Source organism: Gossypium hirsutum, chromosome D11 (assembly GCF_007990345.1).
Source record: "Gossypium hirsutum isolate 1008001.06 chromosome D11, Gossypium_hirsutum_v2.1, whole genome shotgun sequence".
In the NCBI taxonomy this organism is placed as follows: Eukaryota; Viridiplantae; Streptophyta; class Magnoliopsida; order Malvales; family Malvaceae; genus Gossypium; species Gossypium hirsutum.
In genome coordinates this window covers 60,614,183-60,664,672 of record NC_053447.1, presented here as the reverse complement: position 1 = coordinate 60,664,672, position 50,490 = coordinate 60,614,183, and the positions used below count along the sequence as shown (strand labels likewise).

Below are 50,490 nucleotides of genomic sequence, written 5' to 3'. Positions count from 1 at the left end.
GACCAAATTGAAAAGCATGAATTGAATCCACAACTCTACACAAAGTATATGACTAATAACAAAATTTAACTAGATGGATTTTGATTGCTACTATTTGGGTTAGGATGAAAATATTAAAATTTCAAAAATATGGGGACTAAAAGTGACCAATTCGAAAAGTATAGGGATTAAGTATGATTAAATTAAAATATAAGGACTAAATTCATAACGCATGCATATTACAAGGATTACTAGCAGAATTTAACCATAAAATTATATATCCGATATTTTCCTTTGAAAATTCCCGGCCGACTTTTCTTCCCCTAATTTATCCCTCTCGTCTTCCTCCGGTCCCCGACCCAAGTCCTCCCTTGCCTTCCAAGTTTCCGATCGAGGAAGGAATTAAATAAGGTAAATTTTAAAACCCTAAACATAAGTTGAAGATTTGATTTCTATGAGTCATGAGTTTTATCTGGTTTCTGCCTCTGCATCTCTATGCTATATTTGATTTTCTGTTTTCGATCCTACTGCTACTATATCTCATCTCTCTGTTTACGTTATTAGGAAGGAGATTTATATATATTTAAATGTATCGGTTTAGCCGAAATAGCGGTTAACGTAGTTATTGATGTGAAGTTTGTTCACACCGCTTTGAGTTCTTCAGCGGTGGTGGACGGCGCCGTTAATGCGAAATACCGGCCGTGAAACATCTACGCCACTGATATTTGAAACCCTACTAATAATTGTATTTGGGCAGGGGAAGCCAATGGCGAGTTCTTTGAAAGAATACCTAAAAAGATACGAGACCAAAAACGAAGAAGAGGAGCAGAAGAAGAAAAGGAAGAAAAAGAAGAAAACTAAACCCGAATCATCAGGTGTTCTAGTGGTGGATGAAGACCCAGTGTGGCAGAAACCTGTTAATCTCGAAGAAGATGAGGGCAATGATTCTCCTGGTTAGTTTGAAAGTTAATTCTTAAATGTTCTTATATTTAATTATTATTTATTTTCAGTTTGATGAATTTATAGTTGTTAGTTACTGATTATGAACTTTATTGTTTACCTAGATGAGAAGCCACTAGTGGATGAAGATATAGAAGTAAAAAGAATGAAAAGGCTAGAGCAGATTAGGTTGAGGAGGGGCTACAATGCCATTGCCGAAGATGGTAGTGGTTGGGTCTCGCTTTCTCCTAAACACGCTAATACGGTGGATCCTAATTCTGATATTTCCCCTCCTCGTAGGCAGCGGACACGAAATGACACACCTTCTCCAGAACCTGGGTTGAGGCATTCAAACTCTGAAATAGAAGCTAAGGATTTGTCACCTCCGAGAAAACCACGTTCCCCTGGTTTGAAATCTGATTTGTCACCGCCAAGGAGAAGTAGGGCTCATAATGAGGCAACATTAACAAGAGAAGATTCTGATTTGTCACCTCCTTGCAGGAGGCCAGCTCGGGCTGATTCACCAGAACCTCGACTTAAGGCTTCTAGAGGTGGTTCTGATTTATCTCCTCCTCGGAAGCGGAGGGTTAGGAATGACACACCCTCACCAGAAGCTTTAGTAAACAGAGCAGATGGTACTGATTTATCTCCTCCTAGGAAACGTAGGGTTCGGAATGACACACCTTCACCAGAACCTTTAGTAAACCGAACAGATGGTACTGATTTATCTCCTCCAAGGAAACGGAGGGTTCGGAATGACACACCTTCACCAGAACCTTTAGCAAACAGGGCAGGTGCTGGTCTATCACCACCTCGGAAACGAAGGGCGAGAAATGATACACCTTCACCAAAACGGAGGGTGAAGCCTTTGAGAGAAGGTGCTGATAGTGATATGTCACCTCCACGGCAAAGGTCAAGACACCAACGTGCACAATCACCTGAGCCTGATATGCCCCCACCTAGACAATCTCATGCCCAAACATCTGAGCTTGTTCATGATTCGGATCTCTCCCCTCCAAGGAAAAGTAGGAGGGAATCAACTGGTCCTGCTTCTTTGAAACAGCAACCCAAAACTGGTTTAATTTCTGGCAGTGATATTCGAGAAGAAATTTCAAAAACGAAGAAGGATGATTGGTTAAGGTACGCATTCTGTTTAACTATTCAGATATAATTCATTTTTCAGAAATCCTCTTAGCATTCTGCATTTTTCATCCTTGAATTATTAATAGAAATAGGGTAAATTATAGGTACTCACCAATAGATGCCGATCCTCGAGTTCAGTTGTAGATGTTAGCCTACTTTGTTTTTAGACAAATTGCAGAGGCTGCTTTCTTTTTGGTTGCAGTATTACATGTGGCCGTCCTTTATGTAGTAACCTGGTGTAGGAACTTATGGCTTATTCCATGAGTAAATTGGTAAAAATAACTATGTTGATGAAATGAGAGAGAGGTGTAATATACAATTGCATGCAAGCTAAGGAGCAAAGTTCTCCAGTTTTATTCTTTTACCTTGGATGGCAACATGATATATATGATTATAAATGCTAAAACAGTCAAAATTGACATCATGTAACTTCCAATTTGATTCTATCTTGTGTTCTTGCATACTTAGAGCTTCTTTTGCTAGCTGAGGGAAGTCATTGATGTGTTGTTAGGAAACCAGAACTCTTTCCTAACTTTAACCCGTGAACCCTCCAAACACAAACACCAAACACAGAACATAATCCAATAATCTTTATTGCCGGCAACAAATCAGATAAGTTTTACAGCACAACAACAATGGAAATAGAACATAATACATTTAATTTCTTTTTCTCTGGTCTTTGGTTTATTAGATTTAAGGAGATGGATCCATCTGTAAGCGGACGAGGTGCTGAGCCTGTATTTCGTGATAAGACAAAAGGTGAATGACGAGCCACTTTTAGGATACATCTACTTGAAGTCTTATGTACATTTGCGTCTGGCTCACACATCCCTTTTGAATTCTTGCAGGGGAGCGCATATCAAAAGAAGAGTACCTTAAGTCAAAACGAAAAGGAGAAGAAAAGCCCAAGGTACAACATGGAAAATTTTGCTGTAGAGTTCATAATTGCCTTTATTTATTTATTTTCATTTTGATCATTGTAGCCAATTCTAGTGCTGCATGTCTGGTAAGCATTAGTTTACTTTGATCTTAGCGAGGAAATAATTAATAGTCTGGTATTATGTTGTTAATCAGGAGAAAGAGTTGGAATGGGGCAAAGGCTTAGCCCAAAAACGTGAAGCTGAGACTAGGTTGCAAGATTTAGAACTCGAGAAGAGTAAACCATTTGCTCGAACAAGGTAAGATAACAGATTCTAAACAATGTTCTGAGCTGTAATCATTTTACATATTACTTCACTGTATCTTCTGCTTGATTTAGATTACTTTGTCTTTATTTTGCTGCATGTAGCAATTTTATATTTACAACTGGTACTTGCAGGGATGACCCAGAGCTCGACAATATGTTGAAGGATCGACTAAGATGGGGTGATCCTATGGCTCATTTGGTCAAGGTAAATTAACCATTTGTTTGTTGCTGATGGAAATTCAGGTATTTTAACACTAAAGTTGACATTTTTTAAATAATATTTTGTAGAAAAAACAACCTGAGCTGGTTCTTAAAGACCTAGGGGATGCTGAGAAAATGAAAGAGTCAGGGTTCATAGTTCCTCAAGATATTCCCCCGCATAGTTGGATAGTAAGAAAACTAGATGCTGCACCAAATCGTTATGGTATAAGACCAGGAAGACATTGGGACGGAGTCGATCGTAGTAATGGTAAATTCATTTTTTATTTATCGAAAAAAATACTAAATCCTCAAGTTGGTTCTCATTATAATACATTGTCAAAAAAATGATGGAAAATTCTAATCAGCTGCTGCTCTGCATCTTGTGTAGGTTTTGAGAAGAAAATGTTCACCAAATTAAACGAGAAACGGGCAACGGAAAGGGAGGCGTATCTCTGGTCTGTATCCGACATGTGATTCAACTCATCCACTGCAGAAAATTGAGAAATTATTTGCTTCATGGTTTTGTGCCAAATTTAAATTATAACAAATCAATGGTTTTGATCCATGATAATTGACTCAGTGAGTCTTGACTGGTGTATTATCATTTCAAATCAATTTTCATCAACTTTTGGGTGTCAATTTTATAGGTTTCGTGCTTCCATAAGCTATGATTTTGGCTTCCATATTCTTTGCTTCTGCTTTAATGTGAATTCACAAAGAGTCGCTATCCGTTACTTTCTTCCATAAATTGACTGATTAATTGATTATTGAGGAAATTAAGTGCGTCTCGATGAACTGTGCCCAACTCAATTCAACTAAGTTCTCCCTAAAGGGGATAAATAGGGTGGAAATCATTGATGCACCAAACACATTTGTTGCCACTTTTATTGCCATACTTCAAACTGTACAACACATAATAAGCTTATTTTAATATATATATATGTACACATAAATTTGTACCCATGGTTACATGAGTACACATTCACTATAAATAGATATCAGTTTAAGCAAAAAAGGATTTGGGTACTTTTGGTATTCAACAATTTTCTTAGAAAAATAAAAGGTAAAAGTTCCAGAATTTTTTTAATTCTAGAAATGAAAGAAAATAAAGTGTCAAATTATTATCATTATCATTATTATTTTACTCAGTGCTGACGCCTGGAGATTACCCATCCGTCACCTCCTAATTTCGTCGAGACACATATTCCTTCTTCTGTCTCTGCTAAACACTAACCCAACGTACTATGAAACATCCATCTTCCTCAACTAAACACCTTAACACACAACATTTATCAAGCTCGTCTTTTTTATTCTTTATTTTCACCTTTAACCATTTTCTAACAGTAATCCCATCTCTTTGGTTATTTACCTTATGGACACACATGGCTGCCTCCACACATGCAAGCTATGATGGTCATTCATATGATGATGTTGACGGTGATGATAATCATTATGAAGATGGCTCATAACCATCTCATGACATCTTCTCGAACCTTTTCCATTCATCCTATACTTCCATACTTCTTCAACCTTCATCTCTTCTTCTTCTTCTTCTTCTTGCAAATCAAGTACTTCCTGTTCTTGTTCTTCTTGATTTATCGCTTCATTTTCTTCTTCTTCTTCTTCCTCTTCTTGGTTGATATTAGAGCAAACATCACTGCTAACAAGATGCAATCTCAAGCGACCATTTTGCCTGACAGAACGTAAAATCTCTGGCCTTTGTATTTTAACTTCAGTTAACTCCAACCTCCCATTTTCCCTTACAGGCTTTAGGTAAAAACAAGGCTGACCGTTTTGGTTCAATGAAGATAGTGGTGGTGGAAACTTCATATGCCTCCTCCCTTCCCTCCTTTTCCTAATCCTCCACCTATTATTATCCCTAATTTCATCTTCACAAAGCTTCACATGTTTATAACCATTAGTCCTATCATCAACATCACCATCATCTCTTTCATAACAACTCTCAAACCCTAAGCTCTCTGTACATGACATAAGTCCATCAATCCCAGCTCCACCACCCATATCATCTATAAATCTTATGCCACCAGGGTCTTTCTTTTTTGGTGGTGATGTTGATGGCATTGAAATAGTTTTAGTATTGTGCAAGTGTAATAAGGATGACTCAATAACATCGGGATTGGATTCATTGGCACTGATCAACCCTAACCCACATTTGGAAACAGGAGAAGGAGAAACCATATTTGTATTTGATAAACCTAGAAAAGAGAGGACAATTTTCTTACAAAAGTAGTACTTGTTCAACATGAATTGTGAATAATAATAATAACAATAAAAGTAACAATAAGGCATGATGAGTTTCAATGCTAAAAGAAAGAGGGAGAAATAGATGAGAGAGGGAAGAAGGAGATGGGAGGAACAAAGGGTCATATGAAAAATTACTGGAAAAATAGATTGGGGTGGTGGTGTTGTTTATTGATGAGAAATGATGTGATAATGAAAATGAAAAGTGAAGAAGAGAGAGGAGGAGATGAGGGTATTAATAAAAAGAAAATAACATCCTCACGCCAAAGATAGATAGGGAAAGAGAAAAACAAAAAAAGGAAAGGGGGAGGGAGGGTGTGGGTATGGGTATGGTGAATTGTGAGCGGTAGTGTGATGGAGTAAACGGTGCCGGGTCTCACGAATCTTGCCCTTCCCCTTCTTCACTAACCTCTAACCATATTTTCTTTTATTGATTTCATTTCCTCTTTATATATATAAAACTAAATTGCATCATCTTTTTCTTCGTTTTAGAGAGAAAAAATGGACTTATGTAGTTTTAAATTTTCACCCCATAGTTTTTTATATAATTTGTGGTATATATTTGTATTGGCAAAGTTGCCAAGTGTTAGACTTAACAATGCATGCATTTCATTTTGTCAGATATCCTACATTAACTATTCTTCGATTTTACCTTAAAACTATGTTAAAGGATAAACCAGCTTGTAAGAATGCAATGTATGGCCATGTTTTTCTTCCACATGGAAAACATGTCACTTCACATGTCCTTATAAAAAAAAATTGAGATTTTTTTATACATTTAAAAATTCTAATTAAAATAAAATTTCAAAATATAATAAGAAAACCCAAAACCTTATCCTTTTTGTTGTTCTTTTAAAATTTTATTTATTAATATATACTAAAAATCTTTTTATTTTCACTCTTATTCATCCCATCCTATTCTACTCCAACTTTTTGTAAAATTCAAACATTCAAAGAAAGATTACACTCTCGATTTTTCAAGTATGTTGTCATCCATCTCTTAGTCTCATTTTTGTCACTTGACTCTTATTGGGACTCAATCCCTCCCTTGTTGCACTAGTCTTGGTTATTTTTGGTATAGTTGTTTGGGTTCTTGTGTAAGTATTCTTTCACTTGATTAATTCCATCATATTATAAAAATAACTTACCTTTGTTCTTTTTGGATATTCTACAAACACACGTAATTTTGTTCGTGAGTCAAACTTTTTAATTTATCAGGCACATTATTCAGCATATAGCACATGGTTTGCAGCGCATATCCCAAACATATATTGAAAGTTGCAAATAATTTAACATTGAATGAACCATGTTTAGCAAGATTTTATTCCTTCTATCAGTAGCGCTATTTTGTTTATGGAGATTAGGCATAGTTAATTGAGAAAGAATTTCATTCTTAATAAAGTATCTTAAAAACTCGTTAGATAAATATTCTCATCTTATTCAGATTGGAGTGCTTTAATGAATAAATTTAATTGTTTTTCTACCTTTACACAAAACTCTTGAAATTTATCAAAAGCTTCGTTCTTGCGGTGTATTAGATAAACATATTCAGATATGGAATAACCATCTATGAAAGTTATGTAATATTCATAACTTCCTCACGTACTAATGTTCATGGGGCCACATATAGTAGTTAAAACTATCAAAATAAATATATACTTCTCTTAGTGCTTCAACTGTAATAATGTACCCATCCTTAGTCTAGCTAGAGGTTCTTATCATGTAGACTTCTCATTTCCCTGAACCCTTGCAAAGAAACAAAAACATGATTAGTGGTTGCAGAACCAATAACTTAATTGTCTTTTGACTCTTCCACTAAACAAGTTTCAATAATAAAGAATTATTACCTTTCTTCCCTTTCCAGACTAGGTAGTTTACGTACCTTTTACAATAAGCTCTAAAGTGCCCTTTCTTACTGCAAAATAAACATTTGGATTTGTGTTTCTTGCCGCTCAGAATGAGTTAGTTTCGTTTCCATTCCTTGTAACTATTTTCGTTCAATTTGTTTTTAGTAAGAATGTTAATGATAAGAGCGGGTGCCTTTTCAAACTGAAACATAAAATTGACACAAATTAATTATCTTTGCATGAAACAAATATTCCATCTAATTTAACAACTTAAAAGCATATTAAATGATGCATGCTTCTTACTTTAAAACCTTTAAAACATATGTAGTTCATTGCAATGATAATTTTCACACCTATTAAATTATGTTACCGTTGAGGAATCATTATCAACTAGTAAGAGCATGAAATTCTATTCAGTTAATATGTGAATCTAAAATTATAAGAATACATACATATTAACAATTGTTTCAATTTTATCACTAATTAAAACAGTCTTGAGTGTATAGCCATTAGATCAACATCCATCATCATATGTTCTATTTGAGTCATTGTGGGACAACCTCTCATAGAATCATACATGAATACTTGTCCTTTTAAAGGAAATCTCACCTAATGAGCCCATATGATAAGACTTATCGTAGGGTCCAATCAAGGTAAAACTGACTCGAAGTGTTTTCATGCTATCACCTAAAGACTATTAATAAAGGCCATGTGTAACACCTCAATACCCGACCCAATTGCCAGATCCGAGTTATGATGTGTCACATTTGTTACCGGAGCAATTATGAACAACTTTACTCAATTTATACTATTAAATGAGCAAATTCAGCTCATTCATGCGTACCATATAAAATACCACAATTTTTAGGTCTCATTTAAGCTTACAAAAGCTCTAAAACTAACCTAAGGTCACAATAGGACCAAATTGTAAGAATTTCAAAATATAGAGTTAATGTCGTGACATCAAGGGATTCCTCATCGTAGTGCAACATACTAAGTAGGTCTCGTCGCAGTGACCAAAGCTGGCGTCTCGCCATGACATGACAACTTGATCTTATTGCGATAACAGATATTCGACATCGCGACATAACATACCGACTTCAAATGATCAAGTTTTGGTACTTGTTTGCAAAAACCTAAAACTTTATAATTTCAATTATATGATCAACCAATTCTATATCTCAAACAAATTAATATTGCCTAAATGTACCATTTATCCAACTCAAACAATTAATCAAATTCAACATTTCTTCAAGTTCTTCATTGAACAAAGTTTCATTTATATACATTTGCAATTAACACTTAACCAAATAGACCATTCATGTATCACAAAATATGCCTAACCCAAAAATTATGACATTTATAACTTATATAAATAACATATGGCCAAACCGAACTATGAAATTCTGACTCAACCTAGGTACATGTTGTATAACCAACAAAAGAAACTATACAAACATGGTTGAGTCTAGGCTCCTCGTCTAGATGTTGAATTCAATGCTCGAAACCTCGATACAAACCTAACCTATGTACGAAAAATAAAATTGTATGTTGAGCGATAGAACTTAATGGTATCTCTATTATTCAAACAATTTAATACGAATTTCGAATCAAATGACAGCAATCAATTTTCAATTCAATACCAACTAATTCACATATAAATCATGTCAATCTTCAATACTTATAACACTATACATATGCTACAGGATACATTATTTATGCCAAAAGAACCAACTAAACATACTACCTCAATTAACAACTAATTAACATGTCATACCAATGTACTTAACATCCACATTACTTTTTACCCTATTACATTAAAAAAAGTCCATATATCATTCCCGAATTGAAATCAAATCTACCATTATCATTTCCTTTCGGTCTTCAGGCTTGTTTGACTGGTTCGCATGATCTTTCACATGCAATCGATAATTATATATCTTAAGTACGTACATGTAGTACAATTTCATAATGTCGAATTCGTTTTCAAATATCAATAAAAAAATCTTAAATTTATTTTCCCTATTAACATGAGTCGGACTCGAACGGATACACGGATCCTAACCAACACATCAATTTGGAACCATGTGCCTCATCGGAACGTCCGAAGTAAATAGATTGCGTCCAACACTCATCGATATAACCGAAATAAAATTTGTGCTTTGCACTCATTAAAACGTTCGAAGAAAAATCTGTCCAACGCTCATTGATATATAACCAAAGTCACCCGTACTCAATTTATCCTATGGCATGCCAACTATATCCGACTCTACCTGGATAGTTAATAGGGTAACATATTATTAAATTCATCATATAACACAATTTAATTTCATCATCTCAAATTCACAATCCAATTCATCAATTTATCACATAACATATCATATTCCATTTTAATTCAAAGTCAATTTCATATTTTCATTAATTTATATACTTTTTTTTATTCTATTTAGTCCTCTATTTAGATAACCAATCACAGTTATAACAATTCAATTCAAATAATAACTTTCATCTTACCTCAATACCATACTATGCAAAATAGTATAGATATGTAACAATTTTAGTGATTTGAATCATAGAAATACAAGCCGAAGATTTGAGTTACTTGTTGTCGGCTCTCGCATTTCCTTTCCCTCTTGACAACTTTGCGTTGTCTTTAGCTACAAATAATAATCCAACAATACACAATATCAAATTCCAGCTCAAATCGCATTCAATTAAAACTTGCACATATTTAGTCAATTTATTCAATTTAGTCCTTAAAATTGAGACAAACATAACTTTCGATTTAGACCTTCGGATTAAAATCTAATTTCACATATATTCAGTTGGGACCTTTTGCTTTCTATTATTACCAAAATTTCATAAAAAATTTTCATTTTATTCAATTTGGTCCCTAATGTAAAAATCTATCAATGAAACTTTACAATTTAGTCCTTTTCTTAAATTAAGCTTAATTTCTATCAATTAAACACCTAAATCTTTCAATTCTCAATAATGGAATCTCATAAAAACTTCACCAATTGATCTAATTGATATTTGGGTTAGCTTAATCAAGCTTCCAAGATAAAAAAACTATAAAAAAAATGGCTAGAGACTTACTTGAATTTAAGGGCCAAAAGCTCAAAACTTGAAAATGGCGTTAAGCTTCTTATTCTTTCTTAGCAATCTATTGGAGGAGATGAACTAATCTCTCCTTCGACCAAAAATGTTCTTTTATAGTTGGATTAACATTAAATTAATTTTAATTAATCATATTCTAATTCTAATTAATATTTTTTTACTTAATTAAACCAATGTCATCATACCATCCACTTATCTTATTTTAATATGCTCTAATTGCTATTTTGTACCTTTGGTTAATTGTTATTTTAGTCCCAATCCATTTAATAATTAAAAATCCATTGTGATTGAATTTTATAATTTAGTCCTTGGGCCTAAACCATAAAATTTGAATTCTAAGAACTTAGGGATTTTAACATCCCTTTATGCTCATAACCTGATTTCATTTTTGAAATCTAAATTTTCCATAATGTCTAGCACTTTAATCATATGAAAAACCTAAATTTTTGCATCAAATGGAATCTGAAGATTAGATCAAATATATTTTGACTAAAACACAAGGATTCTTTAGAGAAGGTTTCCGATTTGTGTTCTCCTTGGTCTAAGGTCTCCATTTTGATTTTTCGGATGCTTAGGGAGTGAGCTCTAACTTAAATAACTAAAGATAAGGCAAAAACCTAAGACTCGTAAGGAAAGTCAATGTTGCAAGCCTTTATGTGATCCCATAATTAAAATTCAACTTCTAGATTCAAATTATAATTGTTGGATGATTGCAATTATAATTACTCCTAATCTTGAATCCAAACTGGAGAAAAATATAATCTATTTCAGTACAAAAAGATTTACTCAAATAAGTTTTCACTAGATTTTCGTGAAATTTTTCCTAGTATTTATGTTGTATGTAAGTTTCGGCCAACAGGACAATTTATAATGAAAGAAAATGCAAGAGTTTAATTCTCATTTGAAGTTCTTGATTGGTTAAACTGAAGGAATTTTAGTCCAAGTATGACTTCCAAAAATCATGAAGTCGGTGACATACCCAAAGGAGATGCTCCCTAAACTGCGACACATAGGCCCATTAAGTCCAATCCAATTTTTTGAGCTAACCTCTCTTGATTTAAACTAAAAATTAAGCTCATATATTTAATTAACTAAATTATTAAATATTCCTTCAAAAATTAATTATTAAACATAATTAATGGATTTATTTTAGTTCTAATTAAATAATTTACACAACCTAATTCTAATTCTATTAAAATCATGACGATTTTGCTGTATTAGAATTATGTGCAAACTTAAAGAATTACCTAAGTAGAATTAAACTATGATGACTACAATAATTTAGTTTTTTACTTTGGACTCAGTATGTAAATTATTCATCCAATTAAAAATAATCCAAAGAAATTAAATTAACCCTAAGTCATCTTTTGCCTTCACGAGAAAATACATTTACTGCATGTGGTAATTCATGCAATTTATTTCTCATTAATCGTTTTTATCCATTCAATCAAAGTTCTTATTATGCAATCCATTTAGAGTTATAGTGGGCTAGTAGAGGGATCGATTGGACATAGGGATGAGCAAAACTCGATTCGATTCGAAAAAATCGAAAAAAATTCGAATTTCGAGTTAAACGAATCGAGTTATCCGAGTTAATCGAGTTATTCGAATCAACTCGATTTTCTTTTTCGAATTTCGAGTTCGAATCGAGTTGAGTTTTCGAATTCAAATAACTCGAATAATTCGAATAATTCGAATATCAAACTATAATATTTTACATTTTTATCCTAAACTCCCAAACCTTTTTACTTTTCCCTCAAAACTTTTACTCCTTCCCACTTTCCCCCCAAAACTTTTACTCCCCTCCCCTCCCAACCCCCCAATCTACCCAAAATCTATTTCCCACCAAAATTTTACTCTCCCATTTATTTTTTCTCAAAATTTTACTCCCCAAAACCCTCAAAATATTTTATTTTCCCCCACTATTTTTACTTCCTCCCACTTTTCCCCTAAAACTTTTATTCCCTTCCCATCCCACCTCCCATCTATCCCAAACCCTCCCCCTCCAATTTTTTTTAATATTTTTCCTTCAAAATTTTACTCCCCCCTATTTACTTTCCCTCAAACTTTTATTCCCCAAAACTTTTTACTTTCCCCCTAAACTTTTACTTCTCACCCTTTACTCTCAAATAAAAAATCAAAATTATCCAAAAAAATCACTAAATATAAATAGTAATAATTTTATTTATATCTACTATTTATATTATTAAATTAAATTTCACATTTTTTATTATTTATATTATTGAATTGTTTAGTCATATTGAATATTTATATTAAAATTGAATTATTAATTATTCCATAAAATATTCGTGTTAAAATTTTATATTGGTATCAATTTCACATTTTATTTTTAAAATAACTTTTATTAAAAAATCATATTTTTACATTTAATATATTATTTAATTCCAAAATACATAGTGACAAGAATCTAAAGATAATTGAAACAACTAAGCAACCAAAGAAGCTAACCAGTATATAAAAAAATTAATAAATAAATTATGAGGTGATGAAAGTTAATAAAAAATTTGATTAAGGTGGACAAATTTTATTACGATGGGTGACAATGGTTATAAGGACCAGAACTATTTTTTAAAATTTAACTCGAACAAATATATTCGATTCGATTCGATTCGAATTCCATCTCACTCGACTCGATTCGAGAAAACTTCAAATAAATTTAGGATGATAAAATGAAATTCGAAAACTCGATTAACTCGAAATTTTTTGATTCGATTCGATTCGATTCGATCGAATGCTCACCCCTAATTGAACATATATAATTAGGGTTAAATAATTTGCAATTAAGTTTTAATTCTTCATCTCTTGATTACAAAGTTATTTTTTCATGGAGTCAATCCATTAAAAATATCATGACTGGACTTCATATTATATATCTTGACAAAAGCTACTTAATTAAACTTTTATCCAATAAACTTGTCATATATGTATTATCTTCATAGGATATTCATGATCCGTTTAGGTTAAATCTACTTAATTAAACTTTTATCCAATGAACTTATTATATGTGTGTTACCCTCATAGGATATTCATGGTCCCTTTAGGTTAAATATAACCCGGTCCATTTTTATCTCACGGTCTCTATTGTATCTACTACGATGAAGTTGATCATTACTTATACTAGTAATGATAAATCATTTCTCTCAGACAAATGACATGTGACCATATTTTATTTTCATCATTTATACAATTCCAATGAGAGGATATCATTTACTCTTTTTAATTGATCTATGATTCCACTATTGTGGGTGAAGCCATGCCATGCATAAGTCACGTGACCAACATACCAACTTTCGGCCCACTACCTTGAGAGCATAGGTTTTCAGTACATCAAAAAACATTAGTTATACATGTATGATCATTTACTTACTCAAAATTTAGGTAAGTCACAACATGAACGTCATTGTGAATAAATCTATAGACAGATCTAGGATAAATTAATCTTAGGTCTTCTTCGATGTATTGTAGTCAATCCAGCTTCGGTAGTTAAGATAAGCACTCTCCTAAATTGGACTTATAGACGACATAATATTCTTAACGTGAACTATTTGCTCAATTGGATTTCATGGAATACGAAAAATTTAGATTACTTAGTAATAGAAGTTATTTTCTCGCATTATAATTTGACCAAATGCAACTCAATATTAGTTAAATAGTAGGTAACAACAAGCCAATATTTTCTTATCCATTTTGCTTTACATGCAAAAATCATTAATGACCATCATCTAATAAATATTAAATAAACATATGTCAGTTTTTATTTATTCAACAAATTTGAAAAAATTACAAGTAGACAATGACAAAATTAACTACTCTCAGGGCACAAATCCTAATAGATTTAAACTATTATTAATATATGAGATATTCTATGTAATTGTGGATTCACATATTAATTGGATGGACTTTCATGTTCTTAGTATTTGTTTTGTGATTGCCCACAATGACATAAAGCAATAGCTATGAGAATTATCATAGAAATGGTAACATATTTTTAAAGGTTTTAATGTAATAAGCATGCATCATATACATGTTTAAAATTTGCGAAAGAATTAAAGGATATTTTATTATTACATAGAAAATTTATTTGTGCTTATTTTATTTTTCAAATTGAAATTGAACCAACACCTATATAGTCAATATTCTCACTGAAAACAAATTAACTGAAAATAAATTGGAAACAAACTTGCACATTCTTCTGAGCGGTGAGAAAATTAAGTTTCTATTTGACGAATCATACGCATCGAAATCATTTTATGAGGCACAAGCTCATGGAAATAAGCTAATGGATAGCTCGTTGCTATATTCTTACAAGTATTAGTAGTACTTTGCAAAAGCAACACAAGAGCTACAAAACTAAAAAGAAATTATGGATGATTTGGAAGACATGTTAGAATGCCAAGTTATTTTGGCTCGATAATATATTATAACTAACTAGATGAACTCTAAGTAAAAGTCTAGAACTCTAGTGAAAGATTATATGCTTATGACTTATGAGATTCTTTGATGAAGTAAAAGGCAATAAGGTTGAACTAAACTAAAATACCCATATCAAAATGGTCTTCAAGACCTTGCCTAAGAACTTTACAGCCTTTAGAGCCATTTATAACTTAGGAAATAGGTAACTGAATCTTTACTCAACTCATGAAAAAACTCCAATCTTATGAATTTATCTTAAATGATGGGCACTTTGAACAAGAAAAGCAAAAAGCTAACTTAATGACAACATCATCTTCACTTTAGCGTAAAAAGAAGCGAGCTAATGCGAAGAGAATTGTCAAATCTTCAGTTCTTCTTAAAGTTAATAGGAAGAATAATGCTAGAAGCTCAAATACATATTAAAATCCAAATGCTTCTTTTGTAGCAAGAAGGTGGATTTCAAAGTAGATTGTAAAAAGTACAAGGGTTACCTGGTCTTCAAGGTGAGGAAATAGGAACACTTTATTGTTGAAACTTATTTAGTGGAGGACTCAAATCATTATTGCATCATTGATTCTAGAGCCACTATTAATATTTATGTTTCTTTACAAGGGTTCAAGAAAATAAAAAGTCTACATGATAAGAACCTCTTGTTATTATCTGAAGATGAGAGCATTGTGATAGTAGAAGTAGTGGGACAAGTACATCTCTATATTGATAATTTTAAGTGAATTATGTTACAATATGTTTTTTTATGTTCCTCATTTTATTAGAAATTTCATTTCTATAACATGTTTATTTAATTATTATTATTCCATGACATTTAATAAAAGAGTTACTATTTGGAAAAAAAGTCTTTTATTTGTAACGGATGATGGATAATAATCTCTATTTTTTTCAAAATAAAGATGTACTCACTTCTTGAAATAGAAATCATGAATAAGAAACTTAAAAAATTTCACTCAAATGAAGCTTATCTTTAGCATTTAATAATTGGTTCTATTAACTAAGAAAAAAATCATTAGACTTGTGAAAGATGATTATTTAAGTTCACTTAAGGAGGTGGTGAATATTCCACAATGTGGATTGTTGATCTTGATTAGAAGGTAAAATGACTAAGAGTCTTTTTAGGTGCAAAAAACATGAGGGCTAAACAACTCATAGAACTTGTGTACACAGATGTATGAAACCTGCTCAACATCAGAGCATGATGAGGGTATGATTATTATAATCTTTATAGAAAATTATGCGAGATATGGATATTTTTACTTGATGCATTGCAAGAATGAAACTTTTGATAAATTTCAAGAGTTTTGTGTAAAAGTGGAAAATTAATTATGATTATCCATTAAGATACTTCGATCTAGTCGAGGTGAGAAATATTTTTTTTAATGAGTTCTTAGTAAGCCTCATTAAGAATGAGATTCTATCCCAATCAACCATCCATGGAACTTCACAATAGAATGGTGTAGTTCATATAAGAAATATAAATTGTGTAGACATGGTTCATTCAATGTTAAGTTATTCACAATTGCCAAAATCCGTTTGTGGATATGTGTTACAAACAACTTTCTACATTTTGATTGATATATTGACTAAGATGGTGCTTAAGACTTCATATGGAATGTGAAATGCCTAGAAGCCAAACCTAAACCGTACGATATAAGGATGCCTTGTATATGTATTGGTTAAGTATATTAAGAAGTGGAATTCATGGACAAAATTGTGCATGTTTGTAATATATATGAAAAGATGAAAAGGACAAATAGTGGATTTGTAGCACCCCATACTCGACCCGATCGTCAGATCCGGACTATAGGGTGCTACGCTCTATATCCGAATTTAACTAACACATTCTTTAATATATTATGCAATTCATATTCTCCATTTTCATACAAATATTATTTAAACATGGTTAACTAATTGCCTTCGCCACATACATGAATTTATTTCAATTATATACTTTTAATTTAAGGTATAAAAGTTTACAAAGGTAGCTTTACTATAGAGGAATATTTACTTAGTCTTTAAAATAGTATTCTGACCATACTTAAATATAAATTCGACTATGACCCTGAGGCTCCGCCTCTAGGTCACCTCATTATATTCATATTACAACTAAGAAGCATGTTCGTCCGAGCACTGCAGATTCTAGCCTGATCCTTATTCAAATCCTCGAATTTCTTTTTTACCTGCAATACATAATAACACATACTCAAGTTCAAATTGAACTTATTTAGTTATCCATACCTTGTATCCTCACAAAACTTTTATTTGCATAGACTTCATGGTTCTAAGTTCATGTTGACTTCATCTGTACTAGGAAAGTTTACCAATATCACTGGCGCAGACTTGTCACCACACATATCAAAGTATTTCGTAAGTTGACATATTATCTTCTATGACACAAACTTCCTCTTCCTCGCTTCTCATTCTAGAACCCCTTGTAGATTATTTTCATTTGTCCATTTTCAGTGATTGGATAACTGATGTCATATTACCGGCTCGTCATTGGTACCACTGCGAAAAACCTTCGCTAACCACTACATGGTGGATCAGCGCATGATGGTTGAATCTTGCGGACTCTCTTTTGATGGATAGCTTTTACGGCTTCCACTTGAAAGATAGACCATCCTTCTCAGAAGGCAATATATATACGAATATTGACTTATGGATTCATATATGTAGATACAGATTTATAAGAAAAGATATTTATATAGAAATGGATTCCAAGGCGTAAGTGGTTTCTCGAACATTTATAAGATGAAATTCGATGTTTAGCTTCGACACTAAGCTTAAAGAAAAAATCTGGCGGACTGTCTTAATTTGCATCTGTCTCACACTAACAGATAACCAATACAAAGTGGCCTACTCTTAGAAACAGATTACATGTTGGTAGATTCATAAGAGCGCATTCTTTATTTGTGAAATCATATTTGTAGATTCATACTTGTAAGATAGTCCTGACGGACTCCCATTTACAAAATTGTCCATTTGTAAGATGGTCCTAACGGGCTGTCATATTTTTCATATGACTCGCATACACAAATATCTCGTACCTTTGGATTCACACATAGTAATAGATTACAAGTAAATGAACTCATTCTTGGCAGACTTATAAAAGCGAATCCAATATATATAGAAACATAGATGTGAACATATACACGAATTCACAGAAGTTGCAAATTTATATATGCCCATTATCTCGCGAACGTCCACTGGGTTATTTCATATAGGTGAGTCTGATAGACCCCCTAGATTATGCCATGGCCATGGACTTGCATTTCACATATACAACTTAAAGCCTTAGACTTCGCAGAGTCTCATACTACCTGTAAAGGGTTTTCATACTACCTATAAAGGGCTTTCATATACTAGTGTGCACCTTTCTTCGTACAATCTGCCTGAACCTTCGCAAATCAGCCTTGTTAATTTGAACACATACGTGTTCCCCCGCAAGGCCAGGGTCATTCGCCAATCTCGGTTTGCATTCACATGCCATACTGGAGGAAAAAATTGTAACATATCATATTCTCATTCTTCGCTACTCCTTCTATCATAACCACACTTCGACAGACCTCTACAACTCCGCATATCATTCATACACATGCATTTCATACACAAGCAGTCAACCAATACTACTGTTCAGGCACGACATACATTACGCCAAACATTTAATCTATTCAGCATGGTTAAACTTACGACCGGTTATTACGTTTTCGTATCTACACACAACATGCATCATGGTATATCATCATTCAATTGTAGAATAATTCATTATTTGTAGAAAATAAGTTAACATACCCAACACAATACTAGAAAAGTAAATATCCATTTAAGACCTGAGTTTTGGAACTCACTTGGAAGTTGATGCCAAATCCAATTTCTTTTTTTGAATTCAAGAGATATAAGTTTGATTAAAAACTTGATGATTAAATGAACAAAGTAGCCGCCTATTTATACTAGTGGCTTTGTCAAATTAAGAGCCACTAGCCATAGAAAATCAAGGAAATAAAATATTCCATGATATAAAAATCCCTACATAATCTCCCACTAAGTCAACATAAAATTTCAGCTAATTACATCTTGGAAAAATTCTTCTTTGGCCGGCCTTCTTTGCTCCTTTCTTCAATCTAGCCCAATTGCTTCTCTTTTTTCCAAGTTGACCCCAAATTGCACCCTGTATAAAATTCAGTATAAACATGTAGAAATCAGTGGTGCATTCTCATAAATTGATCAATTAAATTACATAAAATATGTAATTTTTGCATTTAATCACATCTACTTAGCATTTCCTTTGCTACTTGAGCCTCCTTACTCAACTAGACACAACAATCATTTCATAAATCCCACAAAGATAATTTATAATTATAAGAAGTAGACTTTTTTTGCATGCAAAGGCAATGTAATGATTATCCACAACTTTACCCAATACAGAATAGAATTAATGGATTAACTAAAATCTTTAACTTTTTTTTTAAATCCGCTAATACAGAAAGGTCAAGAAGCTTACCAGCTATGAAATTTTTCAACTACTTATGCATAAACTGTAACTTCTTTCCTCCATGCAGACCGCTCTTTAATCTTTCTCTCTTACAACTAGACCAGCGAAAAAGATGAAGAAAGAACAAAAAAAAAAGAAAAAGAAAGAAAAACACCATAGAACAATGTCACTCTCTTATATAATTCTCCAGCACTTCTTTCTCCAATATCAATTCAACAACCAAGTGTAGGTATCCCTAATCATCCTGTCTCCCACTAGTAGATTTTCTAGTTCAAACGTAACGGAACTAGAGGTTGAAATCCAATATTTTATTATTCAATCGTCCAATTGCTCTTATTTACGTTAGAGCTCGCCCAAATAGAAAACTTTTCAATTTAGTCCGCAAGGCCACTATTACAACTTAAGCTTTGACTTTTTTGGGTGTGACAGGATTATTCTATAACTTGAAGGACCAAATGGTTAACACTCATGCAACATTCCTTGAGGAAAGTTATACAAATGAACTTAAATCTCAAAGTAAATTGGTATTTAATGAGCTGTTGGGAAATAAAATAAGCTCTCAAGTTTCGATCTTAGATCCCAATACAAATGAAAGACCTACAAACAAACATAAGGAGCCTCAATGTAGTGGGAGAGTTTCTAGGAGACCAAAATTTTCATGTATGATGGCCAGGTTTACTAAATAGAAATCATTGAACATGAAGAGGACAATTCACTCACTTACAAAGATGTTATGCAAGATGTTGATTCCAAGCTTTGGAAGAAGGCTATGGATGTGCCAATGGATTCAATTAAATTGAATACAAAATATTTTAAGCTTATTGAAAGGTATAAAACTCATAAAGTGTAAATGAATGTATAAAAGACAAAAAAATACGGAGGGAATGGTTGAAACCTTTAAACACAGACTTGTAGTTAAGGGGTCCACGTAGAAAGAAAGTGTAGATTATGAGGAAACATTCTCATTTGTAGCAATACTCAAGTTTATTCACATGCTCTTATCCATTAAAATTGATTCTGATTACGAGATCTAACAAAAGAACGTTAAGGCAACATTCTTGAATGGCTATCTTATAGAATATAATTTCCTCAAAAGAAAGTTCTATGTCAAATGATTTATCTCTTTTGTTTATTATTTATCTTACAATAAATTTAAATTAATTAGGAATAAAATAATAACTTATTATCACATAATTAATTTTATTTAAAATAATATAATTTTATTATTTATCTTTTGATTGATCTAAAATATTACAATTCTTATAGCATAAAATGTATTTGTAAAAGAATTCTAAAAGAATTTAATTATTTTTTAATTAATTTAATTTAATTAGAAAAACTAATGTCGACATGGCATGCAAAATTATTATTTTCTTTGTGACATGAGAAATTTTACTTTGACACATAGTTACTTACAGAGTTATAATTAACTTAAAATTTCTTTGCTTGGGTGAATTTGTTCATCTTGTAGATTTTGTTTATTATTGCTTGCAAATAATTACAAATATTGTATAACAAAAAGTTAGATTAAACCCACAAATAATGAGACTTAAAATCTTAAAATTTTTAAATTTTTTTTTATAGTTAAATAAAAAAATTGATAATATTATTGAGCAATTCAACGTATGAAGAAAAAATTCTTTAAAGAGTCTGTTGTTTGGTAGTTGATTGGTCCCCCAATAATGATCGATATTGTCCCCGAGTCGTGTCGAGGTTGTCTCTTGCAAGAGCCAACATGTTATGAGCAGCTTGGTACACTGAGTGTGACCATATCTTGCCCTTGGTTTTTGGTTGTGTGCCCACGTATGGCCCATTTTCTTTAGGCGCTCCCCCTCAAGGAACCAAATCATTCATGGTATGTTGATTCTCAACAAAGTGAGACAAAACTCCAATACAACTCAAGAACAATAACGACCATGTGAAAGATCAATTGGACTACCTAACAAGTGATACTTCGAAGATTTCTTTCTTGAACTCGTTCCCTCAACAAATATATATATATATATATATATAAAGGATATTTCAATATTTCATCGTGATTATTTCTTTCCGTAACCAAAAGCAGCCAAATGGTACATTGAATAAATTGAACATAAAGACAATGCTTTCATCTAATATTACTTCAGAAAAAAAACCCCATTTTTGCCAGATTCTTATCCTAAAATTTTTGTGCTGTTGTGCACATAAATATCTTCTAAACCATTGTATGGTCTCCTATGTGCCACCAAAAATAGTAGTTTCATCTCTATATGAAATATATATTAAACAAAGCCCAGAAACTCTGTGACCACCTTTTTCTTATTATTATATGTATTCATATCCAAAAGTTCAGAAAAAAAAAATACCCCTTCAATTGACAAAGATATTTTCAAGTATAAGAACATTTACTATTGTCTAATATAACAAATTGGCGGAAATTGACCCAGTTGAGAAAAGTGAATGTTTGTTGGCTAAAGCTTTTGAAGTAGGGTCAAGCTAATTGGAATTTTGTTTGTTTTCTTTTTGGAAATTACTTGAATTTTATGCAAGATATGAAAGAAAATAATTATATATATGTGTGGTCTAATTGTTAAGTTTTATATGTGTTTCTAGTTTTGCCATATCACTTTATTTATGTGCATCTAATTTTGCCATGTCATGAAAAAGCTATATCTTTCATTCTTATTCTCACCCTCCCCCCCAAAATCTAATTAGTGTTATTTAACATTTACTCAATCGTTTTCTTAGAAGGCTGCCAGTTGACTTTAACAGACTAATAGACGTATATGTATTAGAAATTTTATTATATACGTTTACATGTAAAAATTATATATTTAAAATATAAATATATGTTTAAAAATAAAATACGACACTATCGATTGAGTCTTAATTCGATTGACATCGGCATTATTGCTAGTGCAAGAGAACGTGAGTTCGAGTGCGTTGAAGCGCGTTATCCTCCTATTTAAGGATTGGGGAGGAACTATGAGTAGTTTTAGATATTATATCAAAAAGAGCAGACGATAAAAACCTATAATGAGATTAATGTTCAAAAAAAATTACGATATGAAACTAACTAATAATAACATATAAAATACCTATGATATTAAAATGAAAAATAGATTAAGTTATATGTAAAATAAAATTTAAACACAAATACATCATATTAAGAATACTAAATGCACTACAAATATTTAGTTTTAGTTTTTTTTTAGTTTTTTTTTATTTTAAATTATATTTTAGAAAGTTTCATCTATAACTATATATTAAAGCTATCCCAATGCATTGGTAATTAAAAACTTCACTGACAGTATGATTTGGCTCAATACAGAAAGTGGTCACGACCATCTTGGCCGTCCGCATTATCAACCTCCCAAAGATTGCATTATATGCGACTGGTTGGTCCACATCTAAAAAGTCAACCATCTGTGTAATTGTATGCTCTTCGTCGCCTAATACCATTAGGAAGGTGATGGATCCCTTAACCGTGATTGGCTGATTGGCAAAGTCGTATACTGGACTGGCTTTTATTAATATTGTGTCCTTGAGACTTATCTTGTTAAATGTCTTAGCTGTCAGAATGTCCACTGAAGTTCCCGTGCTACCAGGATTCTATTAACCTGGAAGGATGAAATAGTGGCTAAGACGATAAAAGGATAATCTCCTTCTGCATCTAGAACTTCCCATTCATCTACCTCTGAAAATCTCAAACTCTAAGGAAAAGATCTAGGCTTTTGGATTGATGTAGAGACAGATATAATGTTCTATTGGTGAGCCTTCTATTTGGAGCTCGAGGTGGCCCATTCTTTCTTACAACCGATCAAGACATCTATAATTCCACTTCTTAATTGTTTGCCCTATTTTGCGGGTAGGCATCTCGAACCATATGTTGTTGCAATTGGCCCTTTCAGATAGCATCCTGAATGGCATCTTTAAGTTGGACACATCGATTCAAAACAGTAATGAAAGGGTGAGTCACCTCGGCACAGGTTGAAGGGTATAGTGGGAAGGTTTGGTAAGATTCCCCGATACTCATCTTGGTCAAATATGATGGCAAGGAAACAATTAAGTTGATAGTATGTATGATGACGATTATACAAAACTTGTTCTCGCTGATGCTGGTTAGGATGATTATCCTTCACGGGTCCTGAGTGACAAGGTGGCCTGATAGTATTAACCATCTGCCTATCCCTTGTTACAGAGGGTTAAATTGTCAGAATTGCCCGTCACCTACTGGGGGCGATGTTAAAGTATAACCTGAGTAGGTTTAATACTTGAAATGCAAATACTACTTTTTCATTAAAGAATAGTAATAGCTCGATACAACATTTATAGCAATAGCTGTGAAGCTGTTAGTTTCTTTAACAGAATAACTACTAACAAACTAACTACTATCTTAACTGTCAACTGACTATCTTTGATATATTCTAACATTCTCCTGGTTGTCAAAATCTTTGGAAATTGAGTCTTTTGTTGTGACTCGAAGAGCTTGTCGAAAATCAGAAAAGTGTTTGGGGGGAACAGGTTTTGTAAGAACATCAGCAATTTGGTTGACTGATGGCACATATTTGACTTGTAGCAGACCATCAAGGACCTTCTCTCGAAAAAAGTGGTGGTCGATCTCAACATGCTTGACTCTTGTGTGATGAGTTGAATTTGCTACCATAGAAACAGTCGAGGTGTTATCACACCAGACCACTGGTGTTTGTTCCACAGACACCCCTATTTCCTTTAACAGTTGCTGAACCCACACCAGCTTAGAGACACAATTGGCCAAGCTGCGATATTCAGCTTTAGAGGACGGCCTGGAGACCACGGCCTGCTTCTTTGAGCACCAGGCTATCGGGTTAGGCCCCAAATACACCATGTAGCCTGAAGTAGAGCGTCTGTCTTCAACTGAAGATGCCCAGTCAGCATCAGAGTAGCAAATCAACTGAAATTGTCCCTGTGTAAAAACCAACCCATGTTCCATAGTGCCCACCAGATAGCGTAGCACTCGTTTAACTGCCTTCCAGTGAGATTCACTGGGAGAGTTCATATATTGACTGAGTTTGTTAACACAGAAAGAGAGATCAGGCCGTGTAATGCAGAGATATTGAAGCATACCAATAGTGCTGCGATAAAGTTGACCATCAACAGGCTTTTGACTATCGGGAGTGACAGTAAGCTTAGGGAGACTAACCATAGGTGTTGGAGTGGTAGCTGCACCTGTCATATCTGTTTTTGATAGAATCTCTTGCACATACTTCTTCTGACTGAGGAACAAACCGTGACTGGTGTACTGCACATCAATGTCGAGAAAAAAAAATTGAGACAACCCAAGTCTTTGAGAGCAAATCAGTTGTGAAGTTGACTTATCACACTGTCAATATCTGCACTCGAACTGCCTGTGAGAACAATATCATCAACGTAAGCCATGAGTAGGAGTTGGCTATTACCAGTAACGCGAATGAGCAGGGACGGATCGGCTTTAGATGCATGAAAGCCTAACTGGCTGACCAAAAATTGTGTAAGGGTGTGAAACCATGCCCTTGGAGCCTGTCGCAGCCCATATAAGGCTTTATTTAGTTTGCATACCAACCGCTGGTTGCTGGGTCCTGACACTTCAAAACCAGATGGCTGGTCCATGAATATATCTTCAGACAGTTCTCCATTTAAAAAAGCGTTGTTCACATCTACTTGCCAAAGAGGCCATCCCTTCATTATGGCAACATCAGGAACTGTCCTAATGGAGACTGCTCGAACCACTGGACTAAACATGTCTCGGAAGTCAATCCCTGCATGCTGAGAGTAGCCTTTGGCTACCAGACGAGCTTTATATCGATCAACAATACCATCAACCTTTTTTATTTTAAACAACCACTTATATCCAACTGTGCGACGATGTAACGGTAACGGACATAGACTCCAAGTGTTGTTGCGGACAAGAGCTTCTAGCTCAGCATGAACTACATCACGCCAATAAGTGTGTGCCATAGCTGCATGAATACTAGTTGGTATATCAGGAGCCTCACTCATACTGCTTAAATAAGCTTTTGGCTTGAATATGCCAGCTTTTGAATGAGTAATCATTGGATGGGAGTTTTGTGGTATTGGGCATAGAGGTGAGGGACTTGTTGTGACATTTGGTGAAGGCAGAGGGTAAGTGGGTGCAAGAGATGGGGACTGCATGCTGGACTGGATAGAAGGTGTTGATGTGGGCAAAGTTGATATAGCAGGTGATGTAGAGGGAGAAGGAGTGTTACCCTGAGTGTTGGGTGAGTAATAATTATGAGAACACGGGCTGGGATTTAGAATGAGCAATTTGGAGCTGGTTGACAGACGGTTGTTGGTTGGAGGAGAGTGAGTGGCGATAGTCTTAAATGGAAAGCTGTTTTCATGAAAGGTGACATGGCTAGTGATGTATATTCGACCATTGCCATCTCGACACCGATATCCTTTGTGAATGGGAGAATAACCGATGAAGGTACAGGGAGTGGAGCAAAACTGGATTTTGTGAGTGTTGTACGACCTTAGATTAGGGAAACACAGGCACCCAATGGTTTTGAGAAATCTATAATTAGGTTTGGCTCGATGAAGTTTTTCATAAGGAGAGGTAAAGTTTAGGGAAGCAGAGGGGAGTCTGTTAATGAGGTAAATGGCGCAGCTAAAGGCATCACTCCAGTAAGACATTGGCATGAAAGCATGCGCAAGCATGGCGAGACCTATTTCAGCCACTTTCCAGTGCTTGCGTTCGACAATGCCGTTTTGAGCTGAAGTGTAGGGACAGGTGAACCAGTGAACAATTCCATGTTGAGCAAGATACTGCCTGAGAGACTGAAATTCACCCCCCATCTGTTTGCAATGTTTGTAGTTGTACTCCAAGGGTGCGCTCTACCTGTCTGTGAAACTAAAGAAACACAGTCAAAACCTCAAACTTCTTGTGCAAAAAATAAACCCACAAATATCTGGTGCAGGCATCAGTAAAAATCACATAGTACCGAAAACCATTTGAGGTTACTAGAGCTGGTCCCCAAACATCAGCAACAACCAATTGTAACGGGACAGAATACTGAGATGTCGATAGATAGAATGGTTTTTTGTGCTCCTTGACTAGGTGACATGCAACATAGACAAACTCTTCTTTATTCACATCAAATGACAAATTACAATGCTGTAAAGCCTTGAGCAGCACATTTTTACAAGGATGCCCTTGTCTAGAGTGCCACACACTCAGAGGAGTAGCACTTTTTGCTATAAAACAGTGCGCTGTGTGCATTGGTTGAAACTTTCTCAGGTCATCATTCAAATGAAGCTTGTAGAGACCATGTTCCACTGATCCTCGAAGAAGTATCTCCCTAGTCCTTAGATCACGTACCTGACATTGTGACGATAGGAGCTCAAACATCACCTGGTTGTCTCTGGTGAACTTAGATATAGACAGTAAATTTTTAGTAACACTAGGGGTATATAAAATTGACTTCATGTAAAATGGTCGTGCCTTAGTGAGCAAAGAGGACTGACCAAAGCAAATAATAGGAAGAGAGCTACCATTTCCAACATACACCATACCTGGTCCATTGTGCGACGAATTTTCACCAAGAGATGTTGCTGAGTGAGTGAGGTGGTGTATGGCCCCGGAGTCAAGATACCAAGTAGGATCCCCCACAGTGTCAGGTGTAGCAATTAACGCCTGTGGAGAAGAAACAACAAATGAGGATGGAACCACGTGTTGTGTAGGATGATTCATGTATGAGCTAGCCCAGGTATTCATAGGTTGTGACAGATGAGACCAGCTGGGGGAAGGTTGAATCACTGGTGACATGGCTGACATAGAGGGCGGTGTCCATGGAGAAGTGCCAGGTGTATGCATGCATACATTTGCTTGTGGAGGGGGCCTATAGTTGTTGCTTTTGTAAGATGCATCAAATCGATGATAGCATCGATAAACCAAGTGTCCAGTTTTTTCACACAGCTAGCATTGAATACGAGCTCCAGATGATCGTCCATGCCCACGACCCCTAGAGTTTGATGCACGATACGTTGGCACAGAAGTATCAGTGCTGGGCTATCCAGGTTGTTGAGAAACCAGGTTGGTAGAACTGGGAGTTTCGGCCAATATAACCTATTGTCTAGCTTCTGCATCCAGTAGCATCGTCGTGACACTTTGAACTGTGTAAGCATGTTGACCAGCAAGAATGATTGAAACAATGGATTTATACTCGAACGACAGTCCATTGAGAGTAGCAGTGATATGTTCATGGGCATTAATGGCCTCTCCACAGCTAGCAAGGTTATCATAATATGACTTAATTTTTAGCAAAAATTCTTTCATAGAAATATCACCTTTGCGTTGTGAGTGTAACGCTCGACAATAAAACATTAGTCGAGAGGTAGTTTTGCTACCATACAAGTTTACAATAGAATTCCAAATCTGAGAACTAGTTTCAAGTCCAATGAGGTGAGGAAGAACATCAGGGATTTCTGAAGATAAAAGCCATGAAGCAAGAGCGCTATCTTGTTGCTCGAACTTAACGAATTCAGTATTTTCTTGCAGCACCCCATCATTATCTTTGACCATCGAAGGGGGTGGTATTGTGTTGGAGTCAAGAAACCGTTGTAGGTTGTAAGCTTTAATAGCTAACAAAACTTGTTGCCTCCATAAGAGATAGTTGGAATCATCAAGAAGTATACTCACTTTCTTGGTGGAGAAAAACTTTCTATAAAGAACACTATTCGCAAGGGTAGATGCCATCGTTGGAGCAGCTGAGTGAGCAGCAGAAGGACTCGATGGCGGATCCATGTAACATATACAACTGAAAAAAACTTAACGTATGAAAGCCAGGAAAGAAAAAACCTCTGATACCATATTAAAGTATAGCCTGAGTAGGTTTAATACTTGAAATACATATACTACTTTTTCATTAAAGAATAGTAATAGCTCGATACAACATTTATAACAATAGCTGTGAAGTTGTTAGTTTCTTTAACAGAATAACTACTAACAAACTAACTACTATCTTAACTGTCAACTGACTATCTTTGATATATTCTAACAAGCGAGTCATCTGTTAAGGTTGGTACTGGCATGCTAGAGGTTGATAGTGATATGGAGGTGAACATCGTTTGTGAAAGTGGGACCTTTGGGTTTCTTGTGTCAATGATTTGACTTGATCTATGTCTATCTGATCACCCTTCGTGAACCGGTGAACCATTTTGTATAATTGAGATAACTGCTCTGGAAGGTTACCAATGAGGTGGAATAGGAAAAACTTATGAGTAGTTCTGACTAAAAAGGCTTGAATGGCTAGAGCATTAGAAACACCCTTTGTTATCATGGTAGAAATATTAATTCTCTTTATGAAATCACAGAGGGATTTGTTCTCCTTCTGCCATGTGGACATAAGATAAGCTGGGATTGCTGTGGGGTTTTGTTTGCTAAAATATGCTCATGAGTAACTCGACTAATTGATCAAAGTTGTTGATGGACCTCGAGGGAAGCGATAAGTACCATTACCAAGCGGTGCTAAAAAGGGTCATAGAGAAAGCCCCATATTTCACAACGTCAAAGGCCCGAAGAATACTCATGTGGTTGTTGTAGTGAGCCAAGTGGTCCTTTGGGTCACTTGCACCAGTACAAGAAATCTTAGGGAACTTCAAATAAGTGGAAAAGGCTATGAGTCAACACGAAAGGGGCTAAGGGTTCATTAGCATAACTCGAAGAAACTTCATCAAACTTAGAACCTTTAGCCTTTAGCATAACTCCATGAGACATATTTTTTCTTGCATCTTAGTAACATGGTGTTGAGAACCAAAGAGTTGTTGTTGCTAGGAAGCTTGAACTGGAGGAACAATCACAACAGTGGGTTGAGGTTGGGAAGAAAAGCAAGAGAGAATGTGCTTTATAAGGTCATCTTTAGGATATTGTGGGATAGTAAGAGATGATGGGGTATTGAAAATTGAAGGGGAGGGCACAATAGCTGGGTTAGTCGAGAGAGTATTGAGGACATTCAAGAGCTAGGTCAAGGCTTCCATGGTGGACATGGTTGGGTGAGTTGATGTCTTGGTTTGGGTTGAGGGAAGTTCAATGTTGGTGTTGGAACATTTTCAAATATTTATAGTATTCCAATAACTATAAATGAATGGGTGTAATTAATTAAAAGATAAATCTTTTGGTCATTGGTCAAAAGTTATATCATTTAATTTTTGAAAAATAATTATAACTATTCAAACAATATTATTTGAATAGTTGTAATATTAAATGAATAATTATATGTTTTTTTAAAGACATTATTATTCAGAAAGACACCTGTTGAAAGATGTCTCTATGAAGAGATATGATAATTCCTATAAATAGGAATGAGATTTCATTTGGAAATCACACCAACAAGTTGTAAAAGTTCTTTCTATCATTCATCATTTTCTAATATTATTAGATTGTTCAATAAAGAGTTACTGTATAAATTCTTTGTGGAAATTGAGTTTTTTGTTATTCATTGCTCAATGGACTATTCTTGTCAGTGCAAAACACAAATAGTCATTAGCTTCATTGTATCCTTGAGGTTAATTTGCTTGAAACTCTTTTGCGCACCGAATATAGGTGGGGGCGAATATAACCTTAAAGATAGTGGATTAATACACTCCTTAGAGTCTTGTCCTATTTCTTCATTTTCTATTCGAGTTCCGTTCGTGTGTTCAAGATTTTTCTCACCGGAGATTTGTACTAATAGTTGGCGGCATCATTGCCTTTCATTAGAGTGGAGGAGTTGGCGGGGTTGGTGTCATTGATTTTGTTTGTGGGGTTATTGGTAGCATTATTCTGATTTTGAGACATTTTCGTCCACGCTCACCACACCAATTGTTGATATAGGATACAACAAGAGAGGATGACAAAGAGGAGATCACGATGGTGTAGGGGAGGTTGATTCACCTAAAGAGGCCAAGAACCTGAGCAAGGACAAGAGAATAGGCTAATTAAAAAAACACTTGCTTAGAGTAACTTTAGGGTGCTAGAAGATCGATTCCTTCTTCATCTATCTTTAGAGTATTTATAGGGAAGGTCCTCTCGTTTGTTAGTATGACGTGGCAGGATATGCATTCAGTCCCGCTAAATGCGTAAAAGATAATCATGAGCGTATGTCATGGGTCTCTATTAGTACGAGGTTGTTGTGCCTAAATAGACTCCTCTTTGTCTTGGAAGTACACACTAGAGAGTGTTCGCACTTAAATACAAGTGGGGTGACTTATTCTAAGTTGAGCGAGTGGTTGAGGATGGGTGACTTTCGGAAGCACTACTTCAGAAGGAGTAAACGCAAAAATCAACGTTTTGTCGGGTACTAACATGTGTCTGAGTGACAAAAAAATATAATAATATTCAAATTTATTATTTTCCTTTTAATTTATATTTAAGAGATTGGTATGCATTCTAATCAATCAATTGAAATTTGGAGTAAACCCATAGGGAAATGAATCAATTGAAATTTGTAGTAAATCCATAGGGAAATATAAAAATATTTATTTTATTGATTAAATTTCAATAACATGTAATAGATTCATATTTAAAGTAGTTCACTCACAAAGCTGAGAAAAAATTCAAAACAATACAAATTATTCTATTAAACAAAGTGTATCAATTAAAACAGTTTAAAACAATTTTAAAATGATTTTTTTTCAATTTAATTTTGAGTTCAAAATTTCTCCGCAATTTTTTAATTTTATTTTTGTAGTGTATAAAATTATTAATAATTAAATTTATTTATCAAATATTTATTTTTAATTGTTAAATTAAAGTTTATTTGTAATAATATCTAAATACAAATATTTTAAATAATTATATATTAATTTTTTATTTTTATTAATATATACAATTAACTCGTGCATCAACAGAAAATAATACTAACTCTATAATATAATATAATATAATATAATATAATAATTCACCTCTTTTACACTCAAATTGATGAATATTTGGAATTTATATTATGTGGGTTGAATCTTAATAATTACTTTCGCAACAAAGACTAGTCAAGCACATGGCAAAAGCCAAGACGCATTCGGAATAATTTGGCTTTCTCCTTCTTGCAATCGATCAAGTCCTTTTCAATAAAAGATATAATCTTCTTATCAGGTATATATATTTATTGTATTATTCTTTATCATATATATACTTCCATTTTGTCTTCGGGTTTACAATACTGTCTTTTTCATGCATGTTGAGGAAAAAGTTGGCAATGGACTGGATTTTATTTTGTAAAGATAAGCATTAAGTATTTCAATACCCTTCTCAATAAACCACTTGATTATATACCAAAAAGACAAAGAAACAATAAACTTCTTTGTTTTATATTCGTCCCCTCTCATAGGGCTCAAGAGTTTATGCCACAAAGTCCTTTATGTTGATAATGGTGGTAAAATAATCACAAAATATTAAAAAATAAAAATAAAAACACATAGATTTTGAGTGAAAATTCTTTTGGAAAAAAAATTACAGGTAAAAGAAGAGAAATTCACTAATGTTAAAAAACGAAGGATACAAGAGGAGTGTCGCCTATATCTATTTAAGGGTTAAAAAACTCTGTTCTAATCAAAGTCAAATAGACAAAAAATAGTTTTATACGGATTTAACTTGTGATGTATAGTTCTACACGGCCCTCGGCCTTTCGTCCCCATAGATTATCTTATTTTGCCACTATATTTATTTTTTCAACAAATGACGAGATTCGAATCACATAATTTCTAACATTTTATTTTTAGTATAATAATATATTTTACCCTCCCGAGTCTGCTGAAGTTACAATTGCAGTTGAGGCTATAGACACCGATAGTATGCTGCAAAAATTGGTTTTCTTTCTGGCTAGTTTACTTCTAGTTATCTTTTGCCCACCAAAAAGAAAAAAAAAATGGTATGGTCTTTTTTTATTTATTTTAGTACTTGATATAAAAATAATTATTATCCTAATTCAAGAAAAAAATTTATTAGGAAAACATTTTCTTAGAATATGTAGAGCAAAAATTGATAGGTATGACAGTATATTTATTATGAAATTTGAGATAAGATAATTAAATTCAATATTTATGTTGCTATAAGATATTTTAGTGATGAATCTTATATTTTTGTTGTGGCTGTTATTAACTCTTCTAACTAGAAAAGAATTTGATGATGAGTTGAAAGTAACACTTCATACAAATCTCATTTTTGCTAATTTAGTCTCAGTTCAATTGGCATAAGTACTGTTTTCAATGCAGAAAAATGTGAGTTTGAGTGAGTTGAAATTTATTATCCTCACTATTTATAGGTTGGGGAGGGGCTATGGGCAGTTCTATGCATTGTGGCAAAAAAACATACGATCAGAATCTATAATGAGATTATTAAAAAAAACAAATCTCACTTTTGAAGGACTACAAAATTTGTAGGCACCATGAATGAAATTAAACCCTTACCCGTTAGTATGTACTAGATACTACACAAAATATGTACGAACAAAAATATAAACTATAGTGCAATTCTTTAATTTGTATTCCTTATCCTTGAATGAACATATTGATAAGGTTTATATACTCATATGAGAATAATAGCTCCTAACCAACTACTTAACAGATTTGATAACAAACTAACCATCTTAACAATCTTTATACTATTGTTTAACATTCACCCAGCTTCTCAACGGGTATGACCTGAAGTAAACTTCGAAAATGAGTAAACAAAGAGAAAGGTAATGGTTTAGTAAGAATATTGGCAATTTGATCACAGGCTGGCACTTCACCGATGACAAGAGACCCATTAGCTGTTTTTTCACGGACAAAAAACAAGTCAAGTTCAATATGTTTGAATTTGGAGTGTAAGACTGGACTAGCTGTAACAGCGACCGCACTTGAATTATCACACCAAATTGTAGGAGGACCAACAAAACTAATTTGTAACTCTTGTAACAGAGATACTAACCATGCAATATCACTAGAATCTATAGCTAGACTTCTATACTCTGCCTCTGCTGTTGACTGAGACACAACTTGTTGTTTCTTAGAACACCACGAAACAGGTGTATGACCAAAGTAGACACAAAACCCTGTCGTAGACCGGTAATCATCAAAATCAAGACCCCAGTTGGCATCAGCATATCCAACCAAAGATAGTTTATCAGATCGTCAAAAATCTAGCCCATGAGTAATAGTACCATGTAAATATCCCAGGATACGTTTTAAGGCTATCAAATGAACCGTAGTAGGTGCATGCATGAATTGACAGACACGATTTACAACATAGGCAATATCTGGTCTAGTTAGAACCACATACTGAAGAGCACCAGCTAGACTTTTGTATTCAGTAGGATCAACAAGCCTATCACTGTCATCTTTAGACAAAGTCAATAAATTAACCATTGGCGTATGAACACTCTTTGCATTAGCCAGAGAACTCCTGTCAAGAAGGTCTTGAATATATTTGCGCTGACATAAATGAAGACTACTAGTGGAGGACTGACTGACCTCAATCCTTAAAAAGTAGTGAAGCTCACCCATATCCCTTATAGAAAACTTGTTATGTAGTTGCTAAACAAAATAGTTTATTTCATCAGTCGAACCGCCAGTAATAACAATATCATCCACATAAACCAAGATATAAACAGTGGACGTGGTTGAAAATTTAACAAACAAGTAGGCATCAGCTTTAGACAAGATAAACCCAGTAGAGATAAGAAATTGTTTCAATGTTTCAAACCAAGCACGGGGAGCTTGCCGTAATCCGTATAAAGCCATCTTTAGACGGCACACCAATGGCTCACCATTTGGACCATATTGAACATATCCTAGAGGCTGTTGCATTAACACTTCATTAGTCAAGTCTCTATTTAAAAAGGTATTGTTTACATCGACTTGATGAAGTTTCCAACCATTAGTCACAGCAACAGACAAAATGGTTCGGATAGTAGCAGGTTTGACCACTGGGCTAAACTTTTCTTTGAAGTCACAACCAGGAACCTGAGAGCACCCATTTGCAACCAACCATGCTTTTCGACAACTAACCGACCCATTAGGATTCTTTTTAAGTTTGAAAAGCCATTTGCATCCAATTGCTTTCCGACCAAGAGGCAGAGAAACTAGCTCCCAGGTAGAGTTGGCCATTAAAGCATCAAATTTAGCTTGAATTGTGAATTTTCATTCCATATGAGCAATAGCTTCCTCAACAGATCAAGGCTCAAAATCTACAACGTCAACTGACAAAGCTTTAGGCTTAAAAATTCCTGCCTTAGACCGAGTAACCATAGCATGAGTATTTCTTGCAGGAAGAGAAGGAATAATTGGAGAGACACTTGATTGACCAATCGGACTAGCTTTCGTAGATGAACTCGAAAGACAATTCTCCCTTATATTATTCCCACATTCAGTCTGTGAACCAACTGATACTGGCTCAGATGACACATATCTGGTAACTCAATCGTAACAGATCAGCCATAATTGCAACATGGATCAGGAGGCAGAGGTATAGCTGGTGACGGGACAATGGTGCTATTGGGTTCGGCAGTAGACTGGATAGAATAAGTCTGAACAACAGGAACATATATGGGAGAATTAGAAGACGACTGAACAATGGGTAGTGAAGATGAATGAAACAGAAATCGACATTCATCAAACACAACATAACGAGAAATAACAACTTGACCCTCTGGTGTGAGACAATGATAGCCCTTATACTAAGAGCTATACCCCAGAAACGTACATGGCTGTGAGTGAAAATCAAGTTTGTGTGACACAAAAGGATGTAAATACAGGAAGTAACAACAACTAAACACCCTTAAGTGATCATACGTAGGCTCACGACCATAAATATTCTGATATGAAGACTGACCTTTCAAGACTGAAGTAGGCAATCGATTAATAAGATGCACAACACTGTAGAATGCATAGCCCCAATAATTCATAGGTAGATTAGCCTGGGACAAAAGTGTAAAACTAGTTTCCACAATGTGCTTGTGTTTGCACTCAGCAACACCATTTTTTTCTAAAGTATGAGGGCAGGAAAGACGATGAAGAATCCCATGGCTAGCTAGAACTGAAGCAAAAGCACGAAACTTACCACCCCAATCACTTTGAAATTTCTTAATGGTCTTCCCAAATTGAGTGCTGACCATCTTCTTAAACTGAAGAAAGCATTCAACTGCTTGAGATTTACGTTTAATCAGATAAACCCAGGTAAATCGAATACACATGTCAATAAACGATTCGACAACCAATTCAGAGACAACCAATTCAAACAATTCCACAAAAGGGCAACTTATGTGATTTCCCTTTCTGACAAGCAACACAAACATCATCAAGACATTTTTTATTGGAAACAATTCGACACTTGCTAAGTACAAGTTTAAAAACTGTGGAAGAAGGGTGACCAAGCCTTTTATGCCACAGTGAAAAGATATCATCATCCAATCGACAATCTTGAATCCCAATGTTGTTAATAGAGGGAATTAGATCAGAAAGAATAGACGATCCGGCCGAAAACTGATAGAGACCATCACGAACTTGGCCCCGCAGTAAAATTTCCTGTGTTTGGATATCCTTAACACAATAAGAGGGGTGAAATTCAAAAAACACATTGCTGCCAATAGCAAATTGAAAAACAGACATAAGATTTTTTCTGATACTTGGCACTCATAAAACATTAGAAAGATGTAATAACTTCTTTGTTGGTAGAGCAGTATTCCCAATAGATGAAATTTTAGTGGGGGCCCCATTTCCCATTAAAAGAGAAGAAGTACCTATATATGGAGTGGAGGCATTTAAATCAAACATATTCTGACATACGTGATGAGTGACCCCTGAATCTAGATACCATGATGAGGTTCCTATCGACACATGAACACATGAGTTAGTATTACCAAAGTTAGAATCATACTGTGTGGCATCCGAAAAATCAGACGCATGAAAATCAGGGATTCGAGGTAGCCCAACAGACTGTGAGGAATCAAAATCAAATACACATGCTCGTGGTTTAGTTCGCCACGGAACTTCAGAAGCATTATTGGGCATATAGCCTTCAAGATAAACATAATTATCATTAGGCCCAAGTGAAGGCCCAAATGAACTGAGTCCAATTTTTTTGCTAGCATTGACCTGCCCACTATTCGACCCATTATTCTATCCACTAACGGGCTCAAGAGACTGACCTGTATTCGGCCCAAAATTCAGCCCATTATTCTGTCCACTAACAAGCCCAAAAAATTGGCATGCATTTGGCCCAAAACACGACCTACTCTGATGGCCAAAAAACTTACCTGCATGACTCGGCCTATGTGTCACAGCAGAAGGCCCAACATGCCCAACACAACGCTGTCCCAAATCACGTCCCAACTCACTCTGCTCATCACGTTAGCATAAGCACCATAAAAATCAGATGGGCCACTGGTAGACCCAAACCCAATTCCATGTTCGGTTACATTAGGGTAAGGATAGTAAGAAGAAACATCCCTAGCTTGCGGCGGATATCAATTCTGATTTTGAAACTATGTGCAGCCTCTCCAAAAATTACTCTCAAATTCAGAGCCACCAAAAGAACCAGAACAAGCAGAGAAGCCTCCACCTTGTAACCCTTGAACATTATATGCAGAAGAAGAAACTCGGGCCATGGTGGAAGCGTTCGGGCCGTTGTAAGTGCGATAGAAACAATAGAAATAGCGCTGCACCAAATGACCGAATCTGTTGTAGATTTGACACTGCACTCGTAATCGAAAACCACGCCCATGCGAACCTACTGTAGCACGTTCTCCACGCACATCGTGCGGAACTGAGTCAACCATCATAGCAACAAAAGGTGGTTCAACTAGATGAGAATACACCAGAACCTCACGCACCACTCGCATATGTCGACTTTCAAAATCCATGAGAACATCAACTAAACACTGAAAAGGAAGAGACTCCATCGAGAATGAGGCCAAGGTCAACACTGCATCAAAGTCCGACGAGAGGCCAGCCAAAACAACTTCCACCTTTTCGGCTTCTGACACTGCCGATCCAAAAGCTGCAAGTAACGCACAAATATTTTATATTTTTGCAATATATTCTTTTACAGTTAAATCGCCCTTTTTTGTAAAGTGCAGATCATGTTTAATACGGGAAACTTTTGCACCAATTGAAGCAGCGAAAAGATAATTCGATGTGCTCCATATTTTGCATGTAGATTTAGCCGAAGTAAAGCATGACAAAAGAGATGAACTAATTGTAGAAAGGAGCCAAGAGGCTAACAACTTATCCTATTGATTAAACACAGACGCAACTAGATTTGGAATGAGTGGTCCTTCTGGAGATGCAACGAACCGAGGTAGAGCAGGCAACGTACCCTCAAAGAATCCTTGCAGCTCATATCCCTCTATTATCAACCGGATATGTTGCTGCCATTGGACAAAATTTTCTTCCTCTAGCTTCACCGTGTCATGGTGAGGGAAAGATTGAACCAGACTTGCACTGGAAAATAATGGACTCGTAGGATCAGCAGAGTTAGAATCGACTGATGGTGCCATAATGCGAAAGTGAAAGCACGTACCAAGACTAGGCTCTGATACATGTTAGATACTACACAAAATATGTATGAACAGAAAGATAAACTATAGTGTAATTCTTTAATCTTTATTCCTTATCCTTGAATGAACATTTTGATGAGGTTTATATACTCATATGAGAATAACAGCTCTTAAACAACAACTTAACAGATTTGATAACAAACTCACCATCTTAACAATCTTTATACTATTGTTTAACAGTATGAAATACACATTTATAGGAGTAACAGAAACCCTTTTGTAAGACTATAACATAAATGAAACACACAGAACAACCATCTCTAGCCAAAGACATTAATGAAGTGTTTCTTTTTTTGTTTGAGGCAACCCAAAATTTTAATTTTAATTTCTTTTAGAATTAATTGTTTTTTTAGATTTTAATTAATTTATGATTTATGTCATTTTGTAAAAAATAAAAAATAAAAAAAAAATTCTTTTTCTGAATCTTGAGTGAAACTTATGACCAGGGTGTTAGGAAATTAAATTTATTTTCAAAATCCAAAGGGTGTTATAGTTTTGTTTGTAGCTTTTTCTTTTTCACTTCTAGTTTCTTTTTATACTTCTCCTTAAATAAAAACAATTTAATGAACAAAATATTGGCTTAATATAATATTTGGTACCTAAATTTGGTATTGTTTAATTTGATATTTAAATTGTTTTTGGCCCAATTTGAAATCTGAACTTAACACTTTTTCCTAATTTGGTACCTAAATTTTTTTGGGCCCACTTTAGTACTCGAACTTGGCATTTTTTTTAATTTGATACCTAAGCTTTTTTTTAGGTTCAATTCGGTACCTATACAAATTATGTAAAACACTAATGGTGTTTTTTTTGTTGTGCTACAAAAATACAATTAGTATTAGAGGAAATTCATGTTAAAAAATAGGTATTGAGCTATACTTAACGAATTAATATTAAATAAGAAAAATAGAGTTTTAAAAATCCAAATTTAAAAAATTCATTATTTTCAATTAATAAAATAATTAAATAAATAAAACTAAAAATAATTGAACATATAAAATACCAAAAAAATCATATAATTTGTGACATGTCAGTCATGGATTGATTATTTTTGCTACCTTATAAAAAATATTGTTAGTTTATTGGAGTAATTTGTAAAACGTTTGACAAGTTCAAAGTACTAAATCAAATAAAAAAAGATTAGATACCAAATTAGGAAAAGGAGTTAAGTTAAGGTACCAAATTAGGCAAAAAAAATTAAATACCAAATTAAGATAAATATCAAATTTAGTTTAAGTATCAAATGATATATTAAACCTAAAATATTTGGATGAATAGTTGAATTCTCATTTACCACATGATAATTTATTTGAATTAAGAATGTTAAGGATTTAATGCACAACAACCTTTTTGTGAGATTTTAAGCCAATCAACATTTTTATGTTTTATCTCTTTGATTTAGTGACATGCACATCTTGATATTTTTAGAACTTGCTTTGATATATGCTTGTTGATTAGGATGATAAAGGTGATTAGGTCTGAGCATGTTAATTGAAAAAAGAAATGAACTATTTTAATTACTCCACTAACTACAATGATTATGAGTGAAGTTAATTACTCCACACATATGCATCATCAATGTCTGGCATTTTACACAACTAAATACTTGCTTTGCTACTTACTAATCAAAATTTTAATTTTGTTCCAACTAGAATCATAAGTAAATATAACTGTAACTCCTAAATATTTTGATTCCTCTTCCACCTAGATAGCAAATTGATTTCTAAAGTTAAGATAAATAAAATAGAGATAAATATTATCTCTTTAAAAATAAAATAAAATAAAATAAAAATAATGAAATGGAAAATTATATAAGAAAATCAAAACAAGGGTAAAAAGGAAAAATTCAACTCTTGTATTTAACTTTATCTCTCCATAAATCCCAATTAAAAATTGATAAGACATGTTAATGGAGCATGCTCATGTTTTAAGCAAAATAAATGCTTTCTTATTAATTTGTACCGGGTGCAGTAGTAAGGTATATTGTAATTTTGAAAAATATAAGCTCAAATCTTAAAGATGACGTTGTTAGAAGGGGGAGTCATAAATCCCCAAAAGAATTACTCTTCATGAACCATAAAACAACTATGGAAGAAACCTTAGTTATAAAATTTTTTTAATGCTTTCTTTACACTCCAACTATAAAATACAAAAGAAAATATCACTAATTATATAATAATCACTTATTAGAAAACATTTTATTTTGCGTAAATCACACCAACAATCACTTAACTTTGGGGTAACTGAAAAAATAATCATTTAGGTTTCAATTCAATCACTCAACTTTTGAAAAATAACAAAATAATTACTAACATTATCAAAAAGCAAAAATCAGACACTCATTAACATTTTCCGTTATAGACCTAATAGGACAGGTGACGTAGCCAGTTAACTTGCCACGTAGGACAAAGCAAAGTCAGTGGCTATTTTTTTCGTCCTTCTTTTTTTGTTTTTAATATATGGTCCAATATTTTTTTACTTTTTATATAAATGGCCCAATATGTTTATACTTCTTCTTCTCTATCCCAAGAATCTTGCCGTCGATGCCTCCGCCATAACCATCTTTGGCATCACCATTGTTGACCTTCAAACACCACTACCACCTTATCTCAATCATCCAATCATCCATTCAATAATCAACAATCTAGATCAAAAGATGTTTGGAAAGCACCTAAAATGAGCTCACCTTGTTCAAGCCTTGAAGAAAAATTGTTCTTGCCAAAGAAAATAAGAACCAAGGAATGAGAAGTAATGGAGAAATTCAACTAGGTTGAACTTGCTGAAAGGGAACTCAAGATTGAGTAGGTTGTTGGCATCAAGAGATTCTTGCGAAGCTGTGAAGGCAGAGTTGTTGGCATTGTGGAATCGATCAAGAGAGAAAGAGTTAGGGGAAGAGTAAAGGAAGGTTGGGAGAATGGATTGTTTGGAAGAATCCAGAAGCAAAGCCATTGCTACAAAATTTGAGAAAACAAAAAACATGTTGAAATTTTGAGAAATCAAAATACCCCCATCTACCATCTCCACTGTCAGATATAGATGAAATTTTGGCCACCACTTCTCCTCTGTGGGGCTTTCTTCTCCTCTATAAATGAAAACAAAATTTGAGAAACCCGAATGAGATTTTGGATTGAAGGATTCTAGGGATTTGAAAGTGGGTTTAAGGAGCTTTAAAGGTAATGGTGATATGCCATTGGTGATGAGTGGAGCTTTGGAAATTTTCTTTTCTTCTTCTCTTCCCCTTCTTTTTCTTCTCGTCTGTTTCTTTTTTTTTCTTTTATTGCCCAGCCCAGCTAGGGTTTTAAATTGGGTCCGTTTACACAGTAGGATGCCCATATCGCTTTTCCGTTACGCCTGTAGCGAAAAATGGTTAAAATGATTATTTTGTTATTTTTTGAAAGTTGAGTAATTGAATTTAAACCTGAGTGACTGTTTTGTCAGCTACCCAAAGTTGAGTGACTGTTGGTGTAATTTATCTTTTATTTTTTCCATGTTCATTTTATAATTGATGGGGATTAATTTTTTTTTTTGGGAATTCGTAACTATTTCTCTTAACAATTTTATCTTTTAGGTTTGAATTTAAATCCTACTTTTAAGAATGTAATATATTTTATCATTGTAGTTAGGGGTGAGCAAAACTCGATTCGATTCGAAAAAATCGAAAAAAAATTCGAATTTTGAGTTAAACGAATCGAGTTATTCGAGTTAATCGAGTTAATCAAGTTATTCGAATCAACTTGAATTTTTTTTTCGAATTTCGAGTTCGAATCGAGTTGCGTTTTCAAATTCGAATAACTCGAATAATTCGAATAATTCGAATATCAAACTATAATATTTTACATTTTTACCCCAAACTCCCAAACCTTTTTACTTTTCCCTCAAAACTTTTACTCATTCTCACTTTCCCCCCAAAACTTTTACTCCCCTCCCCTCCCAACCCCCCAATCTACCCAAAATCCATTTCCCACCAAAATATTACTCTCCCATTTATTTTTTCTCAAAATTTTACTCCCAAAAACCCTCAAAACCTTTTATTTTCTCCCAAAATTTTTACTCCCTCCCACTTTTCCCCTAAAACTTTTATTCCCTTCCCATCCCACCTCCCATCTACCCCAAACCCTCCCCCGTCCAATTTTTTTTTAATATTTTCCCTCCAAAATTTTACTCCCCCTATTTACTTTCCCTCAAACTTTTATTCTCCAAAACTTTTTATTTTCCCCCTAAACTTTTACTTCTCACCCTTTACCCTAAAAAAAAAATCAAAATTATCCAAAAAAATTCACTAAACATAAATAGTAATAATTTTATTTATATCTACTATTTATATTATTAAATTAAATTTCACATTTTATATTATTTATATTATTTATATTATTGAATTGTTCAGTCATATTGAATATTTATATTAAAATAGAATTATTAATTATGCCATAAAATATTCGTGTTAAAATTTTATATTGGTATCAATTTCACATTTTATTTTTAAAATAACTTTTATTAAAAAAATCATATTTTTACATGTAATATATTTTTTAATTCCAAAATACATAGTGACAAGAATCTGAAGATAATTGAAACAATTAAGCAAGCAAAGAAGCTAACCAATATATAAAAAATTAATAAATAAATTATGAGGTGACGAAAGTTAATAAAAAATTTGATTAAGGTGGACGAATTTTATTACGATGGGTGACAGTGGTTACAAGGACCCAAAATTAATTTTTAAAATTTAACTCGAACAAATATATTCGATTCGATTCGATTCGATTCGAATTCCATCTCACTCGACTCGATTTGAGAAAACTTCAAATAAAGTTAGGATAATAAAATGAGATTCGAAAACTCGATTAACTCGAAAATTTTCGATTCGATTCGATTCGATTCGATCGAATGCTCACCCCTAATTGTAGGAGCTTATTCAAGTAAATTTCTCTTTATTCTATGTATGTTTTATGCAAGGCACCGAATAACCATTTCCTTCGCAACTTTTAGTTATTCACTTGAGTCAAAAGTGGAACAAATGGTTTGATGTAGTTTACTGTTTATGCAAGAATATGCTATTAATATAAATAGATACATGCAATAAGTTTAACTTAATATCCATTAAACCATGCTGTACTAACTGATACTTAAAGATAAGAGACTTTGTAATTATAATTACGATAATTTATTTCCAATCTGCAAGTCTCTTAGTCTTAGATCTCTTCCTTGTGAATGGCTCATTTAGGGTTTGGTAGGGGCTCCTTGTTAGCTGTTTCCTGGGTTTGTTTCTCTTCGTTTCTATTGCCATGATCGGGCTTGTCAGCATACCGAATCCTCTTCGTTTAGTTGGGAAAAGCATGAACAACCCACTGGCCAAAATCCCAGCTGCTAATGGAAAATTTGTCATCGATGCATTACCATTAGGCCCCTATTCAGGAAAGAAACAACCTTGAACATTAAAGCTGCTACAAGCAAGCACTAAAAACAAAGTTAAGGAGCAACAGGCATGTATAAAATCTATGGCAGTGAGTCTATACTTCTTTAGCATTTTCTCAGCTTCTTCCTGGTTTTTATCCAAGTCGAGATCATCATCATCCTCATTGTTGAAAACCCAAGTCCATTGATTGTGGCAATACCATAGTAAAGCTTGCCATCCTTGCCCACAAAGTTGTTAGTGAAAGATGAGAAGAAGCAAGCAAGTGAACATAGTACAATGACACCTAAGGTCATGTATTTGTGAGTCGTTTCGCATTTTCCATTGTTGAAGAATGAAGGTATAATGGCTTGGAAGGCGAAGACTGTGTCTGTTGGAAGCAGGTTTGGTTGGTTGGCTGACCCTGGTAGGGCCTTGGGGGCATAGTGTGGAAGAGCACCTTTGGAAGTTGTCATGCAGATTGCAGAGATTAAGATAATATTGATGGTTTTGTTTAGGATTGTTTTGGGGCTATAATCATCCAAGTATTTATAGGAATTAGGCCTGTGAAGTGTGAAGAGTACTACAGAGTTTGGTTTGGCTGGATTTATTCCTTTATTTTCCATATGAAACATGGAAGGACATCTAAAATTTGCTTATTCTTCAGTCATTTAATACTACTTGAGAGAATCACTGAAAAGCACGTTATTTTCTGTGCTTCCGTTCATTTTAACGGGAGAGAAGTGTGACGGATCATATTTCACTTGCGACACGTTGACTCTTCCTTGATGTGCATATCCACAAGTTTACTGGTTTTAATGGAAGGTAGAATATTCATCTTCTAAAGTTATTCCATCCTACAGAATTAATTGCGTCCACCAGTTGATAAAAGTGTAGATAGTTGGTCTTAGTTTCCGTTCCATCAAATCGTGTTATCAAGCTTGGAATAATAAATAAGGTTGTTTCACTTGTTATCTCTTTCAAAACAACAATAATTATTTAAAGTAGTTGTTCGGAAAATGTTGTTTGAGAATAATTCTAGATTAACTCTATTCAGAGACTTCGATTTAGAATAATTGACATCCAATAGTTGTCATTTGAGAATAACTCTTATTTAGAATAATGGCGTTTCAAGAACAAATATTGTTCAAAACAACTTTTATTTAGAACAATTTTTTTTTCAAAAGTCATAAACTAGAACAAGCTCTTCCAAGAAAGTATCACCACATAACAACTTTTATTCAAAACAATCTTTACAATTAGGAACAATTATATTGAGAACAACTCATGTTTTGAACAAATCGGAATAACACATGTTCAAGAAAAACCTCCATCTTGCGAAAGGTGTTCACATGATACTATTTCACCAAAGTAGAAGTGAAAATAACCCAGAGATATGATAGGGTTCTTGGGTTATCTTAACTTTTTGGATGTTCTGGAGAGCTTGGCTTGGTGGATTAGATATGAAAGTAGTTAGGAGGTTTCCTCTTAACATTTTCTTGTAACATTAAGTGTTTTTTTTTCATAAACATAATAAACTCTTCTTCACTATTCTTCACCACCATCACAACAAAACCCTTCACTATCCCCTCTTAACCATTAATGTCATCGTAACTAAAAATTATTTTCATTACTTCTAATAACTGTCAGCTTTGTAACTCCCATTCTTAAGACGATAAATCAAATCACTCCAAAACTAGTAGGGAGACTATTGGCATTTTAGCATCTTGAACTCTCCAAGCTCTCTTTAAAATCCTCTCAACTTATTTCTTTGTTGAGCTTGATCTTCAGCCACATTTCCTTTTCTCTGTTTTTCCAACCACCATCTACCGTTGTGCTCAGTGTTACCAAATCTACTCCAGTTTATCTCTTCACTTTCTTCTGGTACATCTCGTTCACTTGTTTGCAATGCTTCCTCTTTCCACCAAAGAACTCTCTACATTTTGGCAACTCTACTGGAGAGGAGTGACTGCTTTAAGTGAAAATTTTCTACACATCTTTTACCTGAAAACATGGATAACTATACTAGAAATCAAGACATTCTTGTTCCTACCTACACCTAAGAACTAGTGAACATGACTCAAGCTTCTCAAGAGAGAATGCAAACTTTAAAGGAAAACAATAAGAAAATGATGAAAACTATTTCTAAGCTTGTGTCTTTTTCAACATAACAAGTTCAACCTATAAATGGAGGCGAAAATACTTTTGATGGAATAACTCTTCCAGACATGAATACCAACAATGGAGGCAACACGCCTATTAATCCTTAATCATCTAGAATCACCAACATTGCTAGTCCTTTTGCCACTATTGCTCAAGCTACTCTCACTACTCCTGATGCTTCTACTGGTGTTGTTGGTGCCTCTACCATAGTTGCTTTTGAGATTACTTCTTAGGGTTATGCCATTAAAGAGGAGCTTCAAAGGTTACTTGAGGAGAAGAATAAGAGCTTGAGCTTTTATGAGTTTGATCTCAAGCTACCATACCCAACTAGAGTAGCTCCATAGCCATACCCTAAGGACTACACTAGTCCAAAGTTCAAGCAATTCAATGGGAAAACAAGTGATACCCGTGAACATGTGATGAAGTTTGTGCAAATTCTTAAAGTACCTAGGTTGGAAGATAACCTGAAGTTGAAAGAATTTTCTAAGTCTTTGACAGAGAAGACATACACCTAGTATGTCAACCTTACTCCTAGTTTTGTTGAGTCGTGGAGTCAAATGTATTGTATGATTAGAGAGAAATTCTTCTCTACTCCAGAGAAGGTTACTTTCATAGATTTAAGGAGAGAGTATCAAAAGCCAATATAAGACGTGATGAATTACATTCAATGTTTTAGACAAAAAGGTTTTAAATATACAAGAAGATCATTATGAGAAAGAGTTGATCAAAGTGTGCTTCTGAGGAATGTTGGAAGAATTTCAACTTTATCTACAAAACTTATCGCTACCTTCATTGTCTACTCGAGTGGAGGTTGTAAAAAAACCAATAATACTATCATGGGTAATAAGAAACAAACAAATCACTTTCTCCAAAGAGATGTTTTCTTTTATTCACAAACAAATCACTTTCATTAATGTCGAAACCTTTTTGGAATCAACTTTATTTTGAAAAATGAAAATGGAGTCGCCACCAATCTTTTTTATTTAGGTGTGATTGGATCACCTCAAAATTTAATTATAAAAGGTTAGGTTTACTGAAACAATGATTTTTGACCTACAAAATCTAAGAAAATAGGTTCGAGAGTCGGTAACGTGTGAGGAAGGATTAACACCCTCATAACGCCCAAAATTGGTACCTAGTTGATTACTTGATGTTTTGATGTCGAAAATTGAAAATTCAAAGGGAATTTAAAATACGATCCCTTTATGCATCATGTTACTTGATGGTATTGAAAGAAATCCGATCTAAATTGAATTTTTAATGAGAATGCTTTCTATTTTGAGTCGATCAAGACGAAAAATCATGTCTCGTAAGTTGGGGCACAAAATCTCCAATTCTCGAAAATAAAGACGCTCTCCGTTTAATTATAGCCCAATTCTAACAATATTTTTTATTTTTTTTTTATTTTTTTTAGAAAAAGGGGAGGGATATTCAATTATTTTAGTTCAAGGAAAAATCGTACCTCGTAAGTTAGGGGGACAATTTATCTAATCTTCAAAATAAAAAATATCACCTTGGTTTTAATTTCTTTTCACGAGTTGTGTAAAAACGAATGCATCAATTGATATGATATGCGATTGAGGATAATGCAGGAATGAATAAATATATCTAAGCATAATGGTTACAATAATAAGAATGAAATAATAATAAAATAAAATAACTACATAATAAATAAATAAAACATAGATAAATTTTGGAATGACTATCATAAAATAATAATATAAGAAAAAACAACAGTACATACCATTATTAAATGGTCATGAAACAGCTTTAATAATAAATTGATGATGATAATAATAATAATGACGATAATGATTTAATTAATGTCATGTTTAATAATAAAACAAAATGATAGTTGTAATGAATCAAGGATAAAGTAGAAATTGTTTAATTGAGAGGGTAAAAATGCACAATAAAAGAAATATAAATAATATGAATTTTAAATGTTAACAGAGGTAAATAAATAAATAAAAATAATTCGTAAAAGGATGCAATTAAGTAAACGAAGGATTGAATTGGAATTTAAACGAAACATAAAGCATAAATTGCGAAATAAATAAGAAAAAGATAAATAAAAGACTAAATCGAAAATATAGCAAAATTTAGTGCCTAAATTACAAAGAAACAGAATATAAAGGATTAAATCTAAATAAGATAGAAAACTTTAGGGGTCAAATGGAAATTATCCCCATCACATTGACATGTGTTGCTCCCTAGGGGATTCACAGTGAGTTAGAGGACTAAATTGCACAAGAATTTAAATTATGGGGTGAGAATTAAAAAAATAAAAATGAACATGACTAAATTAAAAAAAATGAAAAAAAGTAGAAGGGCCAAAGCTGAAAATATCCCCTCCCCTTAAAAACACGCGAATCCTAGGGGGATCTGAGTCGGGTCATCAGGTTGGCCTGAAACAACGCCGTTTTGGCGTTTAAAAATTATGCCCAAAACAACGTTGTTTTATAGGGTTATATAAGTAAAAAAAATTGTTTAAAAAATCATTCTACTGTAGTTTCACAAAAAAAAACACTTTCTTCTTCTGTTTTCTCTAAAGGCCTCTTTAGGTCGGCCATGGGGTGGTCGTTGCCCTGCCGTGGCCATCGATCATCGACGACGGCGATCGCCACCTCCGGTGGTTGAAGTAAAAAAAACTTTTCCATTTTTTAGTCGTTTTTTACCCATCTTGGCCCATTTTCCCCCTTTTAGTCCCGATTTGAAATAAAACGTCGAAAACCTAAAGATGATTTTTAGAAACCTTTCGGTTTCTTTCGTTTGACGGAGCCTCGATGATACTGTATTTCATCAGAGATAGCGGCCTTGGCCTCGCGCAAAAAAAAGGTACGGCGCAGGTAATAAATAAATTTATTTCTATTTCGCACAAAAAAATAAAATAAAACTACCTTTTTTGAAACTTGATGCTATATTTTTTGTATATTTCTCTGTTTTTTTGTATATGATTACTTTATAAAAAGATTACATGGTGTTTATGGTTTTTATAGCCGAACGTCTTACATTAGACTATTATTTTTCTTTTTCTTTTCTGCTTTTTTTTTTGCATGTTGCACTTCTGTCCTTGTGTTTTCTTTTTGCAGGCGGCGGTGGAGGGTCAACGACGATGAGAGAAGCATGCCCTTGCCATTTTGGTGAAATGGTGGTAGAGAAGGCAGACCTCTGGACGAAGGGCCTCGAGTGACGTGCTTGGAAGGGAGTGGCGCTAGAGGCTAGGGTTTCTTTTTAATTTTCTGAAAATTTTAGATTGTGGGCTTGGGTTGGTAGTTTGGGCCTAGATTATTCGGTTTTAGGGTTTGGGGTTAAGTTATATATTTTGGGTCTTGGGGTTTTTTTGTATTTGGGCTATTATTTACTTATTTATTTGTTTGTAATTTGGGCTGGGCAAAATTGGGCTATTACAGCTGCCATTTGCTCATTGTCGTATAACGAGAATTGAGCAAAGACTTTAAGAATAACCAATTTTGTCTAGTCTTGCAAAATCTCGACTTCTTTGGTACTTCTCTTTTTCAAGTAGCCTCATTCTAACCCACTGTAACTTTAGCAAGATAAGATTTGTAGCTTCAATATGCTCCACTGCAACTTCAAGGAGATAAGATTTGTAGCTTCAATCCGTTCCACTGCAACTTCAGGGAGATAAGGTTTGTTTTAATCTACTCCACTGCAACTTCAAGGAGATAAGATTTGTAGATTCAGTCTGCTCCACTGCAACTTCAGGGAGATAAGATTTGTTGTTATAGCTTCAATCTGCTCTTCTGCAACTTTAGGGAGATAAGGTTTGTAGCTGTAATCTGTTCCACTGCAACTTCAAGGAGATAAAATTTGTATCTTTAATCTGTTCCACTACAATTTCAAGGAGATAAGATTTGTAACTTTAATTTACTCCACTGCAACTTCAGGGAAATAAGATTCGCTATGGTAGATTCAATCTGTCCCACTGCGACTTCAGGGGTGTAGGATCTATAGCTTAAATCTTCTCTACTGCAACTTTAGGGAGATAAGATTTGCTATGGTGATTTCAATCTGACCCACTATAACTTCAAGAGTATAGAATTTGTGGTTGGTCTGTTACACCATTCTTTAGAGAACATGACCTATAGAATCTACTTCATAGGCCTATATTTATGCCAAGCAATTAGGATTTTATGATTAAAATGAATCAAATGCTCTTAACTATATGTATAGGAATGATATTTGTATGAATGCAGAATGCCATTTTTGAGAATGATCCCCTTTTTAATGCTTAGGTTGACATTGCTTATTGTTCGTCAAGGTTCCATCATTGATGTGTTATCATGTCTTCTTGTTCAGATCTGGTATCTTTGATAGGAAACTCGAAGAAGTAATCACAATTTAGACCATTCGTTCCCAAATATTTCCAACCCTTGGATTTGGTTAGTTCTAACTAGTGGTCATGTTTCAGGTCCTTGTACTAATTAGAAACCTTTCACAACAATATGCAAAAATCCTTTTACTTGAATATTTTTAGTTTATTAATTGTTATTTCGATGTAAAAATGCTTGAAAAAGGTTGTAACAATGGACAAGATTGAAACTTATTGAGAGCAAAGCTCACAATGAATAGATTAATCAAAATAGCAAACGTTGCCAAAATACAAAGTGAGTAAGATGAAATTAGGTGCCCCAAATATCGCAGTATGAGCTTCTCTGCACAAACTTCTTGGAGACCATTTTGAGTCTGATATGTGTCTAGGAGATCTAGAGTACTTCGTTGATGCTTCAAGGTGCAACGTTTCTCCTTCTTGTTACTTCTGAGGGGACAAG

At 34.0% G+C, this 50,490-nt stretch overlaps 3 protein-coding genes and 1 long non-coding RNA gene across 5 annotated transcripts; 2 read left to right on the top strand and 2 right to left on the bottom strand.

Annotated features, from left to right (window-relative positions):
- The first annotated feature begins 246 nt into the window (after window positions 1–246).
- LOC107897382 (BUD13 homolog) lies at window positions 247–4,087 on the top strand. The gene is made up of 9 exons (XM_016822827.2): window positions 247–390; window positions 737–932; window positions 1,044–2,058; window positions 2,753–2,820; window positions 2,910–2,971; window positions 3,136–3,239; window positions 3,380–3,452; window positions 3,536–3,716; window positions 3,837–4,087. Exons 2-9 carry the CDS (start codon window positions 746–748, stop codon window positions 3,920–3,922), a joined length of 1,776 nt encoding a protein of 591 aa, XP_016678316.1. The 5' UTR covers window positions 247–390; window positions 737–745; the 3' UTR covers window positions 3,923–4,087.
- Window positions 4,088–4,450: 363 nt separating this feature from the next.
- LOC107897383 (protein FANTASTIC FOUR 3) lies at window positions 4,451–6,118 on the bottom strand. Its single transcript, XM_016822828.2, has one exon. The coding sequence runs from the start codon at window positions 5,834–5,836 to the stop codon at window positions 4,814–4,816; it is 1,023 nt and encodes a 340-aa protein (XP_016678317.1). The 5' UTR covers window positions 5,837–6,118; the 3' UTR covers window positions 4,451–4,813.
- Window positions 6,119–34,112: 27,994 nt separating this feature from the next.
- Window positions 34,113–38,269, bottom strand: LOC121223355 (uncharacterized). 2 transcript variants are annotated; one of them, XR_005920704.1, is made up of 3 exons: window positions 37,902–38,269; window positions 35,418–37,583; window positions 34,113–35,112 (listed from the first exon to the last, which is right to left on the bottom strand). XR_005920704.1 is itself a non-coding variant. In XM_041104647.1 (2 exons), the coding sequence occupies exons 1-2, from the start codon at window positions 38,080–38,082 to the stop codon at window positions 37,069–37,071; spliced, it is 696 nt and encodes a 231-aa protein (XP_040960581.1). In that variant the 5' UTR covers window positions 38,083–38,269; the 3' UTR covers window positions 34,113–37,068. The 2 variants fall into 2 exon arrangements, 1 of the variants encoding a protein (XP_040960581.1); XM_041104647.1 differs by having other exon boundaries at window positions 34,113–37,583.
- LOC107897384 (uncharacterized) lies at window positions 37,096–37,892 on the top strand. The gene is made up of 2 exons (XR_005920705.1): window positions 37,096–37,589; window positions 37,663–37,892. It is a non-coding gene; the product is annotated as an uncharacterized lncRNA (long non-coding RNA).
- Window positions 38,270–50,490: the final 12,221 nt, after the last annotated feature.

Excerpts from the sequence above, each read along its gene's own strand:
- LOC107897382 (XM_016822827.2), top strand. The coding sequence starts at position 746 with ATGGCGAGTTCTTTGAAAGAATACCTAAAAAGATACGAGACCAAAAAC. Across the intron at positions 3,240-3,379 it reads AAACCATTTGCTCGAACAAG|GGATGACCCAGAGCTCGACA; the intron begins GTAAGATAACAG and ends TGGTACTTGCAG. Across the intron at positions 3,453-3,535 it reads CTATGGCTCATTTGGTCAAG|AAAAAACAACCTGAGCTGGT; the intron begins GTAAATTAACCA and ends AATATTTTGTAG.
- LOC107897383 (XM_016822828.2), bottom strand. The coding sequence starts at position 5,836 with ATGACCCTTTGTTCCTCCCATCTCCTTCTTCCCTCTCTCATCTATTTC.
- LOC121223355 (XM_041104647.1), bottom strand. The coding sequence starts at position 38,082 with ATGGCACCATCAGTCGATTCTAACTCTGCTGATCCTACGAGTCCATTA. Across the intron at positions 37,584-37,901 it reads GCTGCAAGGATTCTTTGAGG|CTTTTGGATCGGCAGTGTCA; the intron begins GTACGTTGCCTG and ends CGTTACTTGCAG.